Source organism: Coregonus clupeaformis, chromosome 21 (assembly GCF_020615455.1).
Source record: "Coregonus clupeaformis isolate EN_2021a chromosome 21, ASM2061545v1, whole genome shotgun sequence".
Lineage (NCBI taxonomy): Eukaryota > Metazoa > Chordata > Actinopteri > Salmoniformes > Salmonidae > Coregonus > Coregonus clupeaformis.
In genome coordinates, this window is record NC_059212.1 from 21,765,343 (window position 1) to 21,837,431 (window position 72,089).

The 72,089-nt window shown below is 41.9% G+C and overlaps 3 protein-coding genes and 1 long non-coding RNA gene across 9 annotated transcripts; 3 read left to right on the forward strand and 1 right to left on the reverse strand.

Moving 5' to 3' along the window:
* Positions 1–1,337: 1,337 nt before the first annotated feature.
* Positions 1,338–4,462, reverse strand: LOC121535074 (stress-associated endoplasmic reticulum protein 1). The gene is made up of 3 exons (XM_041841775.2): positions 4,264–4,462; positions 3,768–3,843; positions 1,338–1,921 (listed from the first exon to the last, which is right to left on the reverse strand). Exons 1-3 carry the CDS (start codon positions 4,345–4,347, stop codon positions 1,881–1,883), a joined length of 201 nt encoding a protein of 66 aa, XP_041697709.1. The 5' UTR covers positions 4,348–4,462; the 3' UTR covers positions 1,338–1,880.
* Positions 4,463–17,484: 13,022 nt separating this feature from the next.
* On the forward strand, positions 17,485–20,720 carry LOC121534591 (thioredoxin reductase-like selenoprotein T1a). Its single transcript, XM_041841171.1, has 6 exons — positions 17,485–17,639; positions 18,487–18,597; positions 19,157–19,283; positions 19,852–19,939; positions 20,058–20,227; positions 20,490–20,720. Exons 1-5 carry the CDS (start codon positions 17,503–17,505, stop codon positions 20,180–20,182), a joined length of 588 nt encoding a protein of 195 aa, XP_041697105.1. The 5' UTR covers positions 17,485–17,502; the 3' UTR covers positions 20,183–20,227; positions 20,490–20,720.
* Positions 20,721–26,128: 5,408 nt separating this feature from the next.
* Positions 26,129–47,565, forward strand: LOC121535075 (schwannomin-interacting protein 1). 5 transcript variants are annotated; one of them, XM_041841776.2, is made up of 8 exons: positions 26,129–26,441; positions 27,052–27,332; positions 33,478–33,590; positions 37,914–38,052; positions 38,287–38,490; positions 46,254–46,377; positions 46,823–46,916; positions 47,170–47,565. In XM_041841776.2, exons 2-8 carry the CDS (start codon positions 27,096–27,098, stop codon positions 47,219–47,221), a joined length of 963 nt encoding a protein of 320 aa, XP_041697710.1. In that variant the 5' UTR covers positions 26,129–26,441; positions 27,052–27,095; the 3' UTR covers positions 47,222–47,565. The 5 variants fall into 5 exon arrangements, with proteins under 5 accessions (XP_041697710.1, XP_041697711.1, XP_041697712.1 ...); XM_041841777.2 differs by having other exon boundaries at positions 37,914–38,046; XM_041841778.2 differs by having other exon boundaries at positions 26,135–26,441; positions 37,914–38,031.
* Positions 47,566–53,799: 6,234 nt separating this feature from the next.
* LOC123481575 lies at positions 53,800–56,585 on the forward strand. Of its 2 annotated transcripts, XR_006657195.1 has the most exons (6): positions 53,800–54,300; positions 54,529–54,578; positions 54,711–54,764; positions 54,894–55,010; positions 55,215–55,259; positions 56,549–56,585. It is a non-coding gene; the product is annotated as an uncharacterized LOC123481575 (long non-coding RNA). The 2 variants fall into 2 exon arrangements; XR_006657194.1 differs by having other exon boundaries at positions 53,800–54,578.
* Positions 56,586–72,089: the final 15,504 nt, after the last annotated feature.

Here is a 72,089-nt window from a genome sequence, read left to right on the forward strand (position 1 = left end):
TAGACCTACACAAGGCTGGAATGGGCTACAAGACCATCACCAAGCAGCTTGGTGAGAAGGTGACAACAGTTGGTGCGATTATTCGCAAATGGAAGAAACACAAAATAACTGTCAATCTCCCTCGGCCTGGGGCTCCATGCAAGATCTCACCTTGTGGAGTTGCAATGATCATGAGAACGGTGATCTCAAGGCAGCTGGGACCATAGTCACCAAGAAAACAATTGGTAACACACTACGCCGTGAAGGACTGAAATCCTGCAGCGCCCGCAAGGTCCCCCTGCTCAAGAAAGCACATATACAGGCCCGTCTGAAGTTTGCCAATGAACATCTGAATGATTCAGAGGAGAACTGGGTGAAAGTGTTGTGGTCAGATGAGACCAAACTCAAGCTCTTTGGCATCAACTCAACTCGCTGTGTTTGGAGGAGGAATGCTGCCTATGACCCCAAGAACACCATCCCCACCGTCAAACATGGAGGTGGAAACATGCTTTGGGGGTGTTTTTCTGCTAAGGGGACAGGACAATTCACTGCATCAAAGGGACAATGGACAGGGCCATGTACCGTCAAATCTTGGGTGAGAACCTCCTTACCTCAGCCAGGGCATTGAAAATGGGTCGTGGATGGGTATTCCAGCATGACAATGACCCAAAACACACAGCCAAGGCAACAAAGGAGCGGCTCAAGAAGAAGCACATTAAGGTCCTGGAGTGGCCTAGCCAGTCTCCAGACCTTAATCCCATAGAAAATCTGTGGAGGGAGCTGAATGTTCGAGTTGCCAAACGTCAGCCTCGAAACCTTAATGACTTGGAGAAGATCTGCAAAGAGGAGTGGAACAAAATCCCTCCTGAGATGTGTGCAAATCTGGTGACCAACTACAAGAAACGTCTGGCCTGTGATTGCCAAAAAGGGTTTTGCCACCAAGTACTAAGTCATGTTTTGCAGAGGGGTCAAATACTTATTTCCCTCATTAAAATGCAAAAATCAATTTATAAAATGTTTGACATGCGTTTTTATGGATTTTTTTGTTATTCTGTCTCTCACTGTTCAAATAAACCTACCATTAAAATTATAGACTGATCATGTCTTTGTCAGTGGGCAAACGTACAAAATCAGCAGGGGATCAAATACTTTTTCCCCCTCACTGTAGCATCAGCAATCCAGGGTTTATATACATCATTGGTGGCAACGAACTGGCAGTGGATGAGGCTAAAGAGTTTATTCTCTACTCAGGCAAATACATTTTCAGGACACTACACTAGCTAGTATACTACACACATCCAAATATGTGAGTATTTATTCTAGGTGATATGTATCTCAAATAAGAAATGCTCACAAAATAATGTACCAATTATCATCTTTTATTAAATTAATTTCTTTCAATATACTAAATTAAAGTGGAAATTGTATTGTTCATATTACACAAAAATTACAACAAAGTGGTGGCAAATAAGACTTCCAAAAAAAAAACAGAAACAGAGCTCATGATTCCACAAGATGGCCAACTTGCCTGAGATTGACAGAACACATTACCTTATTATTTCAGAAAACCCACTATTGGAATGAACCTTATGGCTTTTTTTGTGCTGGAAAGTGTTCACCTTTATCATTTAAGGCACAAGGAAGGAATGACTTGATAGAGCTTGCCAAAAGTAACCAGAAAGACAAATAATATAGAAAAGGTTGAAACAAAATAAGAAAAGTTAAGAACAAAAAGTCACTAAAAGTGCAAGACAGTGGCTCATCGTCCTTGGCCTAGCTTTGTGCAGCTTAAGAAGACTGAGAATATTGAGTGAAGGATAATGGGACGTCATAGAGCGGAGACAGAGGTGTTTCTTGGTTGGACAGATACTGAGTGGAATGGACGGGGTGAACATGTCATCCTACATGCCCATTCGAATGCTCTGAATTATCTGGAAGATAGCTGTGGAGAGAAAGAATTCAAATGTTAAGAAAATAAATCTACACTGGAGTTCATGGACAAGGAAACTAGCCAAGTTAAAGAATCCCTTGAATGACGTTGGAAAACCCTGACCTGGAACGAAGCGTTTTAATAAAGTGAAGGTTTTTATTCACTGACGACAGCAGTCGTCATTGAAGCTCGGAACACAGCTGGGAACTGACCAGAATGTTCCGCCGGAATAGTCTACTTTACCCATTTTCTTCTTTCATTTAACTCGCCAGTGTGACTATATCCCTCCTTTCCAGCAAGGTATTAATTTATATTTCCAAGGTGACTAATGTAATTGCTCAATTATGTTCTGCTGGAATCTCTTAAAGTGTTACCAAACCCACTGACTAATAAAAGCTTGGACTGGGACAAACAAAAGCAGGAGAACAAGGTAGTAAGCCAAAATGTCAAACCAGACCACACAGAAACAGTCCAGATTATCTGACCCAGGATAAAAGACAAACAGTCTCCAACAGTTAGCTGGCGGAGGTCCTAGAATATAAAAACTTGTGTCCTTCCCCAATATTAGCTGAGGTAGGCAACAAGCACGTTGATATTGCCTGTTAAAGGCAAACATTGACAAAAAAATGTGTACAAAGGCTGACAAAACCCTAAGGTTGTCACAAGAGACTAACAAACCCCTAAAGGGACCATTGGTTTGAATACTGTAAAGACTTTGTGAGATAAGGTTATGAGATCTATGTTTTTAGACTCGAGTTTCGCCATCAGCTCGAAGATGGTGTCACCTTTTTGGTCAGTCTTACTCTTAGTGGAGGGGGGAGAGCTGAGGGATGGTCTGACGGAGAGAGGCGGACCCTCTTATGCTCTCCCTCCGCTGAGACTGACCATCAGATGCAGGCACAATCAGTCCAGTAAAATAAAGAAAGCACATTATTTCAATTGATGCTCATTCAGCTGTGCCTCACAAGTAATACAACAAATGATGATCTATTACCAGTGCGATTATATACCTCAAGTTGAAATATCATTTTAAAATGCTTTGAGAAGAACAACATTGGCAGGGCAATTCAAGCATAGCCAATAATGTATTGGGCATATATAGCATACTACAAACCTCATTGCTACAGAACTGTTTTTAATAGGTTAATGTTGCATAGGCTTACGTTCGGGGACCACTCTCCTATACACTAAAAGGATCAGATAGGTAAGCAATATGGTTCCATCTGGCCTTATGACAAGCTCAGTAAAATGCTGGATACACCTATCCAATCCTTTCAGATCAACAAAAGTGTCTAGGTCAGCAATGGGCAACTGGGGCCCCGCGGGCCTTTGAAGGTCCTCAGAGCAATCCCCCCCACAAATTTGGTTGTGCATCAGCAGTTTCTCTCTTGTTAAGTCAGTCACTGATAAGTCAGTCAATTAGCCCATGTCAGCAAAACATTTATTAGATTGCCAAGTTAGTTTTGTGGCCAGCTATCTAAACTTGTTATCTTAGTCCAATTACTGGCAGGTCCCCATTGATTTTGTTAGTCATTTTCACTCAGATATGATATTAAAAACTGAAAACATATCTCTCTGCCCCATTGCAAAAATTGTAGAATTGCAGCATACTTGATTTAAAACTTCAACATTTTCTCTACACCCCATGGTAAAATGTGTAGAATTGCACAAAATTAACAAACGTAAAAAAAATCATTTCCGCTGTCAAGCGGGGCCACTAAAATGTGTGTGTGGGGTGGGGTGACACCATCTTCGAGCTGATGGCGAAACTCCCACGAGCAACCTGGTCATTCAAGATTAGTTAAGATATTTTGTGGGAGCAATTTCAGAGCGGTTAGTAAGAGTCAACACAACTCACCTGATCCACACACCACAAAGATGAAGAGCGCCAACAGCCAGGGTCCCACGGCCACCTTATCATCCTGAGGGTTTCTCTGTGAAACCAAATACAGTACACGTCATGCTATCATGTCAAAAGCAACCCGTACCAAAAAAAATTGCAGTTTTGAAACTGCAGAAAATGTAGAAGACTGTGGTATTTTGGACGCAATAACAGCAAACGTCAAACATGTATACGTCTAAAAACCTTAATCAGAAACATACAGCGGTTTAAATAAAAATGTAACTCAACTTCACATGATGTTAAAATTTACTTTAATGGATACTATTACAGCTGACCAAAGATTGACAGCATGAACTGTTGGCACATGGGCTAGGAACCTTGATATATGTGAATGTAAAAAAAAAACTACCAAACAATCACGCAATTAAGCGTTCACTTTTGACCAATTTACGTAACGTTAACATATTCCTTAACACGTTCCCAAACCGAAAGAAAATGGTTAAAATGTTACCGTGGACTTGGCTACGTTGCCTCTTTGCGTGATATTCTTGCTGTGTTTTTCGTTGGCCATACGAATCCTCTGTTTGGCGACCATCTTCCAAATAAGTAGGTTATTATTAATTTTTACAACAAATTAGGAATGTGAGTGATGTACTGCTGGCTCTAGTCTAGAGTACCCAGTTTTTCAAAAGGAAGAATAAAAGCAGTGCAAATGTCTACGTATACAAATCTTAACCCCGCCCACACAGGAAGACCGCATTTCGAACTTGCAATGTTTACTTGGTATATCTTTCCGCCGCCCACGGTGTGGCAATATAGTTCTTCCTACTTCGATCATTCCACAGTAGCACTTACAATACTGCCTTTGCTAGTGCAGTTTCGGTCCGTGTGCTTATGGATAATTCCTATTTCCTTGACCAGGTCCACAATTCTAGTGCTTCAACTATTTCGACTTTGATGTAGTAAAAACAAACCTAATGCACTTGACTTGGATGGTATTTAGTATTTTATTAGGATCCCCATTAGCTGTTACAAAAGCAGCAGCTACTCTTCCTGGGGTCCATACAAAACATGAAACATGACATAATACAGAACATTAATAGACAAGATCAGGACATAACTACATCAATTAAAAAATACATTTTTTAAAAGGCACACATAGCCTACATATCAATACATACACACAAACTATCTAGGTCAAATAGGGGAGAGGCGTTGTGCCTTGAGGTGTTGCTTTATCTGTTAAAAAAAAAAAGTGTTCTGTTCATTTGAGCAATGCATTGACAATGGCAATTTCATTTCAGATTCAGATTTCAGTACTGTCTTTATTCTTGTATAGAGGGAAATGTAAGGTAGGGTAATGATTCCCAAACAAACAATGATCAGAATTTACAAATATACTGAACAAAAATATAAAGTGTTGGTCCCATGTTTCATGAGCTGAAATAAAAGATCCCAGAATTTGTCCATACCCACAAAAAGCTTATTTCTCTCAAATTGTGTGCACAACTTTGTCTACATCCCTGTTAGTGAACATTTCTTCTTTGCCAAGATAATCCATCCACCTGACAAGTGTGGCATATCAAGAAGCTGATTAAACAGCATGATTGTTACACAGGTGCACCTTGTGCTGGGGACAATAAAAGGCCACTCTAAAATGTGCAGTTTTGTCACACAACACAATGCCTCAGATGTCTCAAGTTTTGAGGGAGCGTGCAATTGGCATGCTGACTGCAGGATTGTCCACCAGAGCTGTTGCCAGATTATTTAATGTTAATTTCCCTACCATAAGCCGCCTCCAACGTCATTTTAGAGAATTTGGCAGTACGTCCAACCAGCCTCACAACCGCAGACCATGTGTAACCACGCCAGCTCAGGACCTCCACAACCGGCTTCTTGACCAGCGGGATCATCTGAGACCAGCCACCTGGACAGCTGATGAAACTGAGGAGTATTTCTGTCTGTAATAAAGCCCTTTTGTGGGGAAAAACTAATTCTGATTGGCTGGGCCTGGATCCCAAGTGGGTGGGCCTATGCCCTCCCAGGCCCACCCATGGCTGCACCTCTGCCCAGGCATGTGTAATCCATAGATTAGGGCCTAATGAATTTATTTCAATTGACTGATTTCCTTATATGAACTGTAACTCAGTAACATTGTTGAAATTGATGCGTTTATATTTTTGTTAAGTATACAGTGCATTCGGAAAGTATTCAGACCGCTTGACTCTTTCCACATTTAGTTAAATTACAGCCTTATTCTAAAATTGATTTAAATAGTTTTTCCCCCCCTCATCAATCTACACACAATACCCCATAATGACAAAGCAAAACAGGTTTTTAGAAATGTTTACACATTTATAAAAATAAAAAAAATACGGAAATATTACATTTACATAAGTATTCAGAACCTTTATTCAGTACTTTGTTGAAGCACCTTTGGCAGCAATTACAGCCTTGAGTCTTCTTGGGTATGAAGCTCCAAGCTTGGCAAACCTGTATTTGGGGAGTTTCTCCCATTCTTCTCTGCAGATCCTCTCAAGCTCTGTCAGGTTGGATGGGGAGCATCACTGCTATTTTCAGGTCTCTCCAGAGATGTTCAATCCGGTTCAAGTCCGGGCTCTGGCTGGGACACTCAAGGACATTCAGAGACTTGTCCCGAAGCCACTTTTGCGTTGTCTTGGCTGTGTGCTTAGGGTCGTTGTCCTGTTGGAAGGTGAACCTTCGCCCTAGTCTGAGGTCCTGAGCACTCTGGAGCAGGTTTTCATCAAGGATCTCTCTGTACTTTGCTCCGTTCATCTTTCCCTCGGTCCTGACTAGTCTCCCAGTCCCTGCCGCTGAAAAACACCCCCACAGCATGATGCTACCACCACCATGCTTCACCGTAGGGATGGTGCCAGGTTTCCTCCAGACGTGACACTTAGCATTCAGGCCAAAGAGTTCAATCTTGGTTTCATCAGACCAGAGAATCTTGTTTCTCATGGTCTGAGAGTCCTTTAGGTGCCTTTTGGCAAATTCCAAGCGGGCTGTTATGTACCTTTTACTGAGGAGTGGCTTCCGTCTGGCCACTCTACCATAAAGGCCTGATTGGTAGAGGGCTGCAAAGATTGTTGTCCTTCTGGAAGGTTCATCCATCTCCACAGAGGAACTCTGGAGCTCTGTCAGAGAGATCATCAGGTTTTTGGTCACCTCACTGACCAAGGCCCTTCTCCCCCGATTGCTCAGTTTGACCGGGCGGTCAGCTCTAGGAAGAGTCTTGTTGGTTCCAAACTTCTTCCATTTAAGAATGATGGAGGCCACTGTGTTCTTGGGGACCTTCAATGATGCAAAAATCTTTTGGACCCTTCCCCAGATCTGTGCCTCGCCACAATCCTGTCTCGGCACTCTATCTACAGTTCCTTCGACCTCATGGCTTGGTTTTTGCTCTGACATGCACTGTCAACTGTGGGTGCCTTTCCAAATCATGTCCAATCAATATAATTTACAACAGGTGGACTCCAATCAAGTTGTAGAAATGTCTCAAGGATGATCAATGGAAACAGGATGCATCTGAACTCAATTTCGAGTCTCATAGCAAAGGGTCTGAATACTTATGTAAATAAGGTATTTCTGTTTTTGTTTTTTCATACATTTGCAAACATTTCTAAAAACCTGTTTCCACTTTGTCATTATGGGGTATTGTCTGTAGATTGATGAGGGGGAAAAATAATTGTATCCATTTTAGAATAAGGCTGTAACGTAACAAAATGTGGAAAAAGTCAAGGGGTCTGAATACTTTCCGAATTCAATCCACAGTTAGATTACATGAAAAGCATGGGTTAGGGTTAGTGGTGACAGTTATGATTGCAGATTATTAGTCACTTGGTTGTGTCCAGTGAGATAATTCAATCTTTTAATTCTTGAGATAATAAAAAAATGAAAAGTAAAGAGCCTCAGGGAAAGTTGCCGCACCTATTTCCAGTAATTCCTGTAATTCCAGTCCTAGAGCGGAAATTATTGTTTAGGATCCACCTCGAAGACTGACACAGGCTGCTAATACATATTCAGGCTTTCGGGGTGGGAATGTTTTGGTGATTTCCACGTGTAGCAGAGACATAACAAATAGGGCACTGACTGACAGCTGCATGCTAATCTTAGCCAGCTAATGAAAGTTATGTGAGCACCATTTAAGTTGACTTTTTTTTTTTAAGACTACCAGCCTATCTGTCAAGAGATGAGTTTCAGCTAAACCGTGCCTATATGAGCTGTTGACATGCGAGCCACCAACCATACACACCCTGACCCTACACACCCTACTTACACAAAGGCAATAGTGCTGACATAACATTGACAGTACAGTGAAGCGTTTCTCCATTTCTGTACCAGTGACTGGCGACTCCTCCTCTTTTTTAACCAGCTCATGTTTAAAACAATATGTAAAAACACCACTGGAGATACAACTCACCACTATAACTGTGCCTCTGCTCTAGCCATTTTGTTTGCCTCCCTGTTGTGCCTTCAGAAAGTATTCACACCCCTTGACTTTGTCGTGTTACTGCCTGAATTTAAAATGGATTAAATTAAGATTTTGTGTCACTGGCCTACATACAATACCCCATAATGTCAAAGTGGAATTATGTTTTTAGAATTAACAAATTAATTAAAAATGAAAAGCTGAACTAACCCCTTTTTTATGGCAAGCCTAAATAAGTTCAGGAGTAAAATGCATGTTTTGGAATATTTTTATTCTGTACAGGCTTCTTACTTTTCACTCTGTCATTTAGGTTAGTATTGTGGAGTAACTACAATGTTGTTGACCTATCCTCAGTTTTCTCCTATCACAGCCATTAAACTCTCTACCTGTTTTTAAGTCACCATTGACCTCATGGTGAAATTCCTGAGTGGTTTCCTTCCTCTCCGCAACAGAGTTAGGAAGGACGCTGTTACCTATACGCCGGGAGTCAGAAAGCAGGTGCAGAAGGTGAGTTTAATACGGAACCGATACAAAATAACTAACATGGGAAGCGTACTGAACGTGAGACACAATCAATAACACCTATGGACTGTTCTTCTTCTTCAATGAGGTTTAACGGCGGTTGGCATCCAATTTGTTGCATTACCGCCACCTACTAGACTGGAGTTCAACTCCCTTATCTTTCCTTGAAAAATAAAATAAACCAAAGCAAATAAATATCCTACCATCTAACACTACACTCACACCTTCAACACTACTACTAATAATTAACCCCATCCTTATCTACTGTTTAAATACCCTCACTCCTACCTCATGCCCTCAACCTGAATTGATGGGACATCACCACTTAACACTCCCTGTAACTCTTCTGCTGTCAAGTCTCACACACCCAAATATCTCTCTGCAGCTGCCACCACCACCTCCATTTTCTTCGATTTGCGTTCCATCCCTGCAGTACAATTAATAACCATTGCTATAAACGCTAAAAATCCAATCTTGCTGAACCATATATCACTTTTTGGTTTATCCCTCTGTACTGGTACAGATCTACTACTCACACCACTCCTCTCAGGATCCCTCCCCCTTGACCCATCTTCCTCTACTTTCTTCACTGCCTCCGCATATCACAACTTCTTCTCTACTCTTACCCTGGATTCCTCAACCTGCTTCTCTCGCACTGGACATGTCTGATCCCCAGCCACATGGCCACCCCTACAATTAGCACACACCACCACTTTCCCCACTGCTTCACACTGCTTTGTCGCATGCCCTTCTGCACACTTCTCACACCTTGGAATCTCCCTCCTACACACTGCTGCCACATGCCCATAAGTTTGACACCTGTAACATCTTAAGGTATTCGGCACATATGCTCGCACTGGATAACTTATATATCCTAACCTCACTTTCTTAGGCAAAGACTCAACTTCAAAACCCATTTGTTTAACTCTGAGCGCCTTCTCCCTCTGCCCAACAGAAACACAAACAATTATCACTAGACCACTTCTAGTTACCCTCACCGATTCCACTTTACCCAACGCTCTTTTCACCCATCTTGAAGCCACAATTGGATCAGCCAAAAGGCAAGGATTTTCCACAAACTTCACTCCTACTGTCACAGACTCGTCTTTATCCTGACCCGCTGTGCAATCCTCAGGCTCTGAGTACTTCCCACAACTTCCACCTCCAATACATCACCCTCATACACTTCCATTTCTACTCCTGTCTTCAGCTCACTTTGCTTACATTTCCTACCACTCTTCTTTAACAAACCTTCTCCCTTTTTCCTGCCATTTTTAACTGACTCAAACTCACAATCTTCCTCCCTCTCTCTCTTAGACCTTCTTTGCCTCTTTTTCCCTCCATTCCTCCTCTTTCATCCAAGTATACGTCTCCTTATGATAATACTGCATTTCTCCAAACCTATATCTGTTTCTTGCCGTCTCTAAGGACTCTATTTTCCCCCTCCTTTCCCTTCCGGCGTCTATTCTATCCTCGGCCTTGACCTCTTCATTGCTCTCATCTTCTGAATCGCTGTCCTCCTCTCCTGAATCACCATCGTCTTCCGATCCCTCATCCGAGCTGTTATCCTCACTATCATCGGGACTTACTCCCTTTCCAACTGCTCGTCTTTTCGCTGAAGACGCCATGCTCCACCCCTCAGTCGGTCAAGACCTTCCTACGTCGTATTCGACTGCTCCCACCTATGGACTGATGAACACAGAGGGCTAAATAAAGGGGAAGTAATCAGGGAAGTGATGAAGTCCAGGTGTGCCTAATGATGAGGTGCAAGTGTGGTGATGAAGGTTGCCAGGTGTGCGTAATGATAGGTTGCCAGGACCGGTGGTTAGTAAACCAGCGACGTCGAGCGCCGGAGTGGTCGAGTGGGAGTAGACGTGACAGACGCCTGTATCTTTGTAGTGACAAGGTGTATTGATACACCATCCAAAGTGTAATTATTAACTTTTCCATTCTCAAAGGGATATTCAATGTCTGCTTTTTATATTTCTACCAATACGTGCCCTTCTTTGTGAGGCATTGGAAAACCTCCCTGTTGAATATGTGTTTGAAATTCATTGCTCAACTGAGGGACTTACAGATAATTGTATGTGTGGGGTACAGAGATGAGGTACAGTGGGGGAAAAAAGTATTTAGTCAGCCACCAATTGTGCAAGTTCTCCCACTTAAAAAGATGAGAGAGGCCTGTAATTTTCATCATAGGTACACGTCAACTATGACAGACAAATTGAGGAAAAAAAATCCAGAAAATCACATTGTAGGATTTTTAATGAATTTATTTGCAAATCACAGATGACTGACATATAACACAACTATTTGAAATAGAAACACAGGATTTTCATTTTATTTTATTTTAAATCATGTTTATTAATTATGAAATTATGAAAAATATTTATAACATTCCACCCATGAGGCCACTAGGTAATTTACTGCTGGAAAGGGTTACGCTCATGGGTACACTAGCAATGGATGCCAGTCTTAACTTGAATGGGAACTGCCATCTATGGATAATATTTCTATGGTTGGTTGCGGCTGTCGGTTTGCCTTTTGCAGATTTCAATATACAATTGCGGGGAAAACATACAGTTTGGAAAGCAATTCCTGTGGCTTGCGAAAGTATTCACCCCCCTTGGCATTTTTCCTATTTTGTTCCCTTACTACCTGGAATTAAAATGGATTTGGGGGGGATTTGTATCATTTGATTTACACAACATGGCTACCACTTTGAAGATGCAAAATCATTTTTCTTGTGAATCAAGTCAATACTTTGTAGAGCCACCTTTGGCAGCGATTACGGCTGCATGTCTCTTGGGGTATGTCTCTATAAGCTTGGCACATCTACCCACTGGGATTTTTGCCCATTCTTCAAGGCAAAACTGCTCCAGCTCCTTCAAGTTGGATATGTTCTGCTGGTGTACAGCAATCTTTAAGTCATACCACAGATTCTCAATTGGAAGCTGGAAGGTGAACCTCCGTCCCAGTCTCAAATCTCTGGAAGACTGAAACAGGTTTCTCTCAAGAATTTCCCTGTATTTAGCGCCATCCATCATTCCTTCAATTCTGACCAGTTTCCCAGTCCCTGCCGATGAAAAACATCCCCACAGCATGATGCTGCCACCACCATGATGCTGCCACCACCATGCTTCACTGTGGGGATGGTGTTCTCGGGGTGATGAGAGGTGTTGGGTTTGTGCCAGACATAGCGTTTTCCATGATGGCCAACAAGCTCAATTTTAGTCTCATCTGACCAGAGTACCTTCTTCCATTTGTTTAGGGAGTCTCCCACATGCCTTTTGGCGAACACCAAACGTAGAATCTTTGCTTCTTTTTTTTCTTTAAGCAATGGCTTTTTCCTGGCCACTCTTCCGTAAAGCCCAAACAGATAGCAGATCAGCTCATGAATAATGGGGAGATGAAGAGTGGACATAGTTTAAATATCAAGGTATCTTAACTGTTTAAAAAATATCCATATCTACTCGCATACTGTTTGTTGATCACACATTCTCTACCGAAGCTGGGTAGCAATATGTGGGGGAAATGTAAAAGCGGTTTTTTGACATGCATTGGCGAGAGACGTGCTTTGATAATGCAACCTATGGATTACAGAATAAAGTTACGAATTTTACGCGAGACGGGAGTCAGGATTTTGGGTTTCAGTGACATTGGGACAGGATAGGAAAATAGCCAGGCTCTAGGACATAAGATATGATTTTCCCTCATGCCTCACTGGATTGTTAACAGACAGTGACAGAGATGCCTATGTAGTGAATTGTGCATAGGCCTATCACATTTGTGACTGTCTGAAGAGTCACAATGACAGCTCAAATAGGCACACATTCTTTTATAGGCTATACTGTAGGGGTTTCTTGTAGGGTTTATTAACCGCATTCAGGTAGTGTGTGCAGTCCGGCAGTGTCAATTATGCGTGTGCTTTGAATTTATGCCGACTTTGTATGAAGTAAATACACTATGCTGAAGGCTTCCATGCAACAACCTGTTTGGATAATATGCTGTTTAATTTTTTGCTAATCAGATGCTGCGCATGTTGTGTGGAATTGTATTATTGTAGACATTTCTGTGAACATTTTGTAATTTCCCAGGTCTTGCCATTACATGTTTTTGAGAAATGTGAAGAGTGTTCCCAGGACAGTCCCGGTTACCCATGTTTATCCCTAATTTGAACATTTTTCTATTACAGCGGATGAAGGAGCGGAAAGAGCGTGGAGATGTGGAAATGGACAGCGAGGAAGAAGGAAAGGAGCTGAGTGTGAGAATCGGTGGGGTGAGGAAGATTAGCGTCAGGTAGAAGGAATAAAACGTACTCCGGTAGCTCAGAAATTGAACCTGACGAGAGTGAGGATGAATTACCTGCAGCGGAAGGTACAATGAAGACCACAGAGTTCGGGCCTCGTCCCGATGATGACAAGGATGATTCTGGCCCAGTGGGAGTGAGATTTTTGGAGAGAATAGATCCTTGCTTTCTGGCTGATCCATATATGGTATCAGGATAGGTGGAGAAGAGGTTGGGGACAGTTGAATCAGTGAAAGTAACTCGAAGTGTACTTGTGGTGATTTTTGGTGTGTCTTCCATCCAGAGGGAGTGCCTCGAGACAAGACCTGTGACTTGCTTTGCTCTTCGGAGCAGGGCGCTAATGAAAGGAGTGATAACTGGAGTGGCGTTAAGTGTTGAGGAGGACCAACTGAAATTGAAGATTCCCGCCATTTGGTGTGGTGTGGTTGGATATCTCAGAATAATGGATCTGAAAGTATATTTGGCTGTCTTTCAATGAAGTCCACCAACTGCTTGAACCTTGCTCTTCGATTGTTGTGTTTTTGGAAATCATATGCAGTTGAACGCCACTTTTCCCTCAGCTTGTATGGCAGTTTCGAGACCACCAACCTCATGTTGGAGGGGCTGTTCATCTCCTTCAGGGAATCAATGTCCAGCATTGTGTTGCAACATCCACTGAGAAAGAACCCGGTGGAGAGTGAGGTGAAACAGAAAAAACACTGTCTGTCCTGCTGAGTTTAGACACAGTCTTTACCCGGCAAAGTCAAGTTAGTATGTGTCAGTTATCCCGTGAGAGCTTTTGTCCCGAACCCATTACGGTGTTTTAGGTGCCAAGCTTATGGCCATGCTGCAGCAGTGTGTAGGAGGGAGGTTCCTAGATGTGAGAAGTGTACAGGAGAGCATCAGACAAATAAATGTGTAGTATCAGTGGGATAAGCTGTGTGATAACTGTAGGGGTACCCATGGTGCTGGAGATCGAAAGTGTCTGGTGAGAGAAAGGCAGGTCGAGGTTGCCAGGATCAGAAGGTGTAGTATGCTGAGGCAGGAAGATGGGGCGAGGGACCCTAAGAAAAGGCAGAGATGTCCTTAGAATTCTTTTTTTTTCATGAGCATCATGTCAAGTTCTGCTGAGGTGTGCGAGGGGCATTATCAACTGCAACTGCCATTCAACAACAATGATATCCATATGCCAAGCAACCGCCATTTTGTGGAGTGTCATGTAACTGAAAAGAAAGTTCAGCAATGATCCGAAGTTCTATGAGGACTACAAAACATTTTTAGAAGCTGTTATGGAAAATGGACATGCTGAAGTTGTGCCAAAGTAGCAGCTCAACGTGAATGATGGAAGAGTGTTGTACATGCCACACCATGGGGTGTACCACCCCAAGAAATGGAAAATGAGAGTGGTCTTTGATTGTTCTGCATCATTTCAGTGAACATCACTCAAAGACCAACTCATCCAAGGTCCCAATCTCATGAACACACTGCCCAGTCATGATCCGCTTCCGGCAAGAACCAGTGGCTATGATGGCAGACATAGAAGGCATGTTTCATCAAGTCAAGGTAACACCAACAGACACAGACTTTCTCCGCTTTCTATGGTGCCCAGAAGGTTATGTCAGTCAGAGCCTTACTGACTACAGGATGACTGTGCAACTGTTTGGTGCTACATTCTCATCCAGTTGTGCTAGTTATGCACTGAAGAAGACTGCAGAGGATAACAAGAGCAACTTCTCAGCTGAGGCAATTGACACCATCAATGACAACTTCTATGTAGATGACTGCTTAAATTCTGAACCAACTGAAAGGCAAGCCATAGCGCTAATGCGTTAATAAAAACGGTTTTGGGAAACGGCTCGGAAATGTAAAGAGGCTCTTATAAAAGGTTCTGATGAACTTAGCCTGAAAATACTTTTGGGAAACCGAGCCCAGATGACCCTGAGGTCCAGAAGAGCAAAGTGACCGTGAACACAATCGTCAAGAAATATCAAGATGCCACCAGCACCTTGATAAATCATTTCTCAACTTGGAGAAATCTGAAAAGAGCAGTGGCATGGTTTCTCCACGTAAAGAGTCTGCTTCTAGAGCTGAGCAAGAAAATAAAGGATGTACAGATCAAGAACCAGATAGAGACAGAGAAGTTTGATTGAAACTGAAATGAAGATGGGTAAGAGAATACCTACCTCTAATGCAAGAGGCAAACATGGATTCACTTCAGAAAAAACCTTGTACCTGGAGACATTGTGTTAGAGGCAGACACCAATGCTCCAATAAGATCATGGAGGCGACTCCGGGATGCTGACCTTCTAGGCAGAGTTGCAAAGAAAAAGCCATATCTCAGACTGGCAAATAAAAATAAAAGATTAAGATGGGCAAAAGAACACAGACACTGGACTTTTTCTTTGCAACTCTGCCTAGGTCAGCATCCTGAAGTCACCTCTTCACTGTTGACGTTGAGACTGGTGTTTTGCGGGTACTATTTAATGAAGCTGCCAGTTGAGGACCTGTGAGGCATCTGTTTCTTAAACTAGACACTTTAATGTATTTGTCCTCTTGCTCAGTTGTGTACCGGGGCCTCCCACTCCTCTTTCTATTCTGGTTAGAGCCAGTTTACGCTGTTCTGTGAAGGGAGTAGTACACAGCGTTGTACGGGATCTTCAGTTTCTTGGCAATTTCTCGCATGGAATAGCCTTCATTTCTCAGAACAAGAATAGACTGACGAGTTTCAGAAGAAAGTTATTTGTTTCTGGCCATTTTGAGCCTGTAATCAAACCCACAATTGCTGATGATCCAGAAACTCAACTAGTCTCAATAAGGCCAGTTTTATTGCTTCTTTAATCAACACAACAGTTTTCAGCTGTGCTAACATAATTGCAAAAGGGTTTTCTAATGATCAATTAGCCTTTTAAAATGATAAACTTGGATTAGCAAACACAACGTGCCATTGGAACACAGGGCTGATGGTTGCTGATAATGGGCCTCTGTTCGCCTATGTAGATATTCCATTACAAATCAGTAGGCTAAATCAGTAGGCTAAATCAGTAGGCTAAATCAAGTGTTATCAAGTGTTAATCAAATGTTATACTGCTGTGGCAGTACTGTCGATATTTAAGATAGGTAGATAGCTACACACACTCAACCGGTGACCGCATCTCTCAAGCCATGCATGTTTGGATACCGGGCATTCGCGAGCTCCTTACAGGGCAGATCAACAGGCAAAACCAGTCGGGTTGGCGAATTTAGGCTAGAGCTAAGAGCTACGAAGCTAATATTTGTACAGCATAAAGGCTGTACATTATAATATAAATTTTCAATAAGCACAATAGTCTGAATAGTGAGGTGATTTCCCCCCAGTTAAAGTTCCGCAATAAGAGCTACGACGCTAATATTTGTGTAAACTCTTCATAATTGTAATCTGTTGGTGTCACTGAGTAGGCTGATACCCCATTTCATTGACCCAAGAGCCATAGGTAAGGCTGTGCATTGCATAAGTCTGCCCCCATTGCAATTCTGAAGTCTATACATACACACAGTGGCGATTTTAGCATGTAAATAAAAATGTGTTAGATGCATGCCAGCAAAGCCACTACACAACACAACACTAAACAATACATTCATTGCACTATAACAGTGACAAACAGTGCCCACAAACTGTTAGGGCCTACATAAAGCTGTCCCAACAGCAGAGCTTTCTTTTCAGCACCATGGAGTGAATCCTTACCACCGCTACACCTGGCTATCAGCAGAGCCTTGTCTGGCAGCGAAACAGTTAATTCAGCCTCATTTAATACCTTTTTAAAAACATAGCTGATATGGCTGACTTGCTTAAACAAATGTGGTTTCTAATGACAATTGAGATGTACAAACTATGGCATGGGGACGACGAGCAGATAAGAGGCAATCCGTAATTTTGATTAAGACATTAATGAGCGAACTAGGACAGACGTAGTCAATATAACTATTTGTTCAGCACTTTTGAAATGTACAGTGACAGAATTCAGAACATGGGCCGTTCTTACAGTATTCTCCCTGTACACCAAGTCAGAACCGTAGGATAAATAAAGGGGGCATATAAGCAGATAATGAAAGTTCTTACAATATTCGATGATTACATTTCTCAAAAACATGTGTGACACGTATTAATGCCAAAATGACATGCAATACAGGCAACCACATTATTATTTTTAGCTAAACAGTTGGGGCTCAAAACAGGTGGTGCTCTGCCCCACCTGCTCTGAATGAAGGGTTGCCACTTCATAAACAGTGCGATCAACTGTTTTTTTTGTCAGATTAACTAATTATTGTATTTTGTTGAATTTACATAACAACATCCTAAACTTGTTTAGCATTATCTTGCCATATTGTGGCATGATTCCACTATTTTCATCCGTTTGCATCAGTTTCAATGGTGACTTTTATTTTGAAGGCGAACCTCCGATTCCACTATTGTTGCTCACGCAAATACTGTTCACGACACAAATCGTAGGAAAATGGCGAAGAGGTGGCTTCCCTTTTCGCTCCTGTTTCTAGTTCTCTCCCTGTACTGTGCTGCGTCGGCTGATGACAGCGGCATTAAGAAAATGAAGATACAATTTGCAACTGGGCCACTTCTTAAATTCCAAATCTGGTAAGCGATGACAACAATACATTTTGAGTAGACCTCTTGTCTTGTTGTTGTTCAGCTAGCATCAGCTACTTGCCCGTGTGTCTAGGCCAAAATGAATTTCCTGTCTGGGAACCAGATTCGTTATAATTTGCATGTATCCAAATTGACTGTCAAACGGGTCTTGTTAGCCATATTTTTGTTCAAAACCATAGCAACGAAACACTTTTTCCTGAATTAATTAAGTTAAGGGTAATGTACGACTAGCTATGGCTAGTTAAATCCTGTTAGCTAATTCTGATCAGGAAATTGGGTGGGTGCAGTCAAAGAACCCTTACAGTATCTATGCAGCACAGTATCTTGGTTAGCTAGCAACATCCACATGTTTATGTAACTAAATGACAACCGTGTTTAGTCTGTTGTTAATTAATCTGTAGTTGAGAGGTTGAAAAAAATAAAACATACCACCGCTGTCAAATAGCTAATCCTGCGATTTGCGTCCCCATGTGGGCACTATCGGTTGGATTCATTTCTACCATGTCAAGAGAATGGGATTAACTCAGACCAAGAGACGTGTTTTGAATGTGAAATGCCTTTGTTCAGTATTTTAATAATGCATTTGGGCAGTAGATGAACCCTGTGCCATACAGTAATGGGAGGTCACCACTCATGCTTTACAGGCAGCATACAATGCATGGAAGTCACAACAAAAGATCAAAGATAACCTTGGACTTAGAGTTGTGTTTGGCTGTGGCCAAGTGTATATAGCCTTGCCTCTAAAGACAGTTTTTTTTCAGCGTGTGTCACTGTTTGTTCCCCTCTGGCCCTGTTTGACTCTCTCTCGCTCTCTCTCTCCCCTTCTCTCACCCAGCATCTCCTGAGGGTACAAGCGGGTGTTTGAGGAGTACATGCAGGCCTTGTACCAGCGTTACCCAGACATCCGCATTGAGGGGGAGAACTACCTTCCTCTACCCCTCTACCGGTAAGTTACACTGCGTGCCACCATACCGTGGAAACACTTGAAGTGTATTGCAATGTATTCTCCCTTGTGGTTGTTACCAACAAATTGACTCAGGTCTTCATCTGGTCTGTACCTAAAGGTCAACACACTACACACTTAGGCGCATACATATCACCGGGTGCGGAATCTTCTTTCTTTGCTGATGATTCATACCTTGATATCTGCCACTTGCACAAAGTCATTGGATGTAAGGGTTCTCCCCAGGATTCAATTAACAACGTGGTGCTACTGAGTACGGCGGGGAGGGCCGGAGGGGGGAAGTGCCCTCCTTTGGACTTAAATGTTTTTGCGTTTTCGAACACCTGTAACTGCCATTTCAAGCAATCTAGAGCAAAAAATGGTATTGTATGATAACAGATAAATAAATAAATGTGTGTATAAAAAAGAAAACAGTGGCGTAGCCTGTCCACAAGGTGGTGCTGCGCCCCTCATATATTCTTTGGGGAGAACCCTTGATGTGCATATGTTCTACCGTCTCTCTGGAAGTTTACATTATTATAATCTTGTTTGCTGTCCTCAGACACGTTGCTTCCTTCCTGTCCATGTTCAAGCTGGCACTGATTGGACTGATCATCATCGGCAAGGACCCCTTCGCCCTCTGCGGTATGCAAGCCCCAGGCATCTGGGTCTGGAGTCAGGAGAATAAGGTGAGACTCTCTTATGTTTAAAATTCGACATAACACTTGGTGTTAGCGTCACAGGCATACCTGCTCTAATGGAAATTAAAGGGTAGATGTAGACAAGAATAGTCACTACCTCTCAAGGCACACATACAGACCTTACCCATGGGATTTCATTAATGCCTCATTTGGGAGAGTGAGAAAATGATGCAGTCTTTGTTTGTGTGTATTGTTTACCCTGGCTGTCAACCTGGATCTCCAAGGTAACATGAGTCCATGGTGCTGAAGTAGAAGGCACACTATTAAAATCCCCTCCATGTATATCCTAAACACACTGGGGGCCAATAAAAATGTACCTGTTATGTAAGCACTAACACGGCAGCATTCCTCTGTCTGTTCCTCTGCCTACTGCTATAACATGTTGGTGTGTTTCCCTGGGCTGGGTACACAGACAAAAGGGCTATGGAATTTTGCACCCTAATCCTTGGCAGAACCGATGTGCATATTGACCAATGACACATTTTACTTGAAGTCCAACTTTCGCTCGTAATTGATTGATGTTGATATTGAATTTCTGTTTCGGTCTCTCTTTCAGATTTATGCCTGCATGATGGTATTCTTTTTCAGCAACATGATTGAAAACCAGTGTATGTCAACAGGAGCTTTTGAAATCACATTAAACGGTAAGGCTCACTTTACCTTTGCATGAGTATGCACAAATCCTTTACGGAGCCTACATAGATGTCATTGTAAAATACCACACAGAGAAGAGAGTTAATGTGTTTGTACCTCCCTGGGCAGATGTGCCAGTGTGGTCCAAGCTGGAGTCGGGTCACCTACCCTCCATGCAGCAGCTGGTCCAGATCCTGGAGAACGAGATGAAGATGAACGTACACATGGACACACTCCCCCACCACCGCTCCTAACCCTTCCTCTACTCCCCCCTCGGATGGAGCCAAAGACCCCTCCACGTACGCAACCCTCCTCGTCCCATCTTTTATCCACCTCAATTTGCACAGTGGAAATAACCACTATCGCACACACACCCAATACCTCAGACAAATTTACTGTGTGGTATGGGGTTTGTGAACTTTCATATTGTATTCACATGACCATAGTTGTCAATTAGATTACTCAACCCATTTTTTGACAGAACTTCAAGGACTTTATTTTTGTAGGTTTTGGATGCACTTGATGTACTCACTTTCTGTCTCCCTTTCTTTTCCTCTGCAGGTTTGAGGTGGGTTTCTCAATGGACTGTGAGGTGATGTTTATGAAGGTCTGCGCTGAAGGCAGGAAGACTGCTAGCTCAGACTGGATGTCCCCATTGCTTCTCACCATGCCCCTTAGAGATGCCTCTCCTCTAATGCTGGACTGGGATCCACGGCAACCGTGGTGGCCATTTTGTCGTACTATTACAACTGCAGATCATTCATCCTGGTGAAATAAACATTCAGCTTTGGCTATTGCGCTCACAAGGATCAATTCAAGCGTAACAATATTGACTTTCATGTGGATGGTCAGATTAATATTCAGGTCTTTAGTTAGCCACACAAAATCGATCCATTTTAAGTAGTCGTGTTTTTATTGAGCCATTATGTATAGTTTAACCATTGTTGTAATTTTTCAATATCTTTGCATAGCTGGAAGTGGATCTAATAAGATTAATGAATGTCTAATGGTGATAGAGCTGTGTGAGCGCTGTCTGTGTTTTCTAGGACAAGGTTAGCTGATTTGTTGTTGGTATGAGAACAAGTAAATTATTTTTCTAAAGTGACTAGGTGGATGAGCTCAAGACAAAAACCACACCAGACATACAGTACCAGTCAAAAGTTTGGACACACCATGAGGTAGTCACCTGGAATGCATTTCAATAAACAGGTGTGCCGTCTTAAAAGTTAATTTGTGGAATTTCTTAATGCGTTTGAGCCAATCAGTTGTTGTGACAAGGTAGGGGGGTATACAGAAGACAGCCCTATTTGGTAAAAGACCAAGTCCATATTATAGCAAGAACAGCTCAAATAAGCAAAGAGAAACGACAGTCCATCATTACTTTAAGACATTAAGGTCAGTCTATCATGAGGACTGCCACAGGAATGGAAGACCCAGAGTTACCTCTGCTGCAGAGGATAAGGTCATTAGAGAGTTACCAGCCTCAGAAATTGCAGCCCAAATAAATGCTTCACAGAGTTCAAGTAACAGACACATCTCAACATCAACTGTTCAGAGGAGACTGTGTGAATCAGGCCTTCATGGTCAAATTGCTGCAAAGAAACCACTACTAAAGGACACCAATAAGAATTTGAATCTGGAATCTGGATTGTCCTTTAATCCATAGTCAAAGAGATGAAGCGGACTACTAGTCTTGTTATCAGTTTTACAACACTTGACACAATTCAAGACTACTTTACTATTGACCCTGTTCTTACTGTAGGTGTTTATTGTATGTTGCTACAAATAACAACATTTCAGATAATTGATGTAGTACATTTAATATGTCATACTGAGGAATCTAGAAAAAGTATATTAAATCATGTACTGAAATTAAGATTGAAATTAAAGTCAGTTGTGGCACTATTGTGTAGTTTTACATAATTCCATGTCGAACATTTTAAATCAGGCTTTTCACAATTACACATTGGCACATCTAATCAGAGGCCTCAAAATACCAAATTGTAAAACAAATAGAAATGTGTCACAATCCTCAGATTGACACAGTAGGCACAGTCAAACATAGCGCTGCAGCACCCCTGAAATATCATCATAATAAAAACAGATATATTTTTTTAATTGACAAAAGTAGTGCACTGGGCCTTTACTAGTCCTGTATTAGCGGACTGATATAGCCTTCTGTAGCGCGGGCAAAACATATTCTGCGTCCCCGCCTTGAAAAAAAAAAGACCTGCAGACCCTATTTTTAAAACCCCTGCTGTAATTGACACAAGCTGTCTCCGATCAATCAATCAATGGGCACGTTCAAGCAGATCAATTTTGTCTAGTCAGGGAACATCGTTTGTCACCACGTTTCAATGTGTGTTGTATTATGGGGATAAAACATTTCCAACGCCTCCATGTTGACTGCATGAACTTTACAAAAACCATGTGATCAAAGGTCATGCAGTTGCTTCTCACTAACTGCACCATGCAGCCATCACCTGGGTACTGGGAGCCACTATTTGTCAACCAATCATTATGTTTTTTTTGGTTGACCCATGCAAATGTGACCAAAGATGTGAATGATGCCGCGTTCACATGATAGTCAGAACTAGGAAACTAGAAAATGTCTGACTTGTTAACTCGTTGAACCAGGCACTACAACCAGTTAGCAAGTCGAACATTTCCGACAACAATAATTCTACTTACTTATGCTGTGAATGGATACAAAACCTGGGTAGAACCAGTGGCGAACCGTCATTCAGGGCTTGGCTCAGTGTTTGGCTCAGTGTTCTGTCACTCATACGTCACCGCAAAATCTACAGGGAGAGCTAGAAAGTTCAAGTCCCCTTGGGTGCTGCCATAGATTTACATTAGAAGTGCCCATCCATGAAGGCTCAAGGTCATTGGCCACAGATAAAATTGTAAAATCACATATCTACTGTAGCTTTGATTGGACTCATCATGTCAACATCATACTTTCAAAATCTTAGCTAGCAAGCTAGACAAGCAGTCATCATCATGAATCACTTCGACAATCTACTGGCAAATCCTTTTCAATCCTTGTCAAATGAAGATAATTTATAGATAAAACATATCGGTGCTCATATTGGATATAAATATTACACAACAAGCAAATTCAACAATGAGTGGTTTGGAAGGAATCAGTGGCTAACTGCAAGCGTTGCAAAGCAATCACTATTTTGCTTTCCCTGCCTGCTATTTGGTGGAGAGGGTGTGTGGTCCAAGTCTGTGTTTAAGGGTCTCTTTTCCAAGCTTAAAAGGAGAAACATTCACACGCAACACCATGGGCCACAAAAGGTTGAATATATTGGCCATGCTGTCAATCCAGCATAATTTCTGCTGCATTCAAAACAACTGGAAACTCGGAACTGGGAAATCTCAGACTTCAGTGAGTTCAAGACAACTGGGAGAAAAAAAACGTTTTGAACATTCATCCAACTCGGAATTCCAAGTCGAGATCTCTGGCCTCTTTCTAGAGCTCCGACCTGAAGATCACTGCTGTCATGTTGTTTTTTTCAGAGTTCCCAGTTGTCTTGAAAGCACCATAAATCCAGAGAATGCCAGACTATGATAGCAAAGTTTCATGACAAAATTTGGCCACAAGAAGGCAGCCACAACACCTTCCTGTTCAAGTGAGCACAGCACAACGGTGAGTCCAAAAAAGTATTGTATGCTGCTGCATAAATGATGTAATGCCAGGGAGATATGTACACTGTAGCTGAGAAAGTAATACTAAGTGTATGTTGTGTAGTAAGCTGTTGGTAATAATTTGGTCCCTTTCCCCCTCATAACTTAGCCTACTGTTCTGACTTAGTGGTGCACATGTAGCCTATAGCCCGTTTTAGAGAAATGTCATCATCGAATATTGTAAGAGCTTTCATTGTGTGCTTATATGCCCCCTTTATTTATCCTACGGTTCTGACTTGGTGTACAGGGAGAACACTGTAAGATGTAACATGTTCTGAATTCTGTCGCTGTACATTTCAGAAGTGCTGAACAAATAGTTATATTGACTACGTCCATCTTAGCTCGCTCATTAATGTCTTAATCGAAATTACAGATTGCCTCTTATCCGCTCATCGTTCCCTTATGCCATAGTTTGTACATCTCAATTGTCAGTAGAAACCACATTTGTTTAAGCAAGTCAGCCATATCAGCTATGTTTGGAAAAAAGCAGTAAATGAGGCTGAATGAACTGTTTCACTGCCAGACAAGGCTCCGCTGATAGCCAGGTGTAGCAGTGGTAAGGTGTTGGGACTGCTGTTGGGACAGCTTTATGTAGGCCCTACCAGTTTGTGGGCACCGTTTGTCACCGTTCTAGTGCAATTCATGTATTGTTTAGTGTTGTGAAGTGGCTTTGCTGGCATGCATCAAACTTTTTTGTTGTTGAATTTGCCCCACCAAGATTGACATGCTGAAGCCGCCACTGGGTAGAACCATCTGGGAAGACTGTGAGAAACTAGCTCCCACAGGTGGAATACTTCTCCAGAAATCGTGCCCCATCCTGCCAATACAATCCATATACAAAAAGCATTGATCAGTTAAGATAACCTGTATTCACCGCTAAGTCTTTTCAGGTCGTCCACATGATGGCACTGTCCTCATGCAAAGTTGTACACTAGTATCTCTGCACTTGTCTTACATGCTGCCTCATTCATCATGTCAATGCAATACAGGTTGAAAGTATTTTGTACCTGATGCGGAGACATGCCAAACTCAAATGACCCATGGTCACAAAGGGGGTCTCCCTCTTCTTTTTCCAGGTCCTCTGCAATCCCAGGATGCTGTGTAACAGTCCACCGTCCTTCTTTGGGTGTACAGGTGGACAGTGGGTAGCTGATAGTCCTAGAGAGGGGTATGTCTATGAGACAGGACAGCATAGTCAAGGTGAATGCAATTTCAATTCCATCTGTTCACAAAGTGAATGGAAATAAATTGCACTTTTTTCCTGAATCAGAATTAAAAAATATAGATCCTGAATTGACGATTTCCACAAAAAACAGACTCATATTTAAATGTGTGTTGAGGGGGAGGTTCTTATGACATTGCCAGCAGTAAGATTTGAGTTTGATTTCCAAAAATACAAGGACTGTTGCTTTCAAATTATATGTTACTTTCTATTTTCTGAAGAAAAAGTATGTTTTGGGGGTTAACCCCTAAACTCGCTGGACCTGGTACCGGGTCCAAACCACCACTCAGAGCTTAAAAGGTTTTAAGGATAACCAATGATCCAATAATGTTTAGGCAGAAAGCTGCCGTACTGTATAGAGTCACCACTTTCCTAGATAGAGAAACCCATTTTGACCTTTAACCCCTCATATCTGCGCTCCTCTCTTTCCCTGGCCTGGGCCTGCAGCTCCTCCTCCTCTCTGGTTGGCTGGCTGTGTTGCATCATCCTCCTGATCAGGACCCTGCAGGGCAAGCCACCTCTCATTGGCCAGCATGTCACACAGCTGCTGGTACTGGGCACAGCAGAAGAGCTGTGTGTCCGAGGGCATGTGTGTGAGATAGGGAATGAAAGAGAGATGTAGAGCAATATACAGTCAAAACATATAGCCCAATGTTTGTATCACAACTAAAGTTGCATAAATAACTCTAAATTAAGCAAATAGGAGGACCTGTTTCTTTGTTAACCGCACAACACAGAATATCTGCATGTGCTCAAATCATTTGGAGAAAATATCCTTTCTATACTGAATAAAAATAACTCAACATGCAACAATTTCAAAGATTTTACTGAGTTACAGTTCATATAAGGAAATCAGTCAACTGAAATAAATTCGTAAGGCCCTAATCTATGGATTTCACATGACTGGGAATACATTTATATATCTGTTAGTCACAGATACTGTACCTTTAAAAAAACATAGGACCATACAATGTAGCTCAGTATTTATTTAATACAATCATTTTTTTCTCATCTTTATCAATGGTGTTAATAATTTTGGACATCATTATATGTGTCACAAAAATGACCTGGGTTTATACTCGGTTGGTCTTTTCCCTTTATATTTTAAAGCGGTCTCTTCTTTGCTTTCAATGTCTCCTCCAGTCCTATCATTTCACTCCTGATGATACTATTTGTCTCCATGGAGGCCCCTCCTCCTTCGTTCACCCCATTCTGTCCACCACTATATATTTTCAGATCCTACTCTCTACAGAGCACACACACACTCACACACACAATTCCACATTGCTGTGTTTTCATTCCTGAAATTGAGTCACAAGAACCATGAAACATGAGAGTGCCAGTGTCTTTGAAAGCCTAGCACACATCAATACTGTTTGCTTGTCTTCACGTGTCTTTACTTGAAAGTCTTGAATGACAGCTATTTAGTTGCCACTGATGCTGGAGATGAGTGACATCCTTGGGCGATCACTACATCTCTCCCTGTCCACTTTTCATCCGGCTCAATGGTTTGACTCTCGGCTCATCACTGTCCCTTGATGTGGGTTGGCATTTTGATCGCTAGTCTCTTGAGAAGCAAGTGTGTCTCTGCAATGACTGTAAGTACCATTAATTCATGTTTTTCTGGCGTGAGTGATAGTGGAGGCTGCTGAGGGGAGGACGGCTCATAATAATGGCTGTGTTTGATGTATATGATACCATTCCAGTAATTCCCCTCCAGCCATTACCATGAGCCTGTCCTCCCCAATTAAGGTGCCACCAACCTCCTGTGGTATGTGATAAGATGGCATGTCAGAATTCCATTATATGGTTCCATGATATTCACATGATCATTTGATTGTTTACTGACTGTTCTCTTTTAGTAACGCTGCTATAGTAGATACTAAATAGATATAACTACACCATATCTGTCCTGTGTGAGCCATCACTCTGAAAGGATGTTCCCATAATGATCTGATGAATATCCTGAATACTTTTGTTTCTCAACATCACATTAGATGTAATCATGTATCGGGGCTATTTGTGAGGGATGTAGTGTAAACCTGTGCCGTGTTGCCAAATGTGAACATGCACGTGCATATTAAAAACACCTCTTGATCCTCTTATTCTCAGGAAAATAGAGGAAAGGATGGAGATAAGAACTGACCTCTATCCCCGCCTCTGTGCCCAAACAATAATAATTCAGCCCCTCCCCCATCCTTGAACCAGGCTCTTTCCACAGGCCCGGTCATCTAACGCAGGAGGACTTTGACATGGATGTGAATGAGCAGGAGGAGGAGGAAAAACGCCACAAGAAGAAGGCCATAGGCCAGTGGTGGGTGAGCAAGTGCAACAAAGATGCATGTGAGGAAGAAAAAGAAGGAAGAAGAAGAAATGGCGGAGGCAGGTTAGTTGACAGTCTGAGTTGGGCTGAGGAGCTGCAGGGCATTCTCAGTCCTCTGGCTGAGGCTGACTGTCAAAGGAGAACAAGCAGATCATTCGACATCACTGTAAGTGCTCTCTCTCTCTCTCTCTCTCTCTCTCTCTCTCTCTCTCTCTCTCTCTCTCTCTCTCTCTCTCTCTCTCTCTCTCTCTCTCTCTCTCATTCACTCTCGCGCGCGTGCTCTCTCTCCTTTTCTATCTCTCTTCCACTCTAACACCGAACAGACCTCAGCCAGCCAGTGAAAGTGTAGAGTAAGCAATTAACTGGAAACCGATCCATGATTTGACCAATCAGTTGTCATGTGATGAGATGAGGAAGTGGGGGACCATTCCAGCTACAGTCACTGGTTTTCAATGGTACCCTGTGGACTAAGTATTTCCTCTCTATTTATTTTATAGCCACAGTATAATAGATTAAGTGAAGTGACGGAGGATGACTCAAAAGGTTCATTAGTTTAATCAGCCACAGTGACACAGCAGCACCCTGAGAGCCGAGTGTGTGTGTGTGTGTGTGTGTGTGTGTGCATGCCTTCTCTTTGTCTTATGACTCACCACACTTGAACTGATGGTCAAGAGAGAGGAACAATCCTCCAGGAGGAAAACAAACAAAGTGTACACTCAAAAACATACATGTACAATCATGTACACAAACACGGCATTAGGTGAATGTTAGGTTTGCCAACATCCTGGTCAGCTCTCCTTCCACTGTTTTGCCTCCAGTGGAACAGATGATACCTCACATTATACAACAGTCTTGCTCTTTGCATAATATCCTGAATATCATTTCAATCTGGTAAAGCAGATTACATTTAGCCTAGTCTCTCCACCTCACATTCACTCCCATCCTAATTCTCTATCTATCTCAACATCTCTCCTTGAATTTCTCCCTTCACATTTCTTCATCTTCCCATCTCTCCCTTTCACGCTTCATCAATCATGTTGTTCCCATGGTGGAATGGAGCGATAGGGAGATGGAGGTAGAGAAAGAGGGGAATGGAGGATACAGAGAAAGAGAGAGAGATGGAGGAGCAGATAGGTCTGGGAAGCTGCAGCCATGCTAACAGTCACCAGGAGGAGAGTAGTAGAGAGTGCCCACGTCTTTCCATCAGCTGCGCAGACTCTCCCCCTCCTACCTTCCTTCTCTCTATCCATCCCCCTCCCTCCTTCTCTCCTCCCTCCTTCTCTCCTCCCTCCCACGTTCTTCTGCGTGTAGCTGTGGTATATGAGTGGGTCTCCTGGGTCTAGCTCACTGCAGTGTATGGAAGGGTAGGGCTGCTGCCTGTACAATGCGCTGAAGGATGGTACACCAGGAGAAACGTATTTACCAGGTGTGTGTTTGTAGTATATTGTATACCATGTATTCAAATACCGAATGTGTTAGCTTAATATAGGTATGTTAGGTGAATGTGTGGGTTATGTGTACGTGTGTGATTTTATCATGTAAGGGTGTGTCCGTGTGTATATTTGACCTGATTGTGCGTGTATTTCCGACTACATACATTAGCCTGTAGTTTTTGGTGTGCCATCCTGTGTGTGTGTACATTTCTGGTGTGTATGCTTTTTTATGTGTGCATTTCTGCATAGGTGCTGTTTCTCCTAGGTGGGTGTGGACATTTTGTAGAATGTACATTGCATGAGAGTTTGTTTGAGAGTAGGTTTATGCCATGCTTTTTACAGTAATACATATCATATACCTAAAACACCATACAGGGTGTGCTGTTTATTACATATGTTTCATATGGGCTATGTGGTCTATCTACCCAGTAGGACAGTACCTGGCTATGTGGTCTATCTACCCAGTAGGACAGTACCTGGCTATGTGGTCTATCTACCCAGTAGGACAGTACCTGGCTATGTGGTCTATCTACCCAGTAGGACAGTACCTGGCTATGTGGTCTATCTACCAAGTAGGACAGTACCTGGCTATGTGGTCTATCTACCCAGTAGGACAGTACCTGGCTATGTGGTCTATCTACCCAGTAGGACAGTACCTGGCTATGTGGTCTATCTACCAAGTAGGACAGTACCTGGCTATGTGGTCTATCTACCCAGTAGGACAGTACCTGGCTGTGTGTAGATGGTTTATCTACCCAGTAGGACAGTACCTGGCTGTGTGTAGATGGTTTATCTACCCAGTAGGACAGTACCTGGCTGTGTGTGTAGATGGTCTATCTACCCAGTAGGACAGTACCTGGCTGTGTATGTAGATGGTCTGTCTACCCAGTAGGACAGTACCTGGCTGTGTGTGTAGATGGTCTATCTACCCAGTAGGACAGTACCTGGCTGTGTGTGTAGATGGTCTATCTACCCAGTAGGACAGTACCTGGCTGTGTGTAGATGGTTTATCTACCCAGTAGGACAGTACCTGGCTGTGTGTAGATGGTTTATCTACCCAGTAGGACAGTACCTGGCTGTGTGTAGATGGTTTATCTACCCAGTAGGACAGTACCTGGCTGTGTGTAGATGGTTTATCTACCCAGTAGGACAGTACCTGGCTGTGTGTAGATGGTTTATCTACCCAGTAGGACAGTACCTGGCTGTGTGTAGATGGTTTATCTACCCAGTAGGACAGTACCTGGCTGTGTGTAGATGGTTTATCTACCCAGTAGGACAGTACCTGGCTGTGTGTGTAGATGGTCTGTCTACCCAGTAGGACAGTACCTGGCTATGTGGTCTATCTACCCAGTAGGACAGTACCTGGCTGTGTGTAGATGGTCTATCAGTAGGATAGTTCCTGGCTCGGTCTCCAGTGGGAGGAGACTAGAGTGGGTGGAATGTTGGCTGCTTCCTCTACAATGGGAGTGTCCATCTATGATTTATGACGTTACATCACAGCCCATCTGTCTGTGTGTGTGTGTGTTTCTGTTTGTTTCTATGTTTGTGCGTGTTCATGTTCGTGTTTGTGCTTGTTGTTGTTGTATTTCTGTGTTTGTGAGTGCGTATGTGTGGTATGGGCAATGCATAATAGATTTGAGAGGAGGTATGTATTTGTTGTGATGTGTGTTGGTGTTTGTGTGTTGCGGTGATGTGGGAGTGCATGTGTTGGCACAGTCTATGAATGGGCAGGAGGAAGTGTGGGTAGAGTCTAAAATGTGTCAATCAATTTATTTATGAAGCCCTTTTTACATCAGCAGATGTCACAAAGTGCTATACAGAAACCCAGCCTAAAACCCCCAACAGCAAGCAATGCAGATGTTGTGTGTGTGTGTGTGTGTGTGTGTGTGTGTGTGTGTGTGTGTGTGTGTGTGTGTGTGTGTGTGTGTGTGTGTGTGTGTGTGTGTGTGTGTGTGTGTGTGTGTGTGTGTGTGTGTGTGTGTGTGTGTGTGTGTGTGTGTGTGTGCGTGCGTGCGCGTGTGATACAACACATACTACAAGTGGGCCTGAGGGATATGGGCCCAGTAATGGACTCTAAATATAACATTAGTGTGGAAAAACTGGAAAGGAAAATCATGTTTACTGTAGCACGATGCATTTTCATTGCTTCTCTTTCTACACTGTATGTGGTTGCAGGAGCAGGTCTTTGAGAAGATAGGATATGTACATCAACCTAAAAGCTATATGACATAAACAACCTGCCCAGGACAAAATGTGCTTTGGATGTAGTGGGTAGAGAGAACAAACTGAAAAAATAAGGAGAGGAGGAAGAAACTGAGAAATAGAGATAGGGGTGGATAATAGAATGAATAGTCAGGAATGGAAAATGGGACAGATCAGGTGAAGCAGGAAATAGAAGAGAGGTAAGATGAGATGAAATCAGTGCGAGGTGATTGGACATTTTCTGGCCCATCAAAATTGTCCTTTGACAGGTCCAGTGAGTGTGTGTTGATCATAGAGATACTATCAAATGACTCTAATTCCTAATTCTATGGTGTTGATGGCCATTATTGATGACCTCACAATAGGCAGCCTATCTACTGAAGGCTATTGATGGTGACCTCGATGAGTGTTTCTTTGTCGCTCCGCCACTCACTGTTGAAAACTAGGCTACAATAGTGAATAGGAGGGACGTGTGTCTATTTATGTGGTGTGTTTATAAAAATACAGTACCAGTCAAAAGTTTGGACACACCTACTCAGGGTTTTTCTTTATTTTTACTATTTTCTACATTGTGGAATAATAGTGAAGACATCAAAACTATGAAATAGCACATATGGAATCATGTAGTAACCAAAAAAGTGTTCAACAAATATATTTTATATTCTCTCAACCAGCTTCACCTGGAATGCTTTTCCAACAGTCATAAAGGAGTTCCCACATATGGTGAGCACTTTTTGGCTGCTTTTCCTTCACTCTGCCGTCCGACTCATCCCAAACCATCTCAATTGGTTTGAGGTCGGGGGATTGTGGAGGCCAGGTCATCTGATGCAGCACTCCATCACTCTCCTTCTTGGTAAAATAGCCCTTACGCAGCCTGGAGGTGTGTTGGGTCATTGTCCTGTTGAAAAACAAATGATAGTCCCACTAAGCCCAAACAAGATGGGATGGTGTATCGCTGCAGAATGCTGTGGTAGCAATGCTGGTTAGTGTGCCTTGAATTCTAAATAAATCACAGACATTGTCACCAGCAAAGCACCCCCACACCCCCACACCCCCACACCATAACAGATCCTCCTCCATGCTTTACGGTGGGAACTACAAATGCGGATATCATCCGTACACCCACACCACGTCTCACAAAGACACAGCGGTTGGAACCAAAAATCTCCCATTTGGACTCCAGACCAAAGGACAAATTTCCACCGGCCTAATGTCCATTGCTCGTGTTTCTTGGCCCAAGCAGGTCTCTTCTTCTTATTGGTGTCCTTTAGTAGTGGTTTCTTTGCAGTAATTCGACCATGAAGGCCTGATTCACACAGTCCCCTCTGAACAGTTGATGTTGAGATATGTCTATGACTTGAACTCTGTGAAGCATTTATTTGCAATTTCTGAGGCTGGTAACTCTAATGAACTTATCCTCTGCAGCAGAGGTAACTCTGGGTCTTCCATTCCTGTGGCGGTCCTCATGAGAGCCAGTTTCATCATAGCGCTTGATGGTATTTGCGACTGCACTTGAAGAAACTTTCAAAGTAATGATGGACTGTCATTTCTCTTTGCTTATTTGAGCTGTTCTTGCCATAATATGGACTTGGTCTTTTACCAAATATGGCTATCTTCTGTATACCCCCCCTACCTTGTCACAACACAACTGATTGGCTCAAACGCATTAAGAAGGAAAGAAATTCCATTAATTAACTTTTAAGAAGGCACACCTGTTAATTGAAATGCATTCCAGGTGACTACCTCATGAAGCTGGTTGAGAGAATGCCAAGAGTGTGCAAAGCTGTCATCAAGGCAAAGGGGTTCTATTTGAAGAATCTCAAATATAAAATATAGTTTGATTTGTTTAACACTTTTTTGGTTACTACATGATTCCATATGTGTTATTTCATAGTTGTGATGTCTTCACTATTATTCTACAATGTAAAAATAGCAAAAATAAAGAAAAACCCTTGAATGAGTAGGTGTGTCCAAACTTTTGACTGGTAGTGTACATATGAGTGCACTTCTCTCCATCTATAAATGGCCTTTGATCTATGTGGGGTGAACGTTTGGGAGGTATGGAGTATTTTTATACGTTCAAGTGTGATCCTATTAGTGGTTTGTGGTATATTGTGCTATGTGTGATGTGTATGCTGTATGTGTATGGTATGGTATTTGTGTGATAAGAGTATGTGTGATGCGTTCATGTGTGTGGGTGTAAGTGTGTGTGTGTGGTTGTAAGTGTGTGTTTTCCTCTTGGCGTGCGTAGCTCTTTCCTTTCTCTTCGCGGCTCATTGAGTCAACAATGATTTCACCTCTAGAATGAACTCAGACTCCATTACAACGCTCCATCCATCCCTTCTTCGCCATTCCTCCACTCATCTCTTCTCTTTGTGTGCTTGTGTGACCATACTCCAATTCTACATCCCCCTATTGCTTTGGTTTAAGCAAGAGCATGCATTATTCGTTGTAATACTGACATTTGTTTTGCGTTTTATTTAATTTGCTCAGAATATTTTAATGTTGTCCAAACATCTTAGTTTACTGTGTCTCTTAAAGACTCCAATACATGAAAATCCTTAATCTTTATCATTGATGCCTGTTTTTATCATTAGGGTTTTTACTTCAGGTTTATTGTGGTATTGTAGGATTATTGGAGTATTGATCTGTTCTATTTGGCTCTACCTCCACCAGGCCCAGAGGAATGACAGAGAGTCCATCAGGCAGAAGCTGGCTCTTGGCAGTTTCTATGACGACGAAGAGCCAGTCATCTACAACAGCTGCAGCAAGAACGGCCTTCCCTCCCGGTGGGTTTGTGTTATGGTGATAATGTTTGTGTGTGTGCATGCGTACATGTTTCTTTTTGCTTGTGTTCTCTACGTGAAATAGGTAGGGTCAAATGAAACCTTTTGAGTTTACTGTAGTGTGTGTTGTAGTATTATGAAATAAGACATTGACCATCCTTTCGGGACAGTTTCAGCTACTGCAGCAGTAAAATGTGACAATAGCATCATTATATAAATATTGAGAGTAAGTTGTATAGCACTCTTTCCACCACTAGATGGTGTGGTGCTGTAGAGCTCAGTGAGTATTTGATATACAGTACTTTCTAGTGGAAGCGCTCTAGGCACAGGTCTAGGATTAGTTTACCCTCTGCCAAAAACTGACCGGCTCAGATTAGCGTCTCTAGGGGAAGCCTCATCCTTGAATAGAGAGTACTCAAATATAAACCATGTGGTATTGGTGAATATTCCATCTTGACAACAGGCAGGCAGGGTGGAATTACTTCCATATTACACTGAACAAAAACATAAACACAACATGCAACAATTTCAAATATTTTACTGAGTTACAGTTCATTTAAGGAAATCAGTCAATTGAAATGAATTCATTAGGCCCTAATGTATGGATTTCACATGACTGGAAATACAGATATGCATCTGTTGGTCACATATACCTTTAAAAAAAAGTAGGGGCGTGGATCAGAAAACCAGTCAGTATCTGGTGTGACCACCATTTGCCTCATGCAGCGCGACACATCTCCATCGCATAGAGTTGATCAGGCTGTTGATTGTGACCTGTGGAAGGTTGTCCCACTCCTCTTCAATGGCTGTGCGAATAAGCTGGATATTGGCGGGAACTGGAACACGCTGTCATACACGTTGATCCAGAGCATCCCAAACATGCTCAGTGGGTGACATGTCTGGTGAGTATGTAGGCCATGGTACAACTGGGACATTTTAAACTGTACAGATCCTTGCTAAATGGGGCTGTGCGTGCATCATCATCCTGAAACATGAGGTGATGGCAGCGGATCAATGGCACAACAATGGGCCTATCGTCCACGGTATCTCTGTGCATTCAAATTGCCATCGATAAAATGCAATTGTGTTCATTGTCTGTAGCTTATGCCTGCCCATACCTTAACCCCACCGCCACCATGGGGCACTCTGTTCACAATGTTGACATCAGCAAACCACTCGCCCACACGACGCCATACACGCTGTTTGCCATCTGCCCCGTACAGTTGAAGCCGAGATTCATCCATGAAGAGCACACTTCTCCAGCATGCCAGTGGCCATTGAAGGTGAACATTTACCCACTGAAGTCGGTTACGACACCGAACTGCAGTCAGGTCAAGACCCTGGTGAGGACGACGAGAATGCAGATGAGCTTCCCTGAGACGGTTTATGACAGTGCAGAAAGTCTCAGACCATTCCGCTGGTGAAGAAGCCGGATGTGGAGGTTCTGGGCTTGTGTGGTTACCCATGGTCTGCGGTTTTGAGGCCAGTTGGACGTACTGCCAAATTCTTTAAAACGACGTTGGAGGCGGCTTATGGTAGAGAAATTAACATTCAATTATTTGGCAACAGCTCTGGTGGACATTACTGCAGTCAGCATGCCAATTGCGCGCTCCCTCAAAACTTGAGACATCTGTGGCATTGTGTTGTGTGACAAAACTGCACATTTTAGAGTGGCCTTTTAAGAAAAAGCCATATCTCAGACTGGCCAATAAAAATAAAAGATTAAGATGGGCAGTCTGAGATATGTTTTTTTTCTTCAACTCTGCCTAGAAGGTCAGCATCCCGGAGTCGCCTCTTCTCTGTTTACGTTAAGACTGGTGTTTTGCGGGTACTATTTAATGAAGCTGCCAGTTGAGGACCTGTGAGGTGCCTGTTTCTCAAACTAGACTAATGTATTTGTCCTCTTGCTCAGTTGTGCACCGGGGCCTCCCAATTCTCTTTCTATTCTGGTTAGAGACAGTTTGCGCCGTTCTGTGAAGGGAGTAGTACACAGCGTTGTACGAGATCTTCAGTTTCTTGGCAATTTCTCTCATAGAATAGCCTTCATTTCTCAGAACAAGAATAGACTGACGAGTTTCAGAAGAAAGTTATTTGTTTCTGGACATTTTGAGCCTGTAATCGAACCCACAATTGCTGATGCTCCAGATACTCAACTAGTCTCAAGAAGGCCAGTTTTATTGCTTCTTTAATCAGCACAACAGTTTTCAGCTGTGCTAACATAATTGCAAAAGGGTTTTATAATGATCAATTAGCCTTTTAAAATGATAAACTTGGATTAGCAAACACAATGTGCCATTGGAACACAGGACTGATGTTTGCTGATAATGGGCCTCTGTACGCCTATGTAGATATTCCATTAAAAATCAGCCATTTACAACATTAACAATGTCTACACTGTATTTCTGATCAACTTTATGTTATTTTAACAGTAGTGTATATACTGTATTCTATTTTACAGTATTTTAGTCAATACCACTCCGACATTGCTCTATCTAATATTTATATATTTCTTAATACCATTCTTTTACTTTTAGATTTGTGTGTATTGTTGTGAATTGTTAGATACTACTGCACTGTTGGAGATAGGAACACAAGCATTTCGCTACACCCGCAATAACATCTTGCTAAATATGTGTAGGTGACCAATAACATTTGATTTGATTTGAAGAACATATTACACCCACACACTGTAGGTTTGTGAATACCAAAATGCATGAGTATAGACACAAGGTTAATCGAATCCCTCAGAAACTGCATGTCTCTCTGACGCGTGAACATGAGTGCCTACACCTTGCTCTTTTCCTAGAAAAGAGGTAGGAGTTTATTCAAATTAAAGGGGACCGCCCCCAGTCCAGTTTAGGGAAGCGCTCATCTGTCTGTGGTCTAGCCACTGGAAATAAAGAAGTGTTGGCTTTTTCTGTCCACTGCTCCTATTGGATGTTCTCTTGTCACATGACCCTTAGTGAAGGTCAAACTATAACAACCGGTACATTGTAAGTTGGAAAATCCAATGTGAACAGGCATTTGGGGGTTGGGTGTGGTTCCTCACTTCGTGTTTTGTTAGAGCTTGAATGAATGAGGTTAGTATGAGCTGTTATCATCACTCTGGCCAAGAGACTGTCAGCCACAGCTGGCTGGTGGCACCTTAATTGGGGACGAATGGCTGGAATGGAATGTTTGATAATATTCCATTTACTCCATTCCAGCCATTATTATGAGCCGTCCTCCCCTCACCAGCCTCCTGTGCTGTCAACGGTTCCAATTATTGTGTCATGTTGTGCGTTTGTTGTTTCATTGAACCTTTTGTTGTTGCTTGTTTTACCTATTGAGGAGGGAGCCTTATTGAGCTGGGTTTCGTAACCCTTGATGCTACACCTAATCTGTTACTTATAATAGTGATTGCATGATGTAAGCAATTGAAACCACACAAAGCCCCAAACACCCTACATGATCCCTTCTGCCCTCTTTCACTCTCCTGTGCGGATTTGAGATGACTGGGTTGATGTAAAAGCAATAGTTCCACCTTTCATGATTTTTTTGAAAGCAACTTTCTGGAATGAAATGAAGCCCCAGATCTAAGATTCGCAAAGGACAGTGAAATGAAGCCAGGATTTTTTCCCCTGCCCCTGCACATTTGCTCAATTCAATTCCAAATTGACCGCTAGCCGCTACCCTTAGGGGCTTTGTGTAGATCTAAAAGGATTGGAAAGAGGAAAGCAATATGGTGAAAATTCAAGCTAATGTATATATCAGTGGTCCACCTTGAGAATATTACCATACCTACTCAATAATTTCCTATCTACAGGAAATGCCTAAGGGTATAGGGTTATATGGGTCAATGTGGAATTTAGCCATTCTCTCTCCCCCTTCCTCCCTTTCTGTCTGTCGCTCCCCCTTTTCTCAGGTTGTAATTTGATTATACTCTCTCTCTCCCCCTCCCCCTCCCTCTCCCTCTCCCCCTCCATCTCTCTCTCTCTCTCTCTCTCTCTCTCTCTCTCTCTCTCTCTCTCTCTCTCTCTCTCTCGCTCTCTCTCTCCCCTCTCCCTCTCCCTCCATCTCTCTCTCTCTCTCTCTCTCTCTCTCTCTCTCTCCCTCCCCTCCCTCTCTCTCCCTCTCCTCTCCCTCCCTCTGTCTCCCTCTCTCTCTCTCTCTCTCTCTCTCTCTCTCTCCCCTCCTCTCCCTCTCTCTCTCCCTCCCTCTCTCTCCCTCTCTCCCTCTCTCTCTCTCTCTCTCTCTCTCTCTCTCTCTCTCTTCTCTCTCTCTCTCTCTCTCTCTCTCTCTCTCTCTCTCTCTCTCTCTCTCTCTCTCTATGTCTCTCACTGTCAGGCCTCAGAGTGGTGTGAATCTGCAGGTCTGTTTTGTGAATGACAGCAGCAGTGACAAGGACAGTGATGCCGAGGACAGCAAGACAGAGACAAGCCTGGATACGCCGCTGTCACCCGTGGTACACACTGTGGATGTAAATGTGTGTGTGTGTAGTTTGTGTGTGTTCTCCACATTCATTCACACAATTGATTCATTTGAACCTGACTTAACAGGAGAAAAAGAAGCAAATTGACTGTGGAATGTATGTGTGTGAGCATACACTTACACCAATGACGATGACTTTGAAGTATGTATGTATAGGGGACGTGGGTAATCATACATTATCGTCTATGATTCTGTATAATCACTCTGGTGTACATATGTGTTTTTCCAGAGTAAGCAGAGTTCGTCCCTGTCGGACCGGGACACAGGCGAGGAGGACTCGGACCCCCTGGAGGAATGTGGCTTCTGGCGAGTGCAGCGGCGGCTCCAGGAGGAGGCCCGGGTGGCGCTGGCGTTGGCTCGCCCCATGGCCCGCATGCAGGTGGAGGTAGAGAGACAGATCCAGCTCCACCGCCGCTCGCCCGTCGCTGACCTGGTCAGTGTGTGTGTTGTAGACCTGTCATTTCTGATAAGTTGACTTGGCTGGAGAGAGAGGAGACTTGAGGCCATGGTGTGATTGAAGTAACACATTTAATACAGAATTATTCTGGCTACATGCATTACAATTGCAAGACGCGAGAGCAAGTTAAATCTTAGATGCAAGGGCATAGTACAAAATGAATAGCATGGCATTTCCGTTTACAGTTTGGTGTCAAAAGCAGTGGTGGAAAAAGTATTTAATTGTCATACTTCAGTAAAAGTAAAGATACCTTAATAGAAAATGACTCAAGTAAAAGTGAAAGTCAACCAGTAAATACTACTTGAGTAAAAGTCTAAAAGTATTTGGTTTTAAATATACTTAAGTATCAAATGTAAAAGTAAAAGTATAAACCATTTCAAATTCCTTATATTAAGCAAACCAGACGGCACAATTTATTTTAATTTTTTTATTGACGGATAGCCAGGAGCACACTCCAACACTCAGACATAATTTACAAACAAAGCATTCTGTTTAGTGAGTCTGCCAGATCAGAGGCAGTAGGGATGACCAGGGATGTTCTCTTGATAAGTGTGTGAATTGGAGCATTTTTCTGTCAAAATGTAACGAGTACTTTTGGGTGTCAGGGAAAATGTACATTATTTTCTTTAGGAATGTAGTGAAGTAAAAGTTGTCAAAAATATAAATAGTGAAGTAAAGTACAGATACCCCAAAAAACTACTTAAGTAGTACTTTAAAGCATTTTTACTTAAGTACTTTACACCACTGGTCAAAAGCAGTGGCTTAAAAGCCCTAATGGCAAAGAAGCAAATTCTTCTTCTGAGTCTCAAGACTACATAGTCATTCTGAATTACGTATACATGCACCAGTACAGACGTTGGTTAATATGAAACTCCCACGTGAAAAAAGACTACAGTTTACTATAGAATATTATAGTACACTGTAAACCCCAATGTGCTGTCATTACTCACAACTTTTGAGAAACCCGTTACACTTAATATATCTGAGTACAGTTACTTAAAGTGATTTAGTAGTCATCATTACTCAAATAGGGGTCCAGATTTTAGTTGTATCAGCTTGATTTTTTAAATAATGCCCCCACTAAGCCACGCCTCCAAAATAATTTCCCAGTGTGCCTTGCCTTTGAGTGAATTGTAACATTACCACCTATGACTGTATTTGTTAGTGACAGAGACATGGTTGTTGAATTCGTTCATTTTCAGTCCTGTGGCCTTCACCAAGTGAGTTCCTAGGCGAATGTTATCATTGTAATTAAACTCTTTATGACAATACATTACGTATCTCATAAGGCCTTATTTTGAGGCCTACTTTACAGGCCACATCAGGCCTGTGTCACGGATTCTGCCGAGGCTGCTCCTCCTCCTTGCTCGGGCAGGCTTCGGCATTCGTCATCCCCGGAGTACTAGCTGCTGCCGATCGATGTTTCGGTGTTTGTCTTGTTCTGTCTTGAGTGGTTACACCTGTATACTATTATGTTTGATTGTAGTCCCTATATTTACCCATGTCTCTCGTTTGGTAATTGTGTGTTATTGTTTTGTATCTCGTATGGTCGGCATTGCTGTTGTCGTATGCGTGTATTTGTTTTCCTCCCTGTTAGGAGGTTTTGTTTTGTATGTTCTTTACTGACTAGTAAAGTACGTCTGCCAGTATCTCTGTGTCCTGCGCTTGACTTCGTTCACCGCATACACGTCGCCCTTGACAGCCTGTAAGTAGGGTTGCAAAATTCCAGTAACTTTCCAAAAATGCCCAATTTTCAAAAAATCCTAGTTGAAGAATTTCCAGGAATCGTCCAACCGGGATTTCTGGAAAACTTGGGAAATTGACTAGAATTTTGCAACCCTACCTGCAAGTCACATTATGCTGGCTTGCAAAGTGATGTGCAATTCCTATTGGAATCCATTTTTATTCACCTGCAACCTGCATTCATAATGACTGCCAGGGTTAGGATCAATGTGAGGAGACTACCTAAGCCATTTATATTGGGACAACCATTTCAGTAATGGGTGCAAAAAATCTAACTAAATGACTGGATTAGTTTAGAAAAATGTATGTTATTTATTTTTGTGTAGCATAAGATTAATCAATCAATCGTTCAAAAACACTGATATCAAAAACAATAAACCTGCAGTAGACCATGCTGGGAAAAAAGTTAATTTGTTTTCATAACTTTAAAAAATAGAGTTGATTTGACTTCTGATTTAGTTTTGAGTCAGTACCACATAAACATGTTAAGTAATAATGACTTTTTATTGACTTTGAGTTCAACTTACTAGAAGTATTTGAGTTAACAATAATGTGTATTCTGTATTAAACTGTAGTATACTGTAGAATACTACACTCTGCATGGTAGTATCTCTCGACCTTGCGTAGTATTACTCTAGAATTTAGTAGTATACTGGAGAATACTATACAACACACTGTAGTATTCTTTGATCATTTGTAGTATATCATTTTTTTGTGTACTGTAGAATACTATAGTAAATACTACAGTATTAATGCGCAAAAACACTACAGTTTATTAACTATAGTAATAATACAGTATTTACATTTGCATATACCCCACCCATTGCCATCCCCCATATCTCAATTTGTGTGAGCCATTAATGAGAAACCTACATGCCAAGTATAGACTATATTGTGTTCCCTACAGGTTATAGACTCCAGTCCTACCTACAGGTTATGAAACATTTGCTATTTTAATATTGCCCAGTAGGTTTCCTCAAGGAGAAAGACCCCACTTCTATGTCAAAGATAATAAAACAAAAAACACTACAGCACATTTGACAGTATACTACAATCATGTCCGCTAAAACACTGCAGTAAATACTACATTATACTCCAGTAATGTCCGCAAAAACACTACAGTAAATACTACAGTATACTACAGTCAGCAAAACACTACAGTGAATACTACAATAAAGTCCACAAAAACACTACAGTGAATACTATAGTATATAAATATAGTAATACTACAGTATTTATACCATAGTATACTATAGTATTTTTTCATGTGGGCTGATACAGCTTTCAGTTGAACAATGAGAACACTGAGACTTCTGCTACTATGTCATGTTTCCTGCTACAGAGAGTGAAATTCAGCCGCTTCAGCCAGTTCAAAGTTGGATTGTCACCAATTCCTGAGGCCTTTGAGAAATTGGTGACCTGTGTGATCTGAGATCCAGAGTGATGGAAAATCACTTGGGAAAAAAATTGTACTTCTAAACATTTTTACTTACGTTTAAGCAATCAAGCAGGTTACTCATATTGTGTTTGTAAGCAAAGATATGTAGGATATGGCATCTGGCTTGGGTTCTCCTCCATCCTCAATGTGTGTGTGTGTACAGTGCATTGAGAAAGTATTCAGACCCCTTGACTTTTTCCACATTTTGTTACGTTACAGCCTTATTCTAAAATTGATTAAATAAACGTTTTTTCCTCATCAATCTACACACAATACCCCATAATGACAAAGCAAAAACAGGTTTTTAGAAATTATTGCAGACTCGAAATTGAGCTCAGGTGCATCCTGTTTCCATTTATCATCCTTGAGATGTTTCTACAACTTGATTGGAGTCCACCTGTGGTAAATTCAATTGATTGGACATGATTTGGAAAAGCACACACCTGTCTATATAAGGTCCCACAGTTGACAGTGAATGTCAGAACCCGATGTTCACTCTGACAGAGCTCTAGAGTTCCTCTGTGGAGATGGGAAAACCTTCCAGAAGGACAACCATCTCTGCAGCACTCCACCAATCAGGCCTTTATGGTAGAGTGGCCAGACGGAAGCCACTCCTCAGTAAAAGGCACATGACAGCCCACTTGGAGTTCGCCAAAAGGCACCTAAACGACTTAGACCATGAGAAACAAGATTCTTTGGTCTGATGAAACCAAGATTGAATTCTTTGGCCTGAATGCCAAGCGTCATGTCTGGAGGAAACCTGGCACCATCCCTACGGTGAAGCATGGTGGTGGCAGCATCATGCTGTGGGGATGTTTTTCAGCGGCAGGGACTGGATACTAGTCAGGATCGAGGGAAAGATGAACGGAGCAAAGTACAGAGAGATCCTTGATGAAAACCTGCTCCAGAGCGCTCAGGACCTCAGTCTGGGGCAAAGGTTCACCTTCCAACAGGACAACGACCCTAAGCACACAGCCAAGAGAACGCAGGAGTGGCTTCGGGACAAGTCTCTGAATGTCCTTGAGTGGCCCAGCCAGAGCCCGGACTTGAACCCGATCTAACATCTCTGGAGAGACCCGAAAATAGCTGTGCAGCGACGCTCCCCATCCAACCTGACAGAGCTTGAGAGGATATGCAGAGAAGAATGGGAGAAACTCCCCAAATACAGGTGTGCCAAGCTTGTAGCGTCATTTCCAAGAAGACTCGAGGCTGTAATCGCTGCCAAAGGTGCTTCAACAAAGTACTGAGTAAAGGGTCTGAATACTTATGTAAATGTAATATTTAATCCTATACGCAATATATAGGATTGGGTGGTTGAATATACACTATATATACAAAAGTATGTGGACACCCCTTCAAATTAGTGGATTCGGCAATTTCAGCCACACCCGTTGCTGTGTATAAAATCGAGCACACAGCCATGCAATCTCCATAGAGGAACATTGGCAGTAGAATGGCCCTACTGAAGAGCTCAGTGACTTTTAATGTGGCACCCTCATAGGAAGCCACCTTTCAAACAATTCAGTTTCGTCACATTTCTGCCCTGCTAGAGCTGCACCGGTCAATTGTAAGTGCTGTTATTGTGAAGTGGAAATGTCTAGGAGCAACAACAGCTCAGCCGCGAAGTGGTAGGCCACACAAGCTCACAGAACGGGACTGCCGAGTGCTGAAGCGCGTAAAAATAATCTGTCCTGTCCTCGGTTGCAACACACTACCGAGTTCCAAACTGCCTCTGGAAGCAACATCAGCACAAGAACTGTTCGTCGGGAGCTTCATGAAATGGGTTTCCATGGCCGAGCAGCCGCACACAAGCCTAAGATCATCATACGCAATGCCAAGCGTCGGCTGGAGTGGTGTAAAGCTTGCCGCCATTGGACTCTGGAGCAGTGGAAACGCGTTCTCTGGAGTGATGAATCACGCTTCACCATCTGGCAGTCCAACGGATGAATCTGGGTTTGGCGGATGCCAGGAGAACGCTACCTGCACGAAAGCATAGTGCCAACTGTAAAGTTTGGTGGAGGAGGAATAATGGTCTGGGGCTGTTTTTCATGGTTTGGGCTAGGCCCCTTAGTTCCAGTGAAGGGAAATCTTAACACTTCTGTGCTTCCAACTTTGTGGCAACAGTTTGGGGAAGGCCATTTCCTGTTTCATCATGACAATGCCCCCATGCACAAAGCGAGGTCCATACAGAAATGGTTTGTCGAGATTGGTGTGGAAGAACTTGACTGGCCTGCACAGAGCCCTGACCTCAACCGCATCGAATCTTTGGGATTAATTGGAACGCTAACTGCGAGCCAGGCCTAATCGCCCAACATCAGTTCCCAACCTCACTAATGCTCTTGTGGCTGAATGGAATCAGGTCCCTGCAGCAATGTTCCAACATCTAGTGGAAAGCCTTCCCAGAAGATTAGAGGCTGTTATAGCAGCAAAGGGGGACCAACTCCATATTAATGCCCATGATTTTGGAATGAGAAGTTCGACGAGCAGGTGTCCACATACTTTTGTAGTGTATATTGGGTGGTTGAAATTATGTCTAATTTTTAATTTGATTTGACATATTTGATTTGACCTTATTTCAATGTTAATAGTTAAAATGGTATGTTTGAATCAACGTCATTGTTTCAACGTCATGCCATCAACCTAAATAAAGAGGTATATTGAACTAAAATCTGAAGCAACAGTCCAACAATTTCTGCCTGAACGTTGACTCCTACTGGTATATGAGGGGTAATGTACTCAGTGAGAACACATCTACCATCCAGATGCCTAACTCTATGTACCCTGCTTAGCTTTGGAAACAAGCTATGTTCATTTCAGCTGAGCTACGATGTCAACACCTTTAGATATTGTTCAGCTTCCGTACTCATTTGTGTAGACTACATACATAACATTGAATAGTTTAAAGTAAATCCTCTTACTTTTCATACACATGCTCTATGTGAAAGTACATTCAGAGTGGGGTTTATTTAGGCTACATTCACATCTGATTTGCCCAACAAAGGACACCATCATTCCAATGTGTAGAGAGGTATACTATCATTCATCCATGGTTGAATGGAACTTTAGAAGTTTAGAAGTAGTTACCATTAGCCCTATAGATAGGATGCCAAATTCTTAATATTAATAATACACTTTTACCTTTGGATATTGTCTTTAATCTACAAGCTATTAATATGTTGGTTCTCCATCTAAACCAAAAATCTAAGTTGAGGAATAGGACTCAATCAAATCAAACTTTATTTGAAGTGAATTTAAAGTTCGATTTGATGTAGTGCTATTCTTTAACTTTGATTTTTGGTTGAGATGCAGACGTGAATCCAACATATCAATCATTAATTTGTAGACAAACTTGATATTGAATTGTGAACGCAACCAAATATCAACATTTGAAGGAAATCTTCTGCTTGGATAGTATATATATACTGTAGGCTATATTATGAATAACATGCATACAAGACAATATCCAAAGGTAAAGTTTATTATTAGTAATTTGGTATGCTATTTAAAGGGATAATGGTAACTACTTCTAAACTTCCAAAGATCCAATCAACCATTGACGAATGATAGCATACCTAGCTACACGTTAAAATGATGGTGTCCTTTGGGCGAATCAGATGTCAATGTAGCCTACATAAACCCAACCTCACTCCGAATGTATTTTCACATACAGCTTGTGTAAGAAAAGTTAGAGGAGTTTACTTTCAACTATTAAACGTTATTAAGGAAGTCTACGCAAAGGAATATGGAATCTGATCAATGTCTGAATGTGTTGCTGTGACAGCTCAGCTGAATCGAACACAGCTTGTTCCCAAAGCTAAGCAGGGTACATAGAGGTAGGTCTCTGGATGATAGACTTGTTCTCACTGAAGGCCATTACCCCTCTTACACCAGCAAGAGTCACTGTTCAGGCAGAAATTGTTGGACTGTGGCGTCACATTTTAGTTCAATATACCTCTTTATTTAGGTTGATAGCATGACGTTGAAACAATGACGTTGATTCAAACGTACTATTTTACTATCAAGGTCAAATAAAATATGTCTAATAAAATATGAAATTCAACGTAATTTCAACCACCCAATATACAGTTTATTGAATATAGGATAAAGATGTTTACGTTTCTATGTTGAATTTTCAACACAATTTCAACATATACATAGTTCTGATGATTATGTTGAAATTAGATTGATGTAACAACCTCTTAGTCAGGTTAAGTCAATGTATTTCAGTTGAAGTTTTACCCTAATTTCAATGTTTGGTTGAAATTAGATGAAAACAGTGCTGGTTGATGACTTCTTTCAAATCCAATGTATTTCCCACATTGATTCCACGTCACAATACGTTGACAAATTACGTTGAAACAAAGTTGATTCAACCAGTGTGTGCCCAGTGGGTTGCATCTAACCACCCTAACCCCAAAGGCCCAAATACACAATCTATAGTTACCTTTTTTCTCCAAGCAACATTAGATCAACATGACTGTGCTGACTACTGACTAATGTGACCCCTGTTTCTATTCAATGTTGTTCTAACGTTGTCCCTGTGTCTCTCTGTGTGCAGCTGCCCCACCTGCCCCACATCAGTGAGGGTCTGATGAAGAGGAGTCTGAGGAGGGGAGACATGAGGGACATGAGCCTGGGCCAGCTCCAGGTCATCACCAACGATCTGCACTCACAGATACAGAGTGAGTACACACAGGCACACACGTATGCACACAAACACTACACACACACACATGCCAACAAACACACAGGCATGCATGTATGCACACAAACACTACACACACACACACCAACAAACACACACACGTATGCACACAAACACTACACACACACACACACACACACACACACACACATACGGCAATAAACACACACATGCATATATGCACACAAACACTACACACACACACACACACACACACGCCAACAAACACACAGGCACGCATATATGCACACAAACACTACACACACACACACGCCAACAAACACACACACACACACATACGCACACAAACACTACACTAAACACACTTACGTACACACACAATCTGCCTTCATCACCACCATCATAACTCTGTTGTTCTGGTGCTATGAGGATGTTAAGAGAAAAAATGGATGACGTTGCAGGCCTGAATGAGGAGCTGGTGCAGCTGTTGCTGATGAGAGATGAGCTCCATGTGGAGCAGGATGCCATGCTGGTGGACGTAGAGGACCTGACCAGGTGGAGATCCCTTTCATACACACACGTACATATTGTACAGTATTATGACCATAGAAGCACACACACATACATATATTAATACACACACAGTTGCGCACCAACATCACTAACACAAATACCAATAGGAGGTCAAATGCCATGGAACGTCTCAGTTTAAAAATACATTCTTCTGAAAACGTACTTGAGTCACCATTGCATCATTTCAACAACAAAAAAAGATGTACCTGTTATTTGTTGTTCTTTCTTGTCACAGGCATGCTCAGAGCCAGCAGAGACACCTGACAGAGAAAACCCTCTCCAAATAAAACCCCTGCCACCTGTCACCCACATCACATGACAACCACAACCACCACAGAGCAGTGGTCAAAAACCCTGGTCCTGGAGACCAATAAGGTGTGCAGGCTTTTGCTCCAGCACAGCACTTTCACAGCTGATTCAACTAATCAATATCTTTGATGCTCAGTTGATTAGTTGAATTAGGTATGTTAGTGCTAGGCTGGACCAAGCCTGGACATGCTTTAGCTCGTCAGGGTTAGGGTCCACCGCTAGAGAACCACACCCATCCGGGAGTCATACAGGGCCCTGAGTTTTAAGTGGTCAGGCAAAACTCTGGGCCCCAGTCATAAACCATGTGTCGTTGTGGCAGTTTGATCACAGAAGATGACTAGAGTTCTGTTTGTTGCCCCGCTCAGCCAGTCGCGTGCTTTGTAGAATACTCAACACACTGCATAGCTATGTATCTATTAAACACATAGTTGTTTGTGCTGTTGCTAAGGAATGAGCTCCTAGGCTTCCCAGTGTATAAACTTTGCGGCAACTGCACAGATCTTGTATGAATCATTTAGACACACATGGATGTAGTACAGCTGTTGTTGCATAATTCCACCTGCTTTAACATGCTGATGTTTTGAAGATTTACTGGTTGACCCTTGATTTTGCCAAATTTACAGACAGATTGCATTGACCTTATTTTTAGTCTGCACTATAGGTGGAATGAAAGCTAAGGGTCCTTTTAGTGTTCTTTGTGGCAGGGTTTAAATAACTAATCTTACTAAACCATGTTCCAAATATTAACATTGGTTTAGCCTAATATTTTTATGATGCCCCCAAATGTCAATGTGTAATTCAATCCCTGCTTTGTGACCCTAATGCTAGTCCACAGTAAAACATTCAAAAATATATATTTTAAGACAAAATATTATTGACAAAGTAAAATCCCAATTATTAAGAACTAAAGATGTCTGAGCTGCAGGGACGGCCTGTTCAATAGGGCGATATGGGCGACGCACTGCCAAACGGGAAAAGGAAGGGATTTTTTTTTCTAATCAATTATATCACGGCAACAGTAGTTATCAGTGTTGTAATCTATACGTCTGATCTGCCACAGTGCCACACTGCCACTAAATGTCGAATCAGGCTAAAGTCGTGCTTCAAATGGCTCCACCCCCTTTTGGGCGATTTCAGTCAGATTGAAAATCGCCCAGAACTTCTGTCATAGACTCCCATGTAAAATCTATTTTTTTCAAATTTCAGAGCCTTCAATACAATCTCAATGGGTGTCTGTGGGCTTGCACTGCGCTTTCGTCATACGTTACGTAACCATGAACGTAACTGAGAAAAGAGTGGATTGTTTGAAAGAAGTTCCTTTTTGTCGGCGAACAAATGAAGATAAATTGGCAACGAAACAATTAGGACCTCCCAGACCAAATTTAATAATTCAACAGGTTTCTACTAAAGGCGGAAAGTCCTACACCCGAGGATTTTCCAAAAATTGGTACTGAACGAAAAAAGACATTGCCACTCACTCAACTGGATGACGAGGGATACAGGCTAGCTGTCCGCCGCCACAACGATGAGGTTAGTGTTGATAATCACAAGTTTACTGGATGTGGATATGGTGTAATAAAGGCAGTTTATTCAGAGGTAAATATATCTGGAATCGCGTTCACGGACCCGTTCGTCAAACTCTTAGGGAGCTATAAATTAAGCCCCATTACTTACCATATCAGATAAGAGAAATTGCTGCAGCTACATATATTTTACATCCTGGCCCTACATAGTTCACTATTTGCATCACTTACCAAAATATTACATGTGGTCATATATGCTTGGAAAGTGGAGATGCCATAGAACGTCAAAAAAAGTAAACATTGCCGAGACACATTGCCGTTTTGGAGAAGACATCGCGTTTGCTAGCCGAAGAGATTTGTTGTGGCAAATGAACTTGGGGCTGGGAATTGCCAGGAACCTCACGATAAGATATATGCATCAGCATTGCGAGTCTCATGATTCTATACGTATTGCGATTCGATACTGTGATTTTATTGCGCACCATATGTCTGTTGCAGAGGGATCAGAAAGCCATGAGAACGAGTTTTGATCAGTCATGGAAATAAAAGTGCTGAAAACAAATTGGCTCCCAATGTGAAAAGATTGAGAACAAGCTATGAAGGAACAATAATGGTGTTTTGGTGCAGGTACAGCCAACTAGCGCTAAAATATTGCGATATTGTCAATACAGTATATCGTAAAGTATCACTATGTAACTCGATTTCTTTCACCCCAATCCCTCAAATTAACGGTAAATAACTGAATTGTTTGCCCCACATTTAGCTAAGATGATTAGCTAGCCAGCTAAAATGTTTTAGTTAGTTAGCAGTCGCATCTACAATAGTTTACTGTCAATAACATGTCTCCAAAATGACGTGGTGTCTCCAATTGTGTTGACATTTTACAATTGCAATGCGCATCCATGAGTATCCACTTTCTGTAGCTCAGCTGGTAGAGCATGGTGCTTGTAACGCCAAGGTAGTGGGTTCGATCCCGGGACCACCCATACACAAAAATGTATGCACGCATGACTGTAAGTCGCTTTGGATAAAAGCGTCTGCTAAATGGCATATTATTATTATTATTATTATTATTATTATTATCTGAAGAGAGCCCCAAACATTGTGTGCAGACATTTTATGCAATAAATGAAGTAGGTTCAATCTAGTAGTTCTGATCTTCTGATTGGTCCTGATGAGTTGGGCGAGGTCCCCTGCAGGCTACTGTCACTGTTGCATTGGCTCTGAGCTCGGGTTCTCTGTCTTCAAATGTTCAGCCTAAGAGAGGGGGATTTTTGTGTGTGTGTGTGTGTGTGTGTGTGTTTAACAGTGATGATGATGTGTGTGTGTGTGTGTGTGTGTTTAACAGTGATGATGTGTGTGTGTGTGTGTTTGTGTGTGTCCTCAGAGCAAGAACTCGTGAGTTGGAAGAACTGAGAGGCCTATGGCGTGGGTGTTGTCCTTGGCCACCTGCTGACAAGGCTGACAAGATAGGACCCTTTTGTCCATTGTTATTGGATAGGAACAGAACTTATAACCAGCTCCTGACCTAAATAGATCTTAGCACAACATTTTACTCAACATATCATATTCCATATTCACTATAACAAATATATTTACTACGACATTAGCAAGAACCGCCACATCCTCAGCCGGCTAATCCAGTGTGTGAAGTTTTTGCGGAGTGTTTGAGTTAGCTTACGCGGCAAAGATGACACTGAGGGCTCCACCAACCCTGGTAAGCCAACACTTTTGAGATCAGTCAATAAATGCTTCTGATTGACTTATATGCCCCCCTGTCTTCATGTTGTTGCTGGACATATCTTTTTTTAAATGTGTGTAGGTCACCTAAATCATCAGAAAAATTGCCCCTCCTGAGAATTTTTTCAGGAGCCGCCACTGCTGAGCTGACTGATCTTGACACTTGTAAAGCGATAGCTGGTCGGTCTGGGCTAAATAAATACAAATTCTGAGCTGGAAGGAGACTTGGATGCCTAGTTGCCTGGTTGTAGATGATGGTCATTGGTGTTCACTATGATTAGTCCATCTTCAGCATTTGGAGAATGTCATTTTATAGCAGCTTTTTTCATTTATTTCTCCATCAGATTATACTAAGCTCATTCAAAAGTATTCTGCATCATTCAGAAATCATATGACGTTTTGTGTACAGAGATGAAAATGATAAATAAACGTTTTAAGTGTTTAAGTGTCTTTATTAGTTAATTGGTTGTGGTCAGTCTTGGTAGCTATATGAACCAGATCTAACTGTCAGCAGATGAGACAGGAACAGTTTAAATGAATTAATGAATGGTACAGAAAGATGCTTGAGGGGCCAAAGAAGGCTGCATAAATATAACACATAAAACATATAAATACAAACCACAAAATAAGACAAGGTGATACTTAGGGTAGTGGTAGCCTACAAGTTGTTTTCTTCTATGGATGTGAAAAATTACATAATGAAATTGGCATTAATGCTATGACAAAGACTAGCTGAATATAGGCCTGGAAATACAGCAGCAAGTTATTTCTGTGCATAACAGGTAGTTTCTCCCCTCATTTCACACCTTGCACCACAAGGCTCCAAACACTTACTGTATGTAATTGAGTTTTGGCCGTAGGGGAAACTGAACAGGGACGGCCTGTTCAATAGGGCGATATGGGCGACGCACTGCCAAACGGGAAAAGGAAGGGATTTTTTTTCTAATCAATTATATCACGGCAACAGTAGTTATCAGTGTTGTAATCTATACGTCTGATCTGCCACAGTGCCACACTGCCACTAAATGTCGAATCAGGCTAAAGTCGTGCTTCAAATGGCTCCACCCCCTTTTTGGGGCGATTTCAGTCAGATTGAAAATCGCCCAGAACTTCTGTCATAGACTCCCATGTAAAATCTATTTTTTTCAAATTTCAGAGCCTTCAATACAATCTCAATGGGTGTCTGTGGGCTTGCACTTACGGCTTTCGTCATACGTTACGTAACCATGAACGTAACTGAGAAAAGAGTGGATTGTTTGAAAGAAGTTCCTTTTTGTCGGCGAACAAATGAAGATAAATTGGCACGAAACAATTAGGACCTCCCAGACCAAATTTAATAATTCAACAGGTTTCTACTAAAGGCGGAAAGTCCTACACCCGAGGATTTTCCAAAATTGGTATCTGAACGAAAAAGACATTGCCACTCACTCAACTGGATGACGAGGGATACAGGCTAGCTGTCCGCCGCCACAACGATGAGGTTAGTGTTGATAATCACAAGTTTACTGGATGTGGATATGGTGTAATAAAGGCAGTTTATTCAGAGGTAAATATATCTGGAATCGCGTTCACGGACCCGTTCGTCAAACTCTTAGGGAGCTATAAATTAAGCCCCATTACTTACCATATCAGATAAGAGAAATTGCTGCAGCTACATATATTTTACATCCTGGCCCTACATAGTTCACTATTTGCATCACTTACCAAAATATTACATGTGGTCATATATGCTTGGAAAGTGGAGATGCCATAGAACGTCAAAAAAGTAAACATTGCTGGAGACACATTGCCGTTTTGGAGAAGACATCGCGTTTGCTAGCGAAGAGATTTGTTGTGGCAAATGAACTTGGGCTGGGAATTGCCAGGAACCTCACGCATAAGATATATGCATCAGCATTACGAGTCTCATGATTCTATACGTATTGCGATTCGATACTGTGATTTTATTGCGCACCATATGTCTGTTGCAGAGGGATCAGAAAGCCATGAGAACGAGTTTTGATCAGTCATGGAAATAAAAGTGCTGAAAACAAATTGGCTCCCAATGTGAAAAGATTGAGAACAAGCTATGAAGGAACAATAATGGTGTTTTGGTGCAGGTACAGCCAACTAGCGCTAAAATATTGCGATATTGTCAATACAGTATATCGTAAAGTATCACTATGTAACTTCGATTTCTTTCACCCCAATCCCTCAAATTAACGGTAAATAACTGAATTGTTTGCCCCACATTTAGCTAAGATGATTAGCTAGCCAGCTAAAATGTTTTAGTTAGTTAGCAGTCGCATCTACAATAGTTTACTGTCAATAACATGTCTCCAAAAATGACGTGGTGTCTCCAATTGTGTTGACATTTTACAATTGCAATGCGCATCCATGAGTATCCACTTTCTGTAGCTCAGCTGGTAGAGCATGGTGCTTGTAACGCCAAGGTAGTGGGTTCGATCCCCGGGACCACCCATACACAAAAATGTATGCACGCATGACTGTAAGTCGCTTTGGATAAAAGCGTCTGCTAAATGGCATATTATTATTATTATTATTATTATTATTATTATTATCTGAAGAGAGCCCCGAAACATTGTGTGCAGACATTTTATGCAATAAATGAAGTAGGTTCAATCTAGTAGTTCTGATCTTCTGATTGGTCCTGATGAGTTGGGCGAGGTCCCCTGCAGGCTACTGTCACTGTTGCATTGGCTCTGAGTCGGGTTCTCTGTCTTCAAATGTTCAGCCTAAGAGAGGGATTTTTGTGTGTGTGTGTGTGTGTGTGTGTTTAACAGTGATGATGTGTGTGTGTGTGTGTGTGTGTTTAACAGTGATGATGTGTGTGTGTGTGTTTGTGTGTGTGTGTGTCCTCAGAGCAAGAACTCGTGAGTTGGAAGAACTGAGAGGCCTATGGCGTGGGTGTTGTCCTTGGCCACCTGCTGACAAGGCTGACAAGATAGGACCCTTTTGTCCATTGTTATTGGATAGGAACAGAACTTATAACCAGCTCCTGACCTAAATAGATCTTAGCACAACATTTTACTCAACATATCATATTCCATATTCACTATAACAAATATATTTACTACGACATTAGCAAGAACCGCCACATCCTCAGCCGGCTAATCCAGTGTGTGAAGTTTTGCGGAGTGTTTGAGTTAGCTTTGCGAGGCAAAGATGAAACTGAGGGCTCCACCAACCCTGGTAAGCCAACACTTTTGAGATCAGTCAATAAATGCTTCTGGTATTGACTTATATGCTGCCCCTGTCTTCATGTTGTTGCTGGACATATCTTTTTTTAAATGTGTGTAGGTCACCTAAATCATCAGAAAAATTGCCCCTCCTGAGAATTTTTTCAGGAGCCGCCACTGAAACTGAATACTGAATCATGGACGGTAGTTCCTGTTACACTGCCGACACCTTGTAGGCCTAGCTAACCACTAGAGAGCAGAGAAGGCGACCACATATTTTCTACCAAACTGTGAGAAACTACTGTAGTTTGTAATAGTGGCCACAACCAAAACATCGGATACAATCAATTCAACTCCAGCCAATGTTAATTCCAGTTCCACTCTGTCAAAATATACCCTTTTTTTTATATCTCTGGTATCTAGGAAAATTACAGACAGCGAGATTATGTTACCTGAATTACTTTCAATGTATATTTTCAAACATTGTTATAGTGCCCGGGAAATCCCTGCCCAGGAAAGTATAAAAACACTGAGAGGTGAAGCAAGACATACAAAATAATTTGGATAAACCAAGGATGAACATTGTTATAACCATGACGCCAAACACCAAGCTTTGTGAGTAACCTATAGCATTTATCGCTTTCTCTTCTAACGAAATTATTGTTATAAAGTAGCCTATTTATTTTACTTTTAAAGTTAGAATAGGTTAGGATAACTGATTTTATTTTTTTCCTGCATGAGAATATTGCAAAAGCTTATGGAAAAAAATATAGGGGGCAAATGTCTTTGTATAGAAAGTGTTCGTTTTAAGTATTTGTTCTATCTTCTTCTTGAACCTTTCAGATTTGGAGTTGAACACCAGAACACACACGGTGTCAGTATGCACACCAATGGTAAGAAAATGACCATATTGCCAGATTACATTCTGTAATCTGTTTTCAAATATTTCTGAAAATAATGTGAATTTTCCCTTAGAAGTCTATGTTGAAAGCCTTTGCTGAATCAATCTACTTTGTTTTTTATAGGCTGCCCAACAGAACTCAACATGTTCTGGAGTCACAAACTCAGAGTTTGATCAGGTAAGCTACTTGCTATTGTCTATAAATTACATATTATTGTTGTTGCCCAAAGCAACAGTTCAGTCAGGTTTCCCATAATAAATAAAAAGGCATGTTTATTTATGTCATTTTTCCAATGTATCCCGATAGGACATGTGTCTGAGGAACATTGAGGAGGATCTACGTTGGTAAAGTGACATGCTGCAAGCTATTGATCCTAAACTACTTGGACTCACTGTGCTGAAAAACCTCAAAGAGATTAAAGAGGTAAAGTCTGGGAGTTACTTATAATGCCAATAAACTGGCATGGGGAGGACATTACCTAAAAATGAGCTTTTTGAGATATTTCTAACACAACCAGTTTTTTTATACAATAGTCACTGTATCTGCAGGCTTAGGCTACACAAATCTACTGTCATATATGTATTGCCTCTTCTCTCACCTTTTCATTTGCTTTCTTTAAAAACACAGAATTGCTTCTCCTCGTCTTTGTTGGGAGACTGGTCGTCTCAGCAGGTAAGATATTCTTAAAAGCAACCGTAACTAACGTAAAGAGGCCTTTCAGGGACTCAGTCTAAGATTACATTGGGATGTTGTGGGTGGTGGAATTAATGGTCCCTAAAATGTATCCTAACCAAAGATGGTAATTTCTATGTCAATTGTACCCAAATAAAGATAACGTTAACTTGACAAAGTGTGCACTATGTTACTTTGCAGGATACTCAAGGTTGTAGGCCTACTCAAGGTACTGCGTAGGTAGGTAGTTAGCTGTAGTTAGGTATTGTATTTATTATAGGTTAGTATTGTTGTTATTGTAGGTTTCCGTAGGTAATTGTAGGTTAGTATCAAAGCACGAGGCTAGCTAGCTAGCGGGTAGCTACTGGTATCGATTAGCAACGCTGGAGAGCTGTTTCCAAATGTTAATGTAGTCCTAGCCAACGTTTAATTTTTTGCTGCGTTATGCGTTATGAAAGGAACTAGACACGGACTTGAATTATCTGTTTAGTGTGCTAACACACTCTTGGCAGTTTGTCGTAACCAAGTATTGATGCTAAATTGTGTGTTAATGGATGCTAGCTTGCAGGTTAGCTACGGCGTCATAGCTAAGCATCGTGGGTTGTTGTGGGTAGTTACTGTGTCCTGGCAGTGCCGGCTGTAGCACGAAGCGAGCTACCTAGCCGTTTTTGAACTGAGTTAGAGTCAACACAATAGCCATTGTGTGCCGGGTGTAGCACGAAGCTAGCCAGCTAGCCGTTCTTCAAACAAAGTCAACACAGTGGCCATTGCTAGCTGGATTAGCTACTACCAGCTTAACTGTACGGTAGTAGCTAAATACAATATACTTGTCCTAGCTAGCCAATGTCTAATCATTGCTGTGTCATGAAAGGAACTTGACACAGACACGAATGATCTGTTTAGTGTGTTATCACACTATTGGTGGTTTGTTGTGACCAAGTGTTGGTGCTATACGGTGTGTTATTGTTATTGGATGCTAGCTTGCTAGTTAGCTATGGTGTCATAGTTGAATAAAGTGGGTTGAGTCTATTCCTTCCCTAAACATTGAACCGCTGTGGTTCACAACAATTCTGATTTCTAAAGGTGGAAGTTGGGAGAGTTTTTGTTCGGGTGGTTCAGTGAAACAATTTTAGTTTCTGAGGTAGAAGTTTTGGTGAGGGGAGGTCCTGGTCTCTCCGCTCCCAGATGCTCAGCTCATTTCATTCCGATCTCCTCTGCATTTTTGCAGCCATTTGCTACAGCCTGTCAACTATGCCTCTGCCTATCCCTGTTCTCTCCTCTCTGCACAGGCTACACAAACGCACCACACCGCGTGGCTGCTGCCTCTCTAACCTGGTGGTCCCTGCACGCACCACCCACGTGGAGTTCCAGGTCGCAGGCAGCCTCTGGAACTGCCGTTCTGCTGCCAACAAAGCTGACTTCATCCCAGCCTATGCCAACCTCCAGTCCCTCGACTTCCTGGCGCTGACGGAAACATGGATCACCACTGAAAACACTGCTACTCCTACTGCTCTCTCCTCGTCTGACCATGTGTTCTCACATACCCCGAGAGCATCTGGTCAGAGGGGTGGTGGTACAGGAATCCTCATCTCTCCCAAGTGGACATTCTCAATTTTTCCCCCTAACCCATCTGTCTATCTCCTCATTTGAATTCCATGCTGTCACAGTCACTAGCCCATTTAAGCTTAATATCCTTGTCATCTATCGCCCTCCAGGTTCCCTTGGAGAGTTCATCAATGAGCTTGACGCCTTGATAAGTTCCTTCCCTGAGGATGGCTCACCCCCTCACAGTTTTGGGGGATTTCAACCTCCCTATGTCCACATTTGACTCATTTCTCTCTGCCTCCTTCTTTCCACTCCTCTCCTCTTTTGACCTCACCCCTCTCACCGTCCCCCTACTCACAAGGCAGGCAATACGCTTGACCTCATCTTCACTAGATGCTGCTCCTCTACTAATCTCACTGCAACTCCCCTCCAAGTCTCTGACCACTACTTTGTTTCCTTTTCTCTCTCGCTCTCCTCACACTACTCACTCTGCCCCTACACAGATGGTAATGCGCCGCCTGCAACCCTCGCTCTCTCTCTCCCACTACTCTCTCCTCTTCCATCCTATCATCTCTTCCCTCTGCTCAATCCCTTCTCCCTCCAATCTCCTGATTCTGCCTCCTCAACCCTCCTCTCCTCCCTTTCTGCATCCTTTGACTCTCTGTGTCCCCCTATCCTCCCGGCCGGCTCGGCCCTCCCCTCCAGCTCCGTGGCTTGATGACTCATTGCGAGCTCACAGAACAGAGCTCCGGGCAGCGGAGCGGAAATGGAAGAAAACTAAACTCCCTGCCGACCTGGCTTCTTTTCACTCCCTCCTCTCTACATTTTCTTCATCTGTTTCTGCTGCTAAGGCCACCTTCTACCACTCTAAATTCCAAGCATCTGCCTCTAACCCTAGGAAGCTCTTTGCCACATTTTCCTCCCTCCTGAATCCTCCTCCCCCCCCCCCCCCTCTCTCTCTGTGGATGACTTCGTCAACCACTTTGAAAAGAAGGTTGACGACATCCGATCCTCGTTTGTTAAGTCTAATGACACTGTTGGTCCTGCTCACACTGCCCTACCCTATGCTCTGACTTCTTTCTCCCCTCTCTCTCCAGATAAAATCCTGCGACTTGTGACTGCAGGCCGCCCAACAACCTGCCCGCTTGACCCCATCCCCTCCTCTCTTCTCCAGACCATCTCCGGTGACCTTCTCCCCTACCTCACCTCGCTGATCAACTCATCCTTGACCGCTGGTCATGTCCCTTCCGTCTTCAAGAGAGCGAGAGTTGCTCCCCTTCTCAAAAAACCAACACTCGACCCCACTGATGTCAACAACTACAGACCAGTATCCCTTCTTTCTTTTCTTTCCAAAACTATTGGGCGTGCCGTCTTTAGCCAACTCTCTTGCTATCTCTCTCAGAATGACCTTCTTGATCCAAACCAATCAGGTTTCAGGACTGGTCATTCAACTGAGACTGCTCTTCTCTGTGTCACGGAGACTCTCCGCTACTGCTAAAGCTAACTCTCTCCTCTGCTCTTGTCCTTCTAGACCTGTCTGCTGCCTTTGATACTGTGAACCATCAGATCCTCCTCTCCACCCTCTCCGAGCTGGGCATCTCCGGCGCGGCTCACTCCTGGATTGCGTCCTACCTGACCGGTCGCTCCTACCAAGTGGCGTGGCGAGAAGCTGTCTCCGCACCACGCGCTCTCACCACTGGTGTCCCCCAGGGCTCAGTTCTAGGCCCTCTCCTTTCTCCCTATACACCAAGTCACTTGGCTCTGTCATATCCTCACATGGCCTTTCATATCATTGCTACGCTGACGATACACAACTAATCTTCTCCTTTCCCCCTTCTGATAACCAGGTGGCGAATCGCATCTCTGCATGTCTGGCAGACATATCAGTATGGATGACGGATCACCACCTCAAGCTGAACTCCTGGCAAGACGGAGCTGCTCTTCCTCCCGGGAAGGACTGCCCGTTCCATGATCTCGCCATCACGGTTGACAACTCCGCTGTGTCCTCCTCCCAGAGTGCGAAGAGCCTAGGCGTGACCCTGGACAACACCCTGTCGTTCTCCGCCAACATCAAGGCGGTGACCCGCTCCTGCAGGTTCATGCTCTACAACATTCGAGAGTACGACCCTGCCTTACACAAGAAGCGGCACAGGTCCTAATCCAGGCACTTGTCATCTCCCCGTCTGGACTACTGCAACTCGCTGTTGGCTGGCCTCCCTGCCTGTGCCATTAAACCCCTACAACTCATCCAGAATGCCGCAGCCCGTCTGGTGTTCAACCTTCCCAAGTTCTCTCACGTCACCCCCCTCCTCCGCACACTCCACTGGCTTCCAGTTGAAGCTCGCATCCGCTACAAGACCATGGTGCTTGCCTATGGAGCAGTGAGGGGAACGGCACCTCTGTACCTTCAGGCTCTGATCAGTCCCTACACCCAAACGAGGGCATTGCGTTCATCCACCTCTGGCCTGCTGGCTCCCTTCCTCTGCGGAAGCATAGCTCCCCCTCAGCCCAGTCAAAACTGTTCGTGCTCTGGCACCCCAATGGTGGAACAAGCTCCCTCACGACGCCAGGACAGCGGAGTCACTCACCACCTTCCGGAGACATTTGAAACCCCACCTCTTTAAGGAATACCTGGGATAGGATAAAGTAATCCTTCTAACCCCCCCAAATTGTAAAGTGGTTATCCCACTGGCTATAGGGTGAACGTACCAATTTGTGAGTCGCTCTGGCTAAGAGCGTCTGCTAAATGACGTTAATGTGCCCTTGAGCAAGGCACTTGACCCTAATTGCTCCTGTAAGTCGCTCTGGTTAAGAGCGTCTGCTAAATGACTAAAATGTAAAATGTAAATGTACTGCTAATCAAAATCCATTTGATGAAAGGGTACATCTGTGTAAAGTGCTGAAGGGGTTCCGGTTCGCACCATCACCATCAACAGAATCATTGGCTATATTCATGCTGGAGACCACAATATGTAAGGTGGCATCCTCATCATGGACCAGGCATTTTGGAGAATATTCCTCATCACCATCATTGTCGTCTTGAAAAAATAATCACGTTTTCATGAACACCACCAAGTTGCCTTTGTCAATGTTATGTCCTGTGGACAAGTGTTTTTTAATCTATATTATCATTTAATGACAGTTTAAAAAAAGCTACACGAAGATCTAGAATTTACAGGAGTCAAATGTTTGTTACATATTGCTAATATATATTCATCTAAGTATTTATGTTGATTTGTTTTACTTCAAAAGCTAAATAATTTTCAAATGTGATATTTATTATCAACCTAATGAGTTGTATTATTTATTTGCCTAATTTATGATTGTAAAATATTTATTTTCTACATATCAATTTAACTTATTTCAATGTTTACACAAGTTTTTGTTGAAACATCGCCAAAAATAAAATACATTTTGCAATGAATTCAAATCGCCTACTGCCAACTGTTTTATTTCTCTTAGTTTGCATGGTGTTTTGAGTCAATGTGTGTGTGTGTGTGTGTGTGTGTGTGTGTGTGTGTGTGTGTGTGTGTGTGTGTGTGTGTGTGTGTGTGTGTAGAGAGAGAAAATGCAGAATATTTTGACATATACACTGAGTGTACAAAACATTAAGAACACCTGCTCTTTCCATGACATAGACTGACCAGGTGAATCCAGGTGAAAGCGATGATCGCTTATTGATGTCACTTGTTAAATCCACTTCAATCAGTGTAGATGAAGGGGAGGAGACAGGTTAAAGAAGGATTTTTGAGCCTTGAGACATGGATTGTGTATGTGTGCCATACAGAGGGTGTATGGGCAAGACAAAAAATGTAAGTGCCTTTGAATGGAGTATGGTAGTAGGTGCCAGGTGCATTGGTTGGTGTCAAAAACTGCAACGCTGCTGGGTTTTTCATGCTCAACAGTTTCCCGTGTGTATCAAGAATGGTCCACCACCCAAAGGACATCCAGCCAACTTGACACAACATTGGAGTTAACATGCTTTCGACACCTTGTAGAGTCCATGCCTCGACAGATTGAGGCTGTTCTGAGGGCAACTCAATATTAGGAAGGTTAGAAGGTTCCTAATGTTTGGTATACTCCGTGTATATAGTCAATACATTCAACTCTGAGTTAAATGATGGTAAACTGTAGGCTTTTTTCAGTAAAAGCACAGTGGTAAGGAAAGCCCATATCACTAACTCAGGTGGTCCCCAAACCACACTATTTGCTCGTTCTTGTAGGCCTACATAGGTCAATTATACAAATTTCACTCTGGATCATACTCTATCTGCGTGCAATATGGACGGCTATTTTGAGGCTGAAGTACATTTGAATGATTCACAGAAGACCAGAGAGAAACGTGAGGAAGTACCATACCATACGGTTGTGTAGGCCTATAGATTGAGACATGATGTAGTACTACTAGTAGCCAGGAAAAACATACACTGAGCAAAAATATAAATGCAACATGTAAAGTATTAGTCCCATGTTTCATGAGCTGAAATAAAAGTTCCCAGAAATCTTCCATATGCACAAAAAGCTTATTTCTCTCAAATGTTGTGCACAAATGTGTTTACTACCCTGTTAGTGAGCATGTCTCCTTTTCCAAGATAATCCATCCACCTGACAGGTGTGGCATATCAAAAAGCAGATTAAACAGTATGATCATTACACAGGTGCACCTTGTGCTGGGGACAATAAAAGGCCACTCTAAAATGTGCAGTTTTGTCACACAATACAATGCCACAGATGTCCAATTGGCATGCTGACTGCAGAAATGTCCACCAGAGCTGTTGCCAAATAATTGAAAGTTAATTTCTCTACCATAAGCCGCCTCCAACATTGTTTTAGAGAATTTGGCAGTACGTCCAACCGGCTTCACAACCACAGACCATGTGTATGGCGTTATGTGGGCAAACGGTTTGCTGATGTCAATGTTGTGAACAGAGTGCCCCATAGTGGCGGTGGGGTTATGGTATGGGCAGGCATAAGCTACGGATAGCGAACACAATTGGCGTTTTTATCGATGGCAATTTGAATGCACAGAGATACCGTGGACGAGATCCTAAGATCCATTATCATGCCATTCATCCGCTGCCATCACCTCATGTTTCAGCATGATAATGCACGGCCCCATGTTGAAAGGATCTATACACAATTCCTGGAAGCTGAAAATGTCCCAGTTCTTCCATGGCCTGCATACTCACCAGACATGTCACCCATTGAGCATGTTTGGGATGCTCTGGATCGACGTGGCACGACAGCGTGTTCCAGTTTCCACCAATATCCAGCAACCTGCACAGCCATTGAAGAAGAGTGGGACAACATTCCACAGGCCACAATCAACAGCCTGATCAACTCTATGTGAATGAGATGTGTCGTGGCTGTATGAGGCAAATTGTGGTCACACCAGATATTGTTTTTTTTTTATCCATGCCCCAGCCCCTACCTTTTTTAAAAGGTATCTGTGACCAACAGATGCATATCTGTATTCCCGGTCATGTGAAATCCATAGATTAGGGCCTAATGAATTTATTTCTTTAAAATTGTATTTATATATTTTTGTTCAGTGTTATTTTCACGATTTCAATAATATAATCGAAATCAATAAATCATAGCACGTTTTTGGGCTCATTCAGTAGTTTTTACCTGGTAAAGTAGAATCCTGTTGAATAATTATGTTAAGTACCATTTATATTATATTACTAAAACATACATTGAAAATTATACTGTTTCTGCTTCCTGTTGTCATTGATTTTTGATTTATAGCAAGTGTCAAAACACGGGTTTTAGATGTCCAAATCCATAATCAATATGCTGGAATAGACCTAAATTGTGATATTTTGAAGACCAATAAATAAAAGTTCATCTCTACACACACTTGTCACACTTTTGTTCAGATTACATGTATTTTGCTAAATTAGTATCTTCTAAACTGCACACGCAGCAATATTTACCAAGTGGTCACTTTAGACTGAAATTGATAAGCTAGTTCTACTGTAATCAATAGTGGGCAGATGAATCATTCACATCGATATTGTATTGAAATCAATGGAACTGGGACAATAACCGCTGCGACATGTACCGTTTGCGCTCTTCTAACAGACACACCTCAATTAACTTGGGTATACATGTGTCTGTCGATAGATGACAACCCGGCGTAGCCATTTATCAATATCTGAGAGAAAATGACTTCGCTAGATGGCAAATATGGAAAAGGAAACACAACACTTTTTGACTGGATAATTTAAAAGAATCACCATCTCACATAGGTTTCTAAATAGCGACAGGGGTTGGCTTTCATTTGAATGATAGCTTAACCCTCAAATGCATTAATTCATGTGAGGCCAGATACTCGTGGTCTTAAAATGACAGCTGCGTTCTAAGTCCCACTACAGAGTGGCGCATATGACAAAAACACTGGCACTAAACCAAAGATATTGTTCTGTTTTAAGCAATCGATTTTGTGAGATCGTGATGACTATAAACTTTAATACTTACATCACCAATCTGTGGTACAAATGACTACTTTAACCATGGAGAGAGTTAAAAAATTATCCTAAATACAATTTAATTAACAAGGCCCTCTTGCAGCCTTGTCTCATAGACTAGATGTAATATAGTAAAAGTAAATCCGGAACACACAAATTAGTATGATATGTTACATTTGGTATGGTTACATAAGACAGATGTTTTTTTAAGGAAAAAACGAAAGGAGGGTGGTTTGTTAGGGTGGATGGGTGGATGTATAACATGAACATCTAGCAGCCCAAAGGTTGCGTGTTCGAATCTTATCACATACAACTTCAGCAACTTTGCAACTACTTAGCATGTTAGCTAATCCTAACCTTAACCCTTTTAGCACCCTTCTCCTAACCCTAAATTTAACACTTTAACCTAACTCCTAACCTTAACCCTAACCCTTAACCCTAACCCACGTTAGCATTAGCCACCTAGCTAACGTTAGCAACAACAAATTGAATTCGAAACATATCATACGTTTTGCAAATTCGTAACCTATTGTAAATTTTTGCAAGTTCGCAACATATTGTGAGAATTGTAATTCGTAACATATTGTACTAATTGTAATTCGTAACAAATCATACGAATTGTAATTCGTAACATATCATACGAAATGGATGATGGACATCCACAAATTAATACATACCATACGAAACATAAATTATCATACTAAATGGAGTGTCTCAGATTTACATACAGAATAATATAAAATGCTGTCCATAGGGTGTGTGCAGCAGGCTGAACGTTTGACATCCCTACTACGAGCCCTACTATGCTATATTTGGGGGTGGTATGGTTTTGACTGAGCACAGCCAAGTGTCTGCACACACACCTCGCATTGGACTTTGTTCAATCTTGAGAAACGTGAGAATGCATGCAGCCAACAAGGCTGACACCTTTTTGTTCTAAACAATGGTCGATAGCCACATTTTTGCATTCGGCTTGAGTTCACATATGTTAAGCTAATGTTAAGCTATAGGTCTATGTTCTTCCCGTTATTGGACTAGCCTACTAGCTACAAGAGGCCAGTGTGGACAAGTGCTTAGGTGGCAATGTTATTATTAGGTTAGCCTAATAAATGTCTTACCTCAATGAATTCAAACAGGTGTGAATTTATAAAGATTATGTTGACGAGGAATAACATGTCCATTTAAGGGCATTGTTGGATGTCTTCGAAAAAATATCCATCATCAGTGAAGGGGTGCGGTTGCTAATCTATTGAATGGAGTTGAGAGTTGGCGAGTACACAGCAGTGTATATTTCTGTGAGGTTTTATTACAATTCCTAATGCCTGGCCATGTACAGTCCAGTAGCCATCACTGAGAAACCGCAGTCCTCCTCTTCATTCAATGGAAGTGTAGGCCTACCACTAACATCAAGTGGCAGGTGCATGGTACTGTCAAAATAAATGTATTACACTCTAAAAAGGAGGTCATTTGTCAAACTCATTCCACGAGGGCCGAGTGTCTGCGGGTTTTCGCTCAACCCTTGTACTTGATTGATTAATTAAGGTCACTAATTAGTAAGGAACTCCCCTAACTTGGTTGTCTACGTCTTAATTGAAAGGAAAAACCAAAAACCCGCAGACCCATTAATGGTACCCATAGGACTTTGCCACTAAAATCATAATAAACACTGACAACTAAAATATTATGTTATTGTTCTTATTATTATGCATATTATTAATAATAATAATAATAATAATAGGGTAGGGGGGTAGTTCAAAAATGAACCTCAAAAGGTTCTTCAAAGGGTTTTTCGAGGATCCATTAAAAGGAGTTATTTGAACCCCCCAAGAACTAAAGAGGTTCTTCTGTGAACCCCACCTCCTATGGTGTTCTTGGAATAACCTTTTGGGGGCATTTTTCAGTGCCAAGGTTCTTCGAGGAAATTTGAGGATCTTAGAATAACCCTTGTTGAACCCCTAATTTGTAGAGTGTAGGCTACCGACAATATTTATTTATTCTAATTAGCGCTGATTAGGCACAGGTGCTGATACCCCATCCCATGCTCAACGATTGGTCCATGCTTGTATTTTGTATTTTATTTTAATGTTTGTAATTCAATTGACTTATTTGAGTGGGTCTGTGACGCCACCAAACTTGACATTCAGATTTCAAGCTCAGGGCCCAGTTTTTCAAAAGTTATCAATCTGGATTTCACCTATTGGATATGATTAAATGCATAAAAATCGAATGAATAGAACGGACGAATCATTGACTTGAATGGGGGCTCTGGTTCTATTCATTCTATTTCTATGCATTTAGTCCTATCCGATTGGCTAAATCCAGATAGATAACTTTAGAAAAACTGGGCCCAGAAATGGAGCTTCAGCAAAAATCTCAGTGGTGGGTCACCACCCTGCGGACAATTAATATACTTGCTGATTGTTATCAGTCTGTTAATCCCTGTGGTTATAGTTATCAAGATGCCAGTCAGGCCCAATCCGTCAAATAGAGCGCAGAGCCAACCAGGGCCCGGTTTCCCGATAGCGATGGAATTTAGGCTTTTGGCTTTTGGACAACTTTTTTTGGTACTCCGTCTTTTGATTTCAACGTCCACAGACTTTGATTTTTGGTCTGGTTCGGACCAGATCTGAACCAATTATAGACATCTATGTTTCACAGCACAGTACAGCACAGTACATTACAGTACACAGTCCAGTAAAGAAAAGTAGAGTATAGTACAATAGAGTACAATACAGTACAATACAGTAGAGCATACTAGAGTACAGCAAAATAAAGTATAGTGTACTGTATTATACCTTACTTTACTCTAATGTACTCTACTCTACTGAACTAAACTGTACTGTACTGTACTCTACTGTACTCTACTAAATTAAACTCTACTGTACTGTACCGTACTGTACTTTACTGTACTCTACCATACTCTACTGAATAAAACTCTGCTGTTCTGTACTGTAACATACCGTACCGTATTGTACTCTTCTGTGTTCTACTGTACTAAACTGTGCCGTACTGTACTGTGATGTTCAAACTTGTGAAACACAGCCTATACGTCTCTGATTCATTCAGATTTGGATCTGGTCTGCATTGACCAAATTTGGAATTGTTTGGGGTTGGAGCTCATTAGAATAATACCGTGCATGCTTTGCAAGTGTTTGCTTTTACATTTACATTTTGGTCATTCAGCAGACGCTCTTATCCAGAGTGACTTGCAGTCAGTGCATTCAACTAAGGTAGATAAACAACCACATACAGTGCCTTCAGAAAGTATTCATACCCCTTGACTTATTCCACATTTTGTTGTGTTACCAAAATTGATTAAACATATTTTTTTCTCACCCATCTACACACAATAACCCATAATGACAAAGTGAAAAATTGTTTTTTTTGAAAATGAAATGCATAATTAGGCCGTTTACATAAGTATTCACACCCCTCGTCAGTACATGTTAAAATCACCTTTGGCAGTGATTACAGCTGTGAGTCTTTCTGGGTAAGTCTCTAAGAGCTTTGCATACCTGGATTGTACAACATTTGCCCATTATTCTTTTCAAAATTCTTCAAGCTTTGTCAAATTGGTTGTTGATCATTGCTAGACAACCATTTTCAATTCTTGCCTTAGATTTTCAAGCAGATTTAAGTCTAATCTGTAACTCGGCCACTCAGGAACATTCACTGTCTTCTTGGTAAGTAACTCCAGTGTAAATTTGGCCTTGTGTTATTGTCCTGTTGAAAGGTCACTTATTCTCCTAGTATCTGGTGGAAAGCAGACTGAACCAGGTTTTCCTCTAGGATTATGCCTGTGCTTAGCTCCATTCTGTTTCTTTTTTATCCTGAAAAACTCCCTAGTCCTTAACGATTACAAGCATACCCATAACATGATGCAGCCACCACTATGCTTGAAAATATGGAGAGTGATACTCAGTAATGTGTTGTATTGGATAACATAACACTTTGTATTCAGGACAAAAAGTTAATTGCTTTGCCACATTTTTTCCAGTATTACTTTAGTGCCTTGTTGCAAACAGGATGCATGTTTTGGAATATTTGTATTCTGTACAGGCTTCGTTCTTTTCACTCTGTCAATTAGGTTAGTATTGTGGAGTAACTACAATGTTGTTGTTCCATTCTCAGTTTTCTCCTATCACAGCCATTAAACTCTGTAACTGTTTTAAAGTCACCATTGGCCTCATGGTCAATGTTCCCTCTAATTTTTTCGGCACTGAGCAAATTTCAGGTCTGTTGAGCGCAAACTTGAACGTTGTGAAAATTCTTAGCTTATTCAAGCCTTTCTTAAAATATAACACTGCCCCTTTAAGACAGAAAATAAGCTCTTTACCTGACTTGCTTTTCAAAGATGGCTAGAAATGCAGATGTTTGGTGCTCTCGTAGGAAGCAACCACTCCCCCATTGCTGACTAGAAATTAGCTATAACTGGGCTAATAACTCACTTACTAGCAAAGAATATGAACAAATGTACACACCTGGCTACATCCAGCTCTTGCTTTGATCTCAAAACAAGCGCATCTACTCTCAACCACTCATGCTGTAAACACAGTCCAGTTCAAAGTGAACGGCACAGATCCATATATGGCAGTGGTCTATTTGCATATAGGAATGCTGCAGCTCTGATTGGTTATGGCGCACCGGTCTGTGTAGAGTATGGGCCTGAGTCGTGCCTGTCAGTGCAATAAAATCCAACTCCAATGCGCTCTGCCTACAAGAAAATATCTTGCATAGTTTGTTTTGTTTCGGTATGTTGCATTGAAAGTGGCTAATATTGTGTTGATTTGATCACAATTCACACAGTAGAGGGAAACGTTGATAGTGTTAACTAAAGGGGAAAACGACAAAATCTCTGAGCGGTTTCCTTCCTCTACGGCAACTGAGTTAGGAAGGACGCCTGTATCTTTGTAGTGACTGGGTGTATTGATACACCATCCAACGTGTAATTGATAACTTCACCATACTCAAAGGGTGATTCAATGTCTGCATTTTTTTTTACCCATCTACCAGTAGGTGCCCTTCTTTGCGAGGCATTTGAAAACCTCCCTGGTCTTTGTGATTGAATCTGTGTTTGAAATTCACTGCTCGACTGCGGAACGTTACAGATAATTGTATGTGTGGGGTACAGAGATGAGGTAGCTATTAAAAAATCATGCTAAACACTAGTTTTGCACACAGAGTGAGTCCATGCAACTTATTATGTGAAATGTGTTCTACTTAACTTATTTAGGCTTGCCATAACAAAGAGGTTGAATACTTATTGACTCAAGACATTTCAGCTTTGAATTTTTTATTAATCTGTAAAAATTCTAAAAACATAATTCCACTTTGACATTATGGGGTATTGTATGTAGGCCAGTGACAAAAACATCTCTATTTAATCCATTTTAAATTCAGGCTGTAACACAACAAAATGTAGAAAAAGTCAACGGCTGTGAATATTTTTGAAGGCACTGTTTCACAGTCATAGCCAAAACAAAATCTGTAACAGTTACTCAGAATGTTATTGTCATTGAAGTGGTCTATTGTTTTATTCTTTAGGTTGGACTACTTTGAACATCATTGCTGCCATGTGATAGATGGGAGCAATAATAAACATTTTGTTGCAATCTTCAGTTGGCTCCTCTTTCCTATTATGAACAATTATTATTGTGATATAATGCTTACTCAATTGAGAATGTATAACAGTTTGAATATAGCCATAGAATCAATGACCAAAAACGATGTGTGTTCAATGTTTGTAAATTACATATTTTCAATGTCTGGAAAATACGTATTTTCGACATCCGGAAAATACTTATTTGTATCTTTCATTCAAGCACCTAAAATGCACCTGATTTCAACATCCGGAAAATACGTATTTTTGACATTCGTATAAGACATATTTTTTTACGACCGTATAAGACTTATTTTTGATGTCCGAAAAATACGTATTCTAACCTTCCAATGTCAACGTCTGGAAAAGACGTCATTTTGCTTACTGAGATGCGTTTACCAAAACACCATGCAGAGAGAACGTTTGCTAAGTGTGTCTTTGAGGCATGTGTCGATATTGATAGGATCGAAAGACAGCTCTACTCTCAGATCAACTTTCTCCATTCAAATCTTACCTTAACATTATAATTATTCCACAATACTGGACGGCTCAGCTCTTAGAAATATATTATCACCTGTGGCTATCAATATTGAGGTGGCTTATTCTACTGCTTACCCTATAATGACATATTAAATCAAGCTTAGGCACATCATTGCACACATGTTGTTACACATCATATATTGAGGCAAAATTAAACAGTGGACTACAATTAGCTAAATAAAACAATTGAATGAACATAACATTTATTTGAATATTATTGATTTATATAGGCCTATGTAGCATACAGTACTGTAGGCTATTTATCTTTTAATGGAGTCATCTAAGTTTTCATTTTAAGCATATTCCCGGTAAGAAAAATTACAGACGTTGACACCAGGTGCCTTTTAGGTGCTGAATGAAAAGTGAAAATATGTATTTTCTATATGTTCAAAGGATCTATTTTCCGGACGTTGAATATATGTATTTTCCGGATGTTAAAATCAGGTGCATTTTAGGTGCTGAATGAAAAGTGAAAATAATATATTTTTTTACCGGACGTTGAAAATATGTATTTTCCGGACGTTGAAAATATGTCATTTACAGTCAGTCATTGATTCTACGGCCAGATTTCAACTGCACATACAGGTAACTGCCAAAATAATAAAAACACTTTAGTAAATGAGGGATACAAAGTATATTGAAAGCAGGTGCTTTCACACAAGTGTGGTTCCTGAGTTAATTAAGTAATTAACATCCCATCATGCTTACAGTACAGAAATGCTGGGCAGGCCATTATTTTGCCTATTATTTTGGCTGCTATGGCTTTGCCCCCATAGAATACCAATGCCCCCATCCACAGGGCACTGAATGGTTGGATGAGCATGAAAACCATGTAAACCATATGCCATGGCCGACCGTCTCAGTCACCAGATCTCAACCCAATTGAACACTTATGGGAGATTTTGCAATGGCGCTTGAGACAGCGTTTTCTACCACCATCAACATTACTCCAATACTGTTCTATACTCTAATCAGCTTTTCGTTGCTGTACTGTGTACTGTACTCTGCTGTGCTGTGTTGTCCAAACTTGTTAAACATAGATGTCTATGATTGGTTCAGACTTGGTCCAGTCTGGACGGGACCAAATCTGAACAAATTATAAATGTCTATGTTTGGGCCAAATCAAGGCCAGTCCGGACTGAACGTCTGTGTATGTTGAAATCAAGGCTGGTCCAGACATTTACATTTACATTTTAGCAGACGCTCTTATCCAGAGCGACTTACAGTTTTGTTTTCATACAGACCGGATCAAATCTGAACCAAACATAGATGTCTATGATTGGTTCAGATTTGGTTCGGTCATGAGGACGTTGAAATCAAGGCCGGTCCAGACTGCATACATTTTTTGTTGTTAATTTTAGACGTCCGGTCTGGACAAGACCAAAAGAAGACGTCCAAAAGACGACGTCATCGGTAAATGGTTAGTGGTTTTTATCCTTCGCTTGGTAGCAACAATTGTAAAGACATGGCAACTTTGTATTTGTAGTCAACTTCGCTGTGAAGTTATAGGTGGTCACAGAGAGACAGATAAATACACTATATATACAATAGTATGTGGACACCCCTTCAAATTAGTGGACTCAGCTATTTTAGCCACACCCGTTGCTGACAGGTGTATAAAATCGAGCACACAGCCATGCAATCTCCATAGACAATAATTGGAAGTAGAATGTCCTTACTGAACAGCTCAGTGACTTTCAACGTGGCACCGTCATAGGATGCCACCTTTCCAACAAGTCAGTTCGGCAAATTTCTGCCCTGCTAGAGCTGCCCCGGTCAACTGTAAGTGCTGTTATTGTGAAGTGGAAACATCTAGGCGCAACAACGGCTCAGCCACGAAGTGGTAGGCCACAAAAGCTCACAGAACGGGACTGCCGAGTGCTGAAGCAGTTGAAACACTCACTACCGAGTTCCAAACTGCCTCTGGAAGCAACATCAGCACAATAACTGTTTGTCTGGAGCTTCATGAAATGGGTTTCCATGGCCGAGCAGCCGGACACAAGCCTAAGGTCACCATGCGCAATGCCGAGCGTCAGCTGGAGTGGTGTAAAGCTCACCGCCATTGGACTCTGGTGCAGTGGAAACATGTTCTCTGGAGTGATGAATCACACTTCACCATCTGGCAGTCCGGCGGTCAAATCTGGGATTTGTGGATGCCAAGAAAACGCTACCTGCCCGAATGCATAGTGCCAACTGTAAAGTTTGGTGGAGGAGGAATAATGGTCTGGGGCTGTTTTTCATGGTTCGGGCTAGGCCCCTTATTTCCAGTGAAGGGAAATCTTAACACTACAGCATATAATGACATTCTAGACAATTCTGTGCTTCCAACTTTGTGGCAACAGTTTGGGGAAGGCTTTTTCCTGTTTCATCTTGACAATGCCCCGTGCACATAGCGAGGTCTGAATGGAAGCAAGTCCCCGCAGCAATGTTCCAACATCTAGTGGAAAGCCTTCCCAGATGAGTGGAGGCTGTTATAGAAGCAAAGGGGGACCAACTCCATATTAATGCCCATGATTTTGGAATGAGATGTTCGATGAGCAGGTGTCCACATACTTTTGGTCATGTAGTGTATCTTGATTATATGTTTAGCGGAGATCTTCAGTGTATAAAGTGACGCGGTAGGGAAAACCCATCTGACGACGCACTTAACTGTTCTACGAGTGGTCAGTAGTC

Coding starts and splice junctions, on each gene's coding strand:
- LOC121535074 (XM_041841775.2), bottom strand. CDS start 4,347: ATGGTCGCCAAACAGAGGATTCGTATGGCCAACGAAAAACACAGCAAG. Junction 3,844..4,263: donor GCAACGTAGCCAAGTCCACG/GTAACATTTTAA, acceptor TTGGTTTCACAG/AGAAACCCTCAGGATGATAA. Junction 1,922..3,767: donor CTTTGTGGTGTGTGGATCAG/GTGAGTTGTGTT, acceptor TTCTCTCCACAG/CTATCTTCCAGATAATTCAG.
- LOC121535075 (XM_041841776.2), top strand. CDS start 27,096: ATGGATGTGAATGAGCAGGAGGAGGAGGAAAAACGCCACAAGAAGAAG. Junction 38,491..46,253: donor GCTCGCCCGTCGCTGACCTG/GTCAGTGTGTGT, acceptor CTCTGTGTGCAG/CTGCCCCACCTGCCCCACAT. Junction 46,917..47,169: donor GACGTAGAGGACCTGACCAG/GTGGAGATCCCT, acceptor TTCTTGTCACAG/GCATGCTCAGAGCCAGCAGA.